The following is a 70702-nucleotide window of genomic DNA, read 5'->3' as shown; positions in this document are numbered from 1 at the left end:
ACATTAGGTCATTTATTCTTAATAATTCTTGTTATGCTTGTGCTCACAATTAAAGTATGACCCACGAAGGTTAAGAAATCTGATCAAAGTTACCCAACTAGTAAGTGATGGGGCCATTCACTCATTCAACAAATATTATTGAGTGCCCACCCTGTGCCAGGATTCAAAGCTCCAGAAAGTCAACCGGTCGACACTCAGGGCTCCTGTCCCTGCCTTTTAGATTCGGTAGCTGACGCTAAAATCCCTCCCTAACCCACACTTCCCACACACTCCCCACAAAGCCAATCAGAAAGCGCTCATTCCCTAAGGCCTCCGTGAGATCTCAGAGGACAGCCATTTTCATTGGGTTGGGTTGGGCCTTGCACTGCAGTTTCTGAACCTGGGATCAAATGCCAATTCACAGGGCTCGGGATTTGCAGATTGATAGGGGAGGTAGGTCTCCACCTCCAAATAAAGGGTCTCGTGGGACCAGATATAACACGTGGAAGGCAGGAAGGAAGGAGGGAAGATAATTTGGATTTATTGAGCGTCTCCTCTGTATCATGTGCTGCCCAAGGTGCCTTCACTTATATCTCATTATTATCCCCATTGTTTTAGGGAGCAAACGTAAGCTCAGAAAGACAAAATGATTTGCCTAAGTCCACAAAGCCAGTAAGTGACTTAATCCCGAATGTCTGATTCCGAGCCTTTGCAGTATCTTGTGGCAGGTCAGAACGATGGAGAAGCTGCTGCCCTCGTGTAAACCTGGCTGCTTGAGGTCTCAGCTGATCTACGTGTGATGTTCTAGATGCCAAATGTACCTCCTAACTGGCCCCAACCATGTGCTCTCATCCCTGGTTCCCACCTTTCTCTTGGCATCGCAAGGCAGGATTAGAGGAGTTATGTAAGTATTCCAGTTAGGACTGGGGGGGGGCAGCCAGCCAGACCCCCGCTTTGGATTTCAAGATGTAAGGGAAGAGGGGATACATCCTCCTGGGCCAGAGTTGGATGGCTAAGTCCAGAAGAGGCCGGGGCATGGCTACAAGTCCAGGTGGCTCAGGTTGGTAGGCCAGATGACTGTGGGGACTAAGGCAGGGGGAGGGAACGAAGCAAGTCCCTCACCCCGTCCCCCTGCCTCCCTCCAGTGTCAACAAAGGTGATGTGGTTTCCCCTGTGGTCTGTTGCCCTAGACACCTGCAGTTCTACGTATATGTGTATGTGTCTATGTACCAGCAATGACATGGGGGGGGGCACAAGGAGAAAGCGGTGGGACAGGATGGGGAAGGGGGGCAGGAAGCCAAAGACAGGGTCTCCTTCAGCCCAAGATGAAGAAAGCAGAATGAATGCAAAAGATGGCAGAGGTCACCCCCTCGACTAGTCCAGGGCCCCAGCCCGGACCATCAGGAGAGAGCTAGAAGAAAGACATTGCGGGGAATCAGGGCTCTGGGCTGGGAGGCAGCGGGCTGGAGTTCTAGACCTCGTTCGGCCATTAACTTCCCAGGCCACACCTTTCTAAGTCTCAGTTTTCTGCTCTGTAAAATAGCAGTGTCTGGGCTCCCTCTTCACAGGGCTGATCTGAGGTCACGTGAAGTACATATTCAAACATCTGTACCACTGTGAGTTTTAGAATCCTCGTCCTGATAGCCCCTGGATACACAGAGCACGCACACGCGTGCGCACATACCACAGTGAAGATAAAGGACGTTAAAGACAAAAGCAAAAACACAGCCTCTGCCCTCCTATTGATCACAGTGTGTTGAGGAAACAAAAATATAAAATACTTGAAAGCCTCTTGCGAAGAAGCCAACTCTTTTGAACATCTCACTACTGTGTGACCTTGACCATGGCACAACCTCTCTGGGGCTTCAGTTTTCTCGTCTATCGAATGAGCGAGCTGGTTTAGGCCATGTCGACTTATTTTTCTGAGTCTAAAGCAGTTTTTCTGATCCTGTTATTCCAAGCGTCAGTGAGTAGACAGCAAACAGGAATGAACTGAGCCGATCCGGGCCGAATGAAGTAGGGAGTTCTGAGCTGGGTTTTGGAGGAGCCCAGAAATGTGAATCAGTGTGGGGTGAGGGGGGTGACATTCCAGGTGGGGAGAATGGCATGTGCAAGGCGAGGCAAGGAAGCAGAGGGGGTGGCAAACAGATTAGCGAGGCTCAGGAATGAGGCTGGTAAGGACTCAGGGAATCTGGAGAGGAAGTCCCGACAGGAGGAGGAGAGAGGGCAGTCGCCCGGGCTGTGGCAGCTGAGATAGAAAGTGGGGGAGGGATATGGGTGGGAAGACGCTTTCTAAGCCCCAGAGGTCGGTGCCAGAGCCCGACCAGCCAAACTCCACCCAGGAGAGAAGGGAAGAAAGGTTCCCTTGCCAAGAGGCCCCATCCACCCTTCCCTTCTCTCCCAGCCCCGCTCCCAACCTTGAGGTAAGCCAGGGACCTTGGAGCCAGAGCTTCCATTAGGGATGGGAACGAACAGATGGGGGCCCTGGCACGTTCCTGCATAACAATAACACCAGAGGCAAAATCACCATAATAGTAATGATGATGACTAGGAGGACTGGGGAGGTAAACTACCCCCCACCTGCCCTCTGATAAACCCCACAGCACTGAAACATCTTGATACCATTGTTCTGTTTACCAGAATCTTGGCTCTTTAAGAGCTGCAAGTAGATTTATAAGATTATCTCATCTGTAGGATCCCCCAAACCTGACATTATATCAAAATCACTTAGAAAGATCTGTGAAAAACAGATTTCTGGGCCCTCTCACAGACTCAGTCAGACTCTCTGGGGCGGGGAGGCGGGGGATACACAGTAATCTCGGGTTTAGGATGCTCTGATCCAATCCAAACCACTCCTTTTACAGATAAGGAACCTGGGGGCCCAAGGGGCAAATAACTTGCCGGAGATGGCATGGTTAATCAGTGGCGGGGAGCAGGCAGAGAACTCAGGTGTCCCAGCTTCTAGATCAGCCCTCCTTCTAACAGCCTACACCGCCCAGCCCTGGAGATGCCTGTGCCAGCAGAGATTATGGTCAGGGAGGCAGCCACTGGGCCATACTCTAATCATGAGCAAGAAGAAATCCGTCTGAGTTGCAAAATGCCTTTCTGCGGCCAGCTCAACATTACTGGCTCCAGTGGGCCCCTGCAGGGACGCTGCGGTCCACCCTCTGGTGGGCTGGGGGCTTCAGCCATGCTACATGCCCCCAGGAGGACCCTCTGTAGCCCCAGTGGCTGAATTGGCTGGAGGGCAGGGTCTGACCTGGTTACAGGTCTTAACGATTCCTTTTTGGAAGCACTTACCTCTGGCCCCAGAATCTCCAGAAAGACCTTGAGGAGGTCCTGGCCTAGGGGCTTGTACCAATCTTCCCCAGAGGTGTCTTTCAGGGTGGGTTTAGATGATGTCTCTGTAGGTCAGGGGAGTGGAGGCAAGAAAGAAGTGAGGAGCGGAGGGGAGGGTGAATGGGGTGAGGCTGGCTCCCCAGGATGTGAACGGGGTGTCCTTGCTAGGACCTTGAAGTACCCCGCTCACAGATGACCACCACTACCCTCTTTCTCATCTGGCGTAATTTTGGATTTATTGCGCCTCTACTCTGTGCCAGGTTCTTGGGCACAGAGGCCGAAGAAGCCACAATCCCCATCCCTGAGGAATTCATCATCTCCTGGAGAGCAAGGTATGGCCAGAGAACAAGAGCCCCTTTGCGTGTTCAACACCCATGCCGTCGAGGACACACTGGGTTCAGAGTCGCAGAAGTTCCGTGTTTGAAGGGACCTGATGGACCACGGGGTCTTGGTAGGCTAGGGCAGTGGTCTTGCTCTGACCTGCTGCCTTCTGTGCCTGAAACAGTGATTCTAGAAGTCTCCGCCCCCGTCGCATCCCTTACTCCAGCTCTGCCAGAGCGGCTAGGGGTAGGAGGGCACGGGAGGCAGAGAAGACGCCCCTCTCCCCTTGGGCGGCCCCGGACGCTGGGCTCCACGCTTCTCTACACTGAACTTCCCAAGGAAACATTTAAAAACCTGTAAAGGAACAGCTAAAGAGAGGGTGTGTCGTATTGTGGTTCAAGGCAAGAGTTTGGAGTCAGTCGGCTTGGGCTGGAGTTTGTTGCTTACCCTCTGTGTGACCTTCAGCATGCTACTTGACCTCTGGGAAGCTCATTTCCTCATCCTCAAACAGGGGTGCGACGTGCCTGCCTCCTTAGGGTCCTGTGAGGACCGTCTGCATGGAGAGTGAAGCGCTTCGTGCAGAGCCTGCCCACTCTGCGCTCTGTTCGGGGCAGAGCCCCATGCGGACATTAGTAATAGAAGACAGTGTCCCGTCCCCTCTGCCCCTCTAAGCCACAGTTTTCCCCTACAGACTCAGTCTCAAAATAAATACTGTCCTAATTTATGCAAAGAAATCCAGATAGTCTCGAGCAGCTGACGCTTCTGGGGCGCACAGAGTAGCTTAGCAGGGCTGTGGGAATGGGGAGCTCTGGGGAAGCTGTCCTGACCCTCCCGAGGTACAGGTGTGGGCTCCGAGTTGACTCAGTTGAGGGACATCTGGATGGGCTGGGCTGCAGAGAACAGCCAAACAGACCGCAGAAAAGGCCCTGCTGCCTCTCTCAAATCCTGGCACCACGCATCTGGAGTGATCGGCACATCTGGCTGCATCCCTGGGGCAATGTTCACAGCTGCTGACATTTGAGGGAGGAGAGATCCAGCTCCTCAGCCAGGGCCTAGGGGGCTATAAATAACTAGCTAAGAAGACCAGGGGGATGAGGTTGACCTTTGGGGGGCGGGAGCGGCCGGCGACTTCCCCCACCCCTTTGGGTCCAGAGCCAGAGTTTTAGCAAAACAGGAAGAGGCAGCAGCAGCTGCTGGGAAAGTAGGAGTGGCTCCCTTCCCCCACTTGCCTGGGGCCTTCGGATCCCGGCCAGGACCTGGGAGAGGTGGAGCCATGTAGGAGAGGGGAGGAAGGGCAGACCCACGCAGGCTGCGGCCCAGGCTCCCAGTGCCCTCCTATGGCTCAGCTGGGGTACAGGTGAGGGTGACGGAGACAGACAAGGGCAGCCCAGTAGGCTGGGGCTGCCACTCCAGACCCCCTCCTGTTCCCCTATCAGTGGGACGACAGGAAGAACAGGCATTAGAAATGGAGCTTAAAATATGTATGCGAGGCAGGCAGTGTATCTAGAGGCTGGTGTTATGTCAAGCCCACCTTCCTCCCTCACCCCTTTCCAGACCACAGGTGGGCTGAGCCTAAGCCCAAGTGGGTGGGAAAGACGGCTCTAGACTGGAGCAAAGATGCCTCTGGGCTGCCGGAGGGCCCCAGGGCCTGGCCCCAGTGGAATATGATGGAGAACTTCCCCGTGAACCGTTGGGGTGAGGAGATCCGAAAGCTGGTGTGGCTCTGGGTAACTGTTTTCCTGGAGTAACAGGGCATCCCACAGGGACACACCCTGGAGAGCCAAGCCCTAGGTCAGAGGACCTCATGAAGTCCAGGATTAAAGAAGTCATCCCAGAAATGTTGCTTTGCTTTGCTTTGCTTTGCTTTGCTTTGCTTTGCTTTGCTTTGCTTTGCTTTGCTTTGCTTTGCCTGAGAGAGACTGGCCACCGAGAGCCTGTCCTTCGGTGTCTGACTAGTTGATGACATCTGTTTGGAGCTTTGGCTGGTCCACATCTCCAGTGGGGTCTATGGCAGTATCCGCCACGACCCCTCATTGCCTCTCAACCTGGAGCCCCGTGCTTAGCCTGCTGGAAAAGTCTAGACCAGCATCATCCAGCAGAAACCGAATGTGAGCCACATGTGCAACTTTAAATTTTCCACCACCCTCACCAGCAACAAAGTAAAAGTAAATAGATGAAGTGAATTTTAATAGTGTATTTAACCTAATATATGTAAAATAGTATCATTTCAGCATGTAATTGAAACAGAGAAATTGTTAATGTGATGTTTTACATCCTTTTTTTCAGACTCAGTCTTGAAAAGCGGTGTATATGCCACACTTGCAGCACGTTGCGGTCCTGGATGACCACATCTCCAGGGCGAGCGGCCACTGTAGCGAACAGCACAGGTCTACACGGCTCGTAGCTGAGCTGCTTTTTCAGCCCCTTGCTGGGGAAGAGGCTCCAGAAGTAGAGGAGGGGGCAGGTGAGGTCCGTATGAAGGGTTAATTGGCTCTAGGAGGGAGGCCACCCACTTTGATTTTCAAGCGTCTACATCTAGACCTGGAGCCAGTCTTAACTTATAGGCAAGCAGGGAAACTGAGTCACAGAGCAGCATCTTCCTAGGCAATGGGCCTTCTCCTCCTCTTCCTCGACCTCTTGCTCTAAGCTGAAGGTTGGAGGAAACCTATTTCCTCTTCAAATGTGTCAGCCGCAACCCTTCTCTTTCCCCTTCCAAACACAAACCCAAACCCAAAGGGATTCAGGCGGCAAAATTAGGCAGTGTGGGAGGAGAAGTGAATTTGGAGGGAAATACAGAGCCAAGCAGCGGATGTGTGGAGTTTAGATATTGAGTGGACAGTTGCCATCCAAGGAGGAAAGGCAAAATAAAGATCTGGGGTCACCAGTGAGAACTGGAGTTGTAGGTAGGAGTGGATGGGATCACAAGAGCAGGGAAAAGACGGGAAGGGAACCTGAAAGATGGCTAACTATAGGAACGTGGGGGAACAAAGATTCTGGGTGGGCAGAGGTGTGGCAGCCAGTGAAGGAGGCAGAGATTTAAATGAAGCAAGAGCAGGTGCCATGTCAGAATCCAAAGTGGGAGAGAAGGGGGAAAGGGGAGATTTGCCCTCGATTGCGAATGATGATGCCTTAAAACCATTCTGATGGAAGGAGCTCACACAAACTACGATGAACAAGAAAACAGGGGTAGACTGCAGTTCAAAGCCCAAAAGACTCTTCAGGGAAAGAGGAGACACAGCTAGTAGGTGAGGTAGGGGAATGTTTAGCTTGATCGCCATCAAAGTGATGCCAATTAAAATAAGAGGAAGGTAGACGCTGTCTTCCAACATTAGTGAGAGAGCGGCGAAATTTACATGTTTGAAATCAATTTGGCAATAGATAATAAGAGCTATAAAATGGTCTCACCCTTTGCTCAGTCACGCCACCCAATGTACCCTAAACTAGATTTCTACAGCCAGAATTCAGGAGGGGGAGTGGAATATGTGCATAATGACGTTCACCCCTGCACTATTTAGAATATGGAAAGTTAAAAACAATCTGAACACCTACAACTGGAAAATTGTGAAGCAAATTATATTTCCACTTAATAGAAAATTATGAAGCTGTTATAAAGATGTTTATGAATGCAATATAGCATCACAGGAGAGTATCGATTTGTGTATGCACTGTGATGACAACTGTAAAAAAAAAAAAAAAAAAACCCAACATGGGCACAGAGGAAAAGATCGAGAGGAAATATGCAGTAGGTACTGATTAGGTAGGATGGTATGAGTGTACATGTTTTTCTAGTCATTTAAAGATTGTCAACATTGTGAAGGAGAGTGGGGATGAAGGCCCATCAGAAGCCTAGGTTGGGCTATAAGGAGGGCCCTGACCACCTTCTGGAGGTCATGAATTCATTCATCACCTGGTTTATTTATGGGGCTCTGCGCATACGCCGAGTGCTGTCGCTGGGGCATTGGCTCAGCCCTCTCCTGGTGGGAAAAGCGCAGATTCCCTGTCTGGGTTCCAAGCTCCTGGCTCTTGTGTCACCGATGGGGGCAAGACCTAGTCCTGGGCACGGAGGGACAGACCCCAGAGGACAGGACCCAGGCAAGTCCAGAGCAGGCGCTGGGGAAAGGGAGCGGTGTGTGTGGGTAGCAGTGGCCCCAGGGAGGGATCACCAGGGACATGGGGGCTGTGAAGACTGCTCTGCCCTGGGGGAGGAGCTGGTGGGATGTGGTTGCCACCTACTGTTTCATGTCTCCCTGAAGGTGACAGGAGATGGGAGTGGGCCATCACCTCCGCAGCCCCCCACAGGAACTCCACCTGGGCCCCACCTACGGGCACCATCCGGCCTGGCCAGCCTCCTGCCCCCACCCCCCAGCTCTCTTCCTACATTGACACACTGGGGCCTTGAAATAACACATCTTTATTTATGCCATCATTTCCACATAATTTGCCTATGATTCACTTGTTGTCAAGAGGCATTAAAACCTCCATCCCCGGTCCCCTGGCCCACTGCCCCTGTGTGCCACTGCTCTCTTCCCACTGGGTCTTCCCAGCTCTGGCCGTGCCCCCCACCCTCAGCGCCTCTTCCTCTGCAGCACCCGCACCCCAGCTCTGCCCTCCCTGGCCTTGGGTGGGGAGCAGAAGGCAGGGGCTGCGAATGGCCCAGATGGGATCCGTCCGCTTCCCCAGCCCAGAACCTGGCCCGAGGGAGGCTCTGCTGGGAAGGCCCGTGGCATTAGGACTGGAGGTGGCCGCTCACCAACAGGAAGCCCTGGAGAAGGGAAGAAGTTTCTCTTGGCCTAGAAGCTGTGGAGCCCCCAGCCCCAGAGGCAGCCCCCCGCCCCAACCACCACCCCCTCACTTCCTCAGGCTGGATTTTCCTCATACCTCACTCTGTTTCCTACAGGGCACAGGGGTATAGAGTTTCCACCCTGTGTGTGTGTGTGTGTGTGTGTGTGTGTGTGAGAGAGAGAGAGAGAGAGAGAGAGAGAGAGAGCGCGCGCGCGCGAGAGAGAGAGCGAGAATGTGTTGGGGGATAGAAAGAGCTGTCTTCTCACACCTTCATTACCCAGTAGGGCCTTACAGCTTTGCTGCTCCCCCACCCCACCCCCTACCCCAGAATCTAGGTGAGTCAGGGAGTTATGAGGCGGGGGAGGCAGGGGAGGAAGAGGGCAAGGGGTGAGGAGGGGGCTGCTGGAAGCCAGGTCAGGGTGAGGGGAGCTGCTGTGGTTGGGTTATCTGATGTGAGGAGCCAGGTGTGCTCCGGGGGTGGGGGAAGAGCAGCCGGAGGCAGAAACTCTGCCAGAGCAGCCTGGAGACACAGAGGCAGGGACAAGAAAGACCGAGCAGCACTGAATCAAGAGGAAGACGAGGGGAGACTTTAGATCTCTCCCCACTGGGGACACCTGCCTCCCAGCTCCCCAGGACCCAGAGAACAGGCAGCCTCCCCCCACCATGGGACAGAGGTGGGGGGTGGCCAGGGGGTGTGTGCGGCAGCAGGGACAAAGGTCCAGCCTTATCCCTGAATCAGAGCAGTTGGAGACAGTTGAGGGTCTATAATCTCGGTTGGGGGTTGATGGGTGGAGGAGGCTTTGCAGGAGGAGATAATGGGGTGGAGCAGAGCCCTGGTCTGGAACAGAGTGCCCTCAGGCCAGGCATGGTCAACCGGCTCTCCACCCCCAGCTCCTCCTGCCCTGGGGGGCACGGATGGAAGCTGCCCCGGCCACAGGCAGAGGCAGAGCTGGGGGACTGAGCCGGGCTGTGAGCGCCCTTGGGGTGCCAGCCTGGTCCTCCACAAGAGCTGTCCACCTGCCAGTCCCAACGTCCACCTCCTCCAACCCTGCCCTGGCCATGTGTGCATGTTGAGGGGAGGGCGCTCCTTACAAGGAAGAGGGTATCCGCTTAGAGGAGAGGATCCCCAGATGGTGACGAGAACTATAGTAATCAATTATCAAACACCTGCTCAGTGCCAGGCACTCCTCTGAATGCTGTGTGTGCTGTCACTCCGTCTTCACAACACCTATTCATGGGCGTCACCGTTCACAGGTGAGGAAACCCGGGCCCAGAGACCTCAGATCATTCCATACTTTTGAAGTCCGTGTTCTTCCTCGCTAGCCTGGCTTCCCCCCAGGCCAGGAATGGCGGGAGAGGGGCTGGGAGAGGCCCTGAGCTCCCTCCGTCCATGCCACCCTCTTAGCCTAGACCGTGCTGGTCCAGGGGAGAAGGAACTGGGTAAGCCTTTGCTCAAAGAATGAACCAACAACCAAGCCCAGGTCCTCTCCAAAGGCCCCTGACAGTGTTCCCTTTCCTCCTCTCCACTCCTCCCCCACCTCAAGGCCTCCCCATAAACACAGCAAAAGGCAGGGAGCCCCTGGGGTGGGTCCTATCAGAGAGGAAGCGGGGCTGGCTTCTCTCCCATCCCCTTTATCATTTCTCCCCATCCCCACTCAAACACAACTGGCTGATCCACTGTCCCCCCTGGGCCGCTCCCCTGGGGCTCCAGGCTGGGAGACGGAAAGAACTTTAAATCCCAGGAGCTGGGGGTGGGGTTGGGGGTGGCTGGAGGAAACAGAGAGGACCCTAGGAAGGGGTTTGTTTCCCTGGCACTCTGAACCTGGAGCTCCCAGTCCTCTGCACCCAGGCTGGGCTGACCCGGGTTGCCAATCCTTTTCTGATGGGCTGCTTGATCTCCCCGGCCCACCCTGGTAGGCAAATGGAAAAAGAGGAGCCAGGCACAGACAGTTAGGACCCCAGCCTTCTCCTGGCCCTCGCCTCACGCCTGCTGCCACAGGTGTTCACAGGCAGGATTTTTATTTAGATGGGGTTGGGTCAGAGAGGCCCAGGCCTTTCTAGAAGCCCTGTAGGGTTCTGCACACGAATGCAAAGGACAGTGGGGCGGCCTCGTGAAGCTAAATAAGGGCTGGCCTGGGCTACGTGTGACTTCTCCACTCTCCATCGGGGTAGGGACGCCTAGGGAGAGTTCTGCCCACCGTCTACTGTCTACAGCCTTCCTCTCCTCAGAGACTATGCCTTTCTCCCCTGAGTCCAGCTCAGACAGGGTTTGCAGAACAATCCAGCTGGGATGTGATACTCGATCCATCTCTGCCTGCATTCTCTGTATCAGATATCCCTGGATCCCCTGATCCAGGGCTCGGATCTGGTCTAATTCTATAAGAGTCTGTTCAGACTTGGGCAAGACTGTTGGGTCCCGGGGAGGGCGGAGCTGTGGAAGCATTGACAAGTTCCCCAGATTCCTGTGGATGCCTGGGTCTCTCCATCTACTCCTTTCCCCTGAGACATAATGTCTCATTGCCCACCCCATCCCCTTGCTGCCAGGGAACAACCGAAGTGTTTCTGGTCAGTGTGCTAACGTCAACCGCAGGAGGGCAGAGCCTTTGCCTCAGTCTCAGTGAACTCTGCTCATGGTCTGCAGACCTAAGTTTTGGAAGATATATGACCAGGGGAGATGGTCAGAATATTGAATGACAAGATGAGGATTCAAAGGATTCGAGCAGGCTAAGGTGTGGGATAAATCAAGTCAGATAAATAGGAATCGGGATAAATGCTAAGTTCGGCATTTTGGTCCAAAAACAAACTGTCCATCTACATGCGGAATGAGGGAGATGTGGCAGATGCTTTAGGGAGAGGTAGTTAGTGAGCATATGGGTTCTGAAGCCACAGTGACTTAACTTCTCAGTTTCCAAAGTTCAAGGGAAGGTGTTTAAATTTGCATAAGTCCGTTTGCATTTCATTTTCTAGCAGGGACCCAAGCAGATTTTTTTTTTTCACTTGACATCTAGGGTGAAGACCAGATCTTTTGGAGGCCCACAGAAGTGGGTAACACATTGCCCTGTACTCATTCATTCGTCCATTTATTCCAGCCTTTGTGGAATCGCTCGTTTATTCCAGTCTGGTAAGGAGCACCAAAGGCAAAACAGAAACTTACAACACACCACAATGGGTGCTTCATTCTACAATAGGGTGAGCGCACACTTCTACCCAAGAGAGGGCGCACGGGCGCGGGGGGGGGCGGGGTACAACTTGGTGAAGTTCCGGGAAGATTTTGTGAAAGACATGGGAAACCTGAGCTGGCAATGGCAGGAGTATTCGGGGGATTGAGGATGAGGGGAGGGCATGGCAGGCCCAGGAAACAACTGCATAGACAAACGTAGGTCTCAGAGTGTAGTCTAGGGGTCCCCGTGAGCCTCTGAGCCCCATGTAGGGGCAGCGCAAGATCAAAACTACTTTCGTTATAAAACTAAGGCATGGTTTACCTTTTTACTCTTGTTCTTCCACTGTGTACAGAGGAGTTTTCCAGAGGTTCCATGATGTGTGATATCCTAACAGACAATACAGAGCCAGATATGAGTCTCCAAGCTGGCTTCGATTGAGCCAGACATTAAAGAGATTTGCGAAACTGTAAAACAGTGCCTTCTTGTCACTAAATTGTCTTGCTTTGGAAAAAGGTTATTTTTTAAATTTATTTTTAAAGATTTATTTATTTGAGAGAGAGAGAGAGAGAGAGAGCACACAGGTGAATGGGGGGAGGGGTAGGGGGGGAGAGAATCTCAGGTAGACTCCCTGCTGAGCACGGAGCTCCACAAGGGGCTCAGATCAAGACCTGAGCTGAAACCAAGAGGTAGACGCTTCACCGACTGAGCCACCCAGGTGCACCCAGAAAAAGTTTATTTTTAATAAAAAACGTGTTATTTACGTTAACTTACATTCATTATTGTTACTTTTTTAAAATTTTTAAAAAAAACTTAGGGACGCCTGGGTGGCTCAGTCATTAAGCATCTGCCTTCAGCTCAGGTCATGATTCCAGGGTCCTGGGATCGAGCCCCGCATCGGGCTCCCTCCTCCGTGGGGTGCCTGCTTCACCCTCTGCCTGCCTCTCTCTCTCTCTCTCTCTCTGACAAATAAATAAATAAAATCTTAAAAAATTTAATAAATACTTTAAAAATGTTTCAATTTAAATTTCCAACATGGCCAATATGGATAGATATAATCCCACATGCATAAAAGCTCTTTGGGGTCCTTATTTTCAATAGAGTGAGGGGGTCCTAAGACCAAAGCACTGAGAGCCACTGGTGTGGAGGCAGGCCCCCAGGGCGCAGGCAAACAGTCAGAGAGAGCCGCAAGCGGCTGGAGTTTCAGCGTGTGGACAGTGCCACGTGAGGGGCAGCCAGGCGGGATCGTGGTGGGCTATGTACCTAGCCAAAGGGGCAAGTGTCTAGTAGACACTGGCAGAGAAAGAGCATCAGTGGAAGAAGTTGGGGACAGTATTATCTGGAGTTCCATGTGTTTCTGATTTTTGTGCCTAGCTTCCCATCACTCCCTCACCACTCTCCCCAGCAGGGCTGTTTAGGTAGGGGCTGCTTGGGGTTTACTAAGTTGCACACCTGCCCTCTGGTGGCCAGATGCCACAATGATGCCTTCCCCCGGCTCTAACAGCTCTTTGGGGAGTAGGAGCCCTCGGGTCCTGAGGCTGAGGTCTGGACGAGGGGCCAAGGAGACCCTCTGGAGTGAGTCCAGAGGGCTCAGCAAGGATGAGTGGTCAGAGGATGGGAGCAATGTCAACTCCTAACGAAAACTTACTTGACCATCCCTCCACTCTGAAGCCTAATGATGCTGCCCAGCATTTCTAAGTCATGGCTACATCCAGGTAGTGGGGTTGGTTTTTTACACAGATTATATCACAACAACAAACCCAGAAGGAGGCACCGTTTTGTTGCTAATCTATAGGTGAAAATTCTGAGGCTCAAAAATGGTAAGTAAATTGCCCGAGTTCCCACAGGGCCAGGATGATGACCCAACCGTTTATGGCATCGAGTGATCTACTTGACCATCTACTTGGTGACTTCTGCTTGCGCTGCTGGGGGATGCTCTGTTTGTAGGGCTGTCTTCTCCTCTTGGACTGCACCCTTCTTGGGGGCAGTGACTGTCTTATTCACCTCTGTATTTCCCGCGCTGAGCTCAGTGCTTGTGCTTGCATGCACTAAAGGACTGCACAACCAGGCTGGACCTCAGAGGGAAGCTGGAGCCAGCATGGAAGGTGTCCAGAGGCATAAGAGCTCCGTCTTGGGGGGCCCTTAGCTAAGGTGTGAAAAATTCTCCAACGCCCCCCCCCCACCTGCTGTGATTCCACAGACACCTGGGAAGCCAGAGAGCAGGTCCCTCGTCCATCCTGCTTGGTCCCTGGCATGAGGAGACAGAAAGAGCACCGGGTGCCTCCAGCAGCAGGGAGTCAGGACCTTGCTGGATCTCAACCGCCTTCACGGAGAAAAAGAGAGGCGGGAGCCGGAGATAGAGGGAGGCCAGGGGAAGAGGCCAAGCAAGTAGCTCAAGCCTGTCCCTGTAGGGCAGTAGCACCACCTAGTGGTGAAGTTCAAGATGATTTAGGAAAAAAGCGCTAGATCGTCCATAGCTGGGGAGAGGCAGGGAGCACTGTCCTCTGGAGGGAGCTCCAGGGACTATTGGGGTCCCCCTCCAGAGAGCCAAAGGGCAGGGCCTGGAAGCCTTCTGGGAGCTCCCCAAGGCAGAGCAGCCCACTCTGAAAAGCCCCGCCTGGTTGTACAAACTGTAAAGAAACACACCCCCAGTCCTACCTGCCCTTGGCTGAAAAGAGCCACCCAGCTCAAGGTCCTGTCAAGGTCACACTCTTCCTGGGGACTGCCCTGCATCCAATGACTAGCTGATGCAAGAATAAAACAGCCGTCTTCCTCACCTCGACTTGGGGCCGCGTGAAGGGTCATCCCAGTTTCAGAACTCCCCATCAGGGTTAGCTGAGACGGTGGTGGAGACCACACCGCAGCCCGACTTCTCCCTCTCCCCGACCCACGTGCTTTCCTGCCACAGAAGCTGGGGATCCTGGCACCTCTCTACTTCGTGCTGCATTTCAGAGTCAGCTTCCTGGGGACCCGACGAGCCACACTCTCTCGTATATCCTGTGCGTAACCTGTCTGAATATGGAGATTGAAAGCAGTCCTCCGGAGCAGGGACCCCGACCAGCCACTGCTTCTCACCCCCTGTGCGCAGACTGCCCCGGCAGCCTCACAGGCTTCTTGCCTACCTGGAGTACTGACCACTGACAGGACATGGGCGGGAGGAGACCTCCCCTTGGCCACGCTGGGAGACAGACCCCCCCTGCGACAGCCTCCGAGGAGCCCCGGCTGAAGCAAGAGACACCGACCAGAGGGAGGGCTCTAGCCACCCCAGACAGGCCCTGTCTGTGTGCCCCCAGGGCTGAAGGAATCCCTATTCCCCCCCCCCACACACACTGCTCACCTATTTACACCGCATAAAGCTCTGAGCTATCAACCCCATGGCCTGTGCTTTTCCTTTTTGTCTCTTTTAAGGAGTAGACCTATTCACAGCAGCCCAGTTACAGCCTTGCCTGGTGTAAAGGGAGGATGGTTCCTTTATAGCTTCTATGAAAAGCTAGAGTTTAGGGGCGCCTGGGTGGCTCAGTCGTTAAGCGTCTGCCTTCAGCTCAGGTCCTGATCTCAGGGTCCTGGGAACGAGCCCCGCCTCGGGCTCCCTGCTCCGCAGGAAGCCTGCTTCTCCCTCTCCCACTCCCCCTGCTTGTGTTGCCTCTCTCGCTCTCTCTGTCAAATAAATAAATAAAATCTTAAAAAAAAAAAAGAAAGAAAAGCAGAGATTAGTAGAGTGGCTATCTGCCCAACAGATCAACAGAAGTCTATCATCCACAGTTAGTGCCAGAGAAGAACGCCTTGTGTGGACCAGCACTGTCCAGTAGCGTTTCGTGCAGCCAGGGAAATGTTCTGAGTCTGGACTGTCCATTCCCGTAGCCCTGGGGCTATTGAGCCCTGGAAATGTGGCTAGTGCCACTGAAGAGCTAAATGTTTCCTTTTATTTACTTTTTTTTTAAAGATTTTTATTTATTTATTTGACACAGAGAGACACAGCGAGAGAGGGAACACAAGCAGGGGGAGTGGGAGAGGGAGAAGCAGGCTTCCCGCCGAGCAGGGAGCCCGATGCGGGGCTCGATCCCAGGACCCTGGGATCATGACCTGAGCCGAAGGCAGATGCTTAACGACTGAGCCACCCAGGTGCCCCTCCTTTTATTTACTTTTAATGAATTTTTTTTTAAGATTTTTTTTTTATTTCTTTATCCTAACCCTAAGGTCTTTTGGGGGCGCCTTCCTCTCAGTTTATGGTAACACACAGCCTTGGAGATTCTGTATTCCTCTAGTTCATCCATAAAATGCTAAATCAGATTCTCCTAATAGTTTTCAAGACCTTCCTCTTCACACTTCTCCAGCCAGAGACATGCCCATTTATGCAGCTGTTGACTTCCTTCTCGAAGCTCGTTCATCTTTCACGACAAAATAGCCCTCGGGCTCTCTCCCCGATTCTTCTAACTACCATCTCATCTCGTGGTGACACACTATAGTCTTTTGTCTGAAATCTTCACCGATACTTCTGAAAAATTAAAGTAAATCACATCTACGCGTTTCCAGACTAGCCGACTTATCCTAAAATAAATGCACTGGTTGCGCATGACTTCCCCGTTCACAGAGCGCGTGTCTTTGGTTGGGTCTTTTTGCTTGCTGCATCTAGGGGTGCTGCCTTTATCATACACCTCACTTCCTTGGGGAATGGAGTGGGGTGCCTCAGTTCCTCTGGGGCCCTTGAGAGTCTGTTTAGGCACAGGAGACCTTTGCAATTCTCCAAGTCACCGACACAACATTTTGAATACGAGGCACATTTTTTTGTCAACAGTGGCCTGGTTCTCGTTCTTGAGGGTCTCAGGTAAGAGCCACACTGGATTGGACCCACCACATGTGACCCCCTGCTTTCTGCGAGTAGAGCACAGTTCGACCAATCACCGCCAGTTTCCGCATGTCAGGGCCTGCTTCGGGAATGGGAACCCCCCCTTACATCCTCTTCGGTAGAGAGCTGACCAGACTGTTATCTGTCATTTGTCAGGCTCCTCAACTCAGTTGGAGGTGGACTAATGCAGCAGTTAATGAATGGCTTCCGGAGCCAGCTGCCGAGGGTTCAAATCCTATCCCCGGGTGAGTTACCCCTCGGTCAGATGGGGTTCATAGTAGCCTAGCTCCCCTGGGGTCCAAGTTGGTTTGCATAAGATTTATTTACAGCAGTACTTACCACAAAGTACGTGCTACGTAAGTATAAGCTCATTTTATTACCATAAGCAAAGCTTTCTTCATTTGTTTATTTGACAAATTTCTGGCAACTTGATATTCTCTTTGGAAATCGCCGAGGAGGCACTCTGTAAAGCCTTCTTTTGCTCCTTTATTCCTTTCCCCTGATCCGTCTTACACTCCAACCTTCTCTGTTGGGAGGACCCCACTTGCTTCCAGTTAACCTCGCAGATGGATTTTCCCATCTCCCAGAATCTTGCGTCTTTGGCATCTAGGTGTGCACTTTCCAGCATTTCCAATAATATGCTTTAAACATTTTAGACTTATAAATGTCTACCTTCATTCTCTCATTCTAAAATAGAAGAGATGACAATATTTTCTTCCACTCCGGTCCTGGGACACCTCACTTTTCCTCCCGTCTTCTCCTCCCCCACTCCTAGACTGCCCTTCGGTAGTGAGCTGGTGTCGTGGGTCCCCGGGGCTGAGGAGCTGGTGTTTCCAGGGTGTCCAGTGGGGTGCCCTGAAGAACGCAGTGCCAGAGGGAGAAGTGGGAAGGTGGAAACATTACAAAGACAAATGCACTTTATTGATAAGGCAACAGCATTATACAGAGCTGAGGCAGAGACCCCGTCTGGCCGGGGCCACACTGGGGCAGGGGTTTCTGATTCACATTGAGACACAGGCTGAGGTGTCCCTCCTCCTCCTCCTGATGGGTCAGCAGGGTGACAACTCAGGGAAGGAACGCAGGGGTCCAGGATCTAGATTTGCTGTCTGAAATCTAGACCCTCCCCTAGGGGACTAGGGCAGCCTTCGGCGGGAGGGGGGGGTGCGGGGCGGGAAATGGGGTCTGAGCACAAGTGTGGTGTAGTGAATAGAGCACTGCACTGGGTGGGAAGTCCACAGACCAGGCCCATCCCTGGAGCTCTTTCTAACTAGCTGTCTGAGCTCGGAGGACCACACCCTCTGCCAAGGGTCAGGTTTTCTTTAGCAAGGAAGTTGAACTAGTGTAGCAATTTTTAAGCCTTTCTTCCCCCCACTGACTAGCATGCTAGACCAGTGTCTTCTGCAGCTAAAATCCAACAAGGGCCTCTCCCTAATTCGTGAACAGCAAGGACAATAACGATAGCTGATGTATAGAATTTTTTTACAATGTACGTTTCCCCCCATAAATATCTCCTCATCAGTGATGCCTACTACCTGCTACATTAGAATGTGGTAAAAAAAAAAAAAAAAAAAAAAAAATGGAGTCTGATTCTGAAAACAACTCCTAGCTAATAAATGTCAACCTTGGCCATATCGAAGGTACTGTGCCGTGAGAAACGTGGCTGGCAGAGGTTTCTCCACCAGCAGAAACACCGGGGCTGGTGGACGCGGACAGTGCTCACAGAGGAAGCCTCACTGCTCCCCGGGGTCCTCAGAGAACAGCGAGGGAAGGTGGGGGCAGCATCGGACCGACAGGAGCTCCTCCCCAGTGAGTCATCGAAAGCAGCCGCCTTCCCCAAACTCAAGCAACCATCTGAGGGACGTTCTCTGACTCCTGGAGGGAGCCCCTCCGCAGTGGCCCCACACACCTACAACTCACTCACCGGGGGACCCCACCCCAGGGGAAACAGAGTGAGAGTTCCCACCTCCCGGGTTGGACCGACTATGGAAGGGAAAATGGAGTGTGAGGTTAAGTACACCCCACCCCTTCTGAATTTGGGGTGCTGGAGTGAGAATAAGAAGCGAACCAGCCCCACATGACTCCACCCCTGGATGCTCCCTCAGCCTAGCCACGCGAGGCCAGCCCGCTCTCCCTCCACCCACAGCGAGGTGTTGGAGCACTAGCTCCTGGGTCTCTGGGGGACGGCAGTCTTGGAACTACACCTCGATGGGCCCCCTGGGAGGGCAGGGCCTGGGCTGTCGGGGTCTGAGGTTCTTCTCTTCCATCCCACCTTGCCAGGCGGAAAAGAGGTGGCAACGCGGGTGAGCAGAGGGGCACCGCTTCTCCAGGCCGTGGGGGATTTGGGAGAGTGCGCCCATCTCAGGGTCACCCTCCACCGTCCCAGGGTGAGGCCCCTCCAGCACCCACGGCCACTGGTTCTCTCTCTCCTGAGTGGGAGGCAAGGCACTGGCAGGGTGAGGATGAAGATGCTGCTGGGCATTTCTCTGCAACCTGGGGGCAATTCCGTCTTGCCACGTAGATCATCGGAAGGGGAGCTCTGGCCTCCACCAACCTCTCAGATCCAGGTCAAGGAGCCATGGGCTTGGAGACAGGGACAGCTGTGGCCACCATCCACCACTCTCCTGTGAGGCCGGCTTTGCCCGTCCCCCACTTCCTGGGCCCTGCCCTCCTCCCTCCTTGGGCCCCTCGGCGGGTGGGTTCTGGGCTAGTGGTCCCTGCCGGCGGGGGGGGAAGCCCGCCTGACCATCGCTACTTCGGGAAGAATGTCACCATAGCAATGGGATGAAGGTAGGCACTGATGTGTTAGGTGAGTGCCCTCTGGCCAGCAGAGGTGGGTGAGGGGGGAGGTGTGACCTTTGTCACCTTGTGTTTGGTCATCCTTGGCAGTGAGTGTCCTAGACAGGCCAGGGCTGGGAAGGCAAAGGGAGAGGGCCCCATCATGGCATGAAACAGCACGGACTGGCAGCAGGATGGGATGGGGGGCGAGGGGCGGGGGTTGTGGCGAGTTATTCATCGTGGGTGGGGCAGCGGGAAGGAGAGCCCCACTCGGCTCTGGGCATCCGGGCCAGGTGTGGCGGGGAGGTCCGGGCATCTCTGTCCCTGAGGAATGGGCGCGTTTCTTGGGCCTCGCTGTTCCCTCAGCAGCAACCAGGGGCCACTTTTGGAGCCGGAGGGCCATCCCTGGGCGAGGCCCCACCTTCACCATCCGCCCTCTGTCCCGACTTGAGTTTCTTGGTCAAATAAACAGCAACTCCTCATGACTGAGGTCTCAAGGGACTGCGGGCAGCCTGTGGCCAGCAGGAAGGGGAGACCGGGTGCTAGGTCGTGCAGGAGACTGGGTGGGCTGACTGGGGAGGGGAAGTGCGGGAGGAGCGGCTGGGCCCCGGAGGGGGCGGGGAGGCCTGCGGGGCAGCAGCGGGCCCCAGGCCAGGGCACAAGGCCCCCGAAGAGCAGCCCCGCCCAGGGGCCCGGGCAGGCTGGCCTAGTCAGGAAATCTCATTGCCAAACACCTCCAGCACGAGGGGTGTGAGCTTCATGCTGCACTCGGGCTGGAAGGAGAGGCAGCGATACTGCTTGGAGTGCTCCTCATTGAGGCTACGCAGGTCGGCCAGCTTCTGGATCATCTTGGCGTAGAGCAGGTGGCTGCCCGGGGGTGGGTGGCGGCAGCGGATGTAGGTCTGTAGTGTGTTGGACAGGCGGTCCTGGATGGCCTCAACCAGGGCAGCATCCTGCACCCCGGGACGGTCTGGGCGCACAGGGAGACGGGAGGAGAAGGCACAGGAGCTCTGAGCCAGGCCCCTTAATAGTCCATCTCCCCAGGACCCCTATGCCCAGACAGACACCCAACCTCAGCATCCTCCTGGGTCACCCCTATATGGCTGCTGACCTGTGACACCACAGTCCCCCCTAAAGCCTCTCAACCATTTCCCCTTGCATTTCGGATCAAGTGGCCCAGGTCCCATCCGGCCCTGTCTCCAGCTCAACTCTCTCCCTCTGTCTCTAGGCTCCCTGTTTCCATGAGTAAACTGATGTGCCATGCTCTCTGGCCTCCACGCTTCACATTTGTGTTCCCTCTGCCTGGAACCCAGCTCTTGTGTCTTTGCCTCTTACTGATCCTTCAGGTAACAGCTTAAAAGATCTTCCTCAAGCGGGCCATTCCCGATGACCCCCCCCCCACCTCCATTCCCCAGACTGCATCAGTTTCTCTCCTTCTAGTATACCCTGCTATAGTATCAGACACTTGTTTATTTTTAAAACTTTCATCACATTAAAATTAGTCATTAAATAGTAATTGTTTAATGTCTCCTCCTACAGTTCATGGAAGAGAAGTCTGTGTCCTGTTTGCTGCTAAATCCCAATGCCCAGCACAGGGCCTGCTACCTGGTAGGTGCTCAATAAATCATCGCTGAGTGTAGGAAGGAATGAATGAGTGAATGCTGGCCGGGCAGGGGGAGGAGAGCCCACGTTCCTTCCATGGGTCCTCAGCTCATCCCTCACCCGTGGGTCCTCAGCTCATCAAGCCATTTGCTTGTTCCCTCAACACAGGTGGAGGCAGGGCTGCCCCCCGCCCTTAGGCCTCATCACTAATATAACATCCCCAGGATCACAATAACCTCCTTCTCAGCCTCTCTCTCTCTCTCTTCCCACCCCAACAGACAGAAGAGCTCAGGGCCACAGCACACTGCCTCCAAAATCCGTCGGGTAAGCTTCCGAGGCAGAAGCATCTGTAAGCCCCAAGTTTTTCTACCCTACCCCAGAGGTGATCTCAAGTGTCAGCAAAGTTCAGTCCAGTTCACATAAGAGCAGAACCTGAGTACTGGGGACATCCGGACCTGTCTGTGGCCTGAGAAGCCCCATTTATCTGGTTCCTCAGCGTCCCACCTATGAATCAGCTATGGTCTCAGGGCCATGGGCAGTGAAGGACCTCTCAACATACACACATCATATGGGCTGTGCAAAACCAGCAAAGTGGGTATTTCCTTGTCTCTCTTTCGTTTTGCCCCCTCCTCCCTCCAGACTGCCCTGCTGGCCTTCAGCTGGGCTTAGTGCTCCACGTCCCCCCTTCCCAGGGCCCCGAGGTCCCCACCGCTAGGCCCCATACCTGGGGAGACAATGCAGATGGCCATGAGCAGGACGTGTTCCTCCTCATGCAAGTTCAGCTTCTTCAGCCCCACCTGGAACTTGATCAGGGGCTCAATCAGCTCCAGGCTGTGTCCAGCTACGAGACAGATGGCCAGACGCGGTGGGCGGAACCGAGGAGCTGCCTACCCAACCACCCCACCTCCAACCCCGACTGGGCCTGTCTCTTACCCTTCTCACCTTGTTGCTGCCTAGCCCCCTCGGATGCACCTGATCGGGGCCCATGACCCCAGGAAGCGCAGGGCCAGAGTCTAGGAGCAGAGGATGGGGTGGAGGTGGGGCCTGAAGGTACCTTTGGCCACATCACTGATGCGGTACTTGTAGTCCTCGCTGCCACAGGTCCAGGACATGTCGTCCATGATGAAGGACTGGTTGGAGCGCAACATGATGACCTCGATGGCACTTGACTTCAGCAGCACAATCTGGTCATCAGAAGTGAGGTCTCTGCCAGGGAGGGCAGGGAGGAGTCAGGTTACTGGTCAAGAGCTTCAAGTCATGCAAATCACTGTAGCATTTTGACAGGCGCCTGCCAGGTGACCAGCATGTGCCCTGGGTCCTTCACTGAAGAGCTGGTGGTCTGATCAGAAAGGAAAAAAGACTGTTTCCCTGAGGGAGAACATCTCAAGACTGTGATTGTGCACCAAGGCTGGAAGTAAATGAGCTCAGTTACTAAGGCAGAGAAAACCCAGGGACTTACTGGGGTCCCCAGGCCTAGGTGGCCAGAGCTATTAGGGGCAGGAAGAAGAGCCTGGGGGTGCTCTCAGGGTTAGAGCATGAATGCGGGGGTCAGCAAGAGGTATGGCCACAGTCATCTTCAACACCTCTCATGCCTTCTTTTTCTCCCCTTCCTGTCCTCTGGTCCTTCCCAGACGTAAAGCTCAGCCAACTCTCTCTCCAGGACCTCTCTTGAGCCCTTGACCTCCTTCCCACTACTATCAGGACTGTTCTGGTTCAGAGCTCCATCATCTTTTTCAGTTGCCTCTTATTAGAACTCTAGAACCAAGTCTCTCTCGGGTCTCTCCTCCATGGTGCTTACGGCTCCTGCAGGGAGATATTGCCTGTGCTCAGAAACACTCCCTGACTCTCAGCCCCCTCAGGATCAAGCCCATGCTCCATCCCTTGGCTCCAACCTATCTTTCCAGCCTGCTTCCCCTCACAAACTCCACCAACCCTCCATTCTCGCAACTTCACACTACTCCGCATTCAGTGTCATGTGTTCTTACACCAGCTTGCCTTTGGGCATGTGACAGCTTCAGCCAAGAATGCCTTGCTTCTACTGCTCCACCTCATCTTCCTGACTCTGAACCTGGTGAGGTCTCCCTTGGAGACCCCCCAGCCCCATTACCTTCAGTAGGATTAGAACCATTTCTTCACGGCCTGCAGCTTGCACTCCTACTTTGCCCTTCCCCCTTCAGCTCTGCTCTTTACATGCTTGTGTGTGTCTCGGAACATGCAAGCTCCTTGAGGGCCAGCACCACTTCCCAATTCCCTCAGTGTTGCCCACACAATGATTATTGAGCCCTGAGCACAACAAGGTCAACAAATATGTGCTGATGAGTCAAGAGGCCAATGACTAGTTCTACTATTCTGAGTCACGAGCTGGGCTTGCCTGAACAATGACAAGGAAAAAGCAGCACCCACAGATCAACTTGCTTCCAGTTTTCTCTCCTTTTCTCTTCCTGACTACATTTCCACCTGGATATCTCATGGAAGGGCTGCCGCCCTCTCCCATGGCTGCACTTTGGTACATGGAGAGGTGGGAAGCAGATGCTAATGGACGGAGAGTTCTGTATCAGCAGGTGATAGATGATGGCTAGGATGGCCGCCAAGGGTCTGCACTGAAAACAATCTCAAAGCGCTCGAGTTGGAAGGCCCCCCTTGGAGGCTATGCGATCCATTTCCTTCTTCAGCATTCCCTACAGATGCAGGATATTTCTGGGGCCAGGATACTTGAGGTCTCTGGATCTAGCCATGAGGTTTTTAACTCCTGGGTTTATAGCTTCTTCTATTGAGCTACACCCACAGGATGACACACTCATCCACTGCTTGTCATTCTGTCCTCTCAAGGAACACAGAACTAGACTTCTCCATTAGCCATGGGGCATCTTTTAACCATTTAAACAAAGTTACCATGTGCCCCTGCCTCTTCTCCAGGACAGACAGCCCTGATGACATGGTGCCTAGACATCTCACCACCCTTGCCACTTTTCTCTTGATGCTCAGTACACATTTCTCTTGATGCTCAGTACACATTTTAAAAATAAAAACTAATGCCTCATTTTAGTTTTAACTCATTACACAATAAAAGATACTCATTATGAAATCTTTGCAAAACACAGAAAATATAAAAGCAAATAAAAATTGTTCATAAACACAATGACCATTTTGGTCTATTTCCTTCCTATCTTTTTTTTAGATGCAAATCTCTCTCTCCCTCTTTTAAATTTATTTATTTGTGAGAGAGAGAGAGAGAGAAAGAGAGAGCACACCTGTGGACAGAAGAAGAGAATCCTCAAGCAGACCCCCTGCTGAGTGTGGAGGCTGTCTTGGGGCTCGATCTCAGGACCCACGAGATCATGACCTGAGCAGAAACCGAGTCGGATGCCCAACCGACTGAGCCACCCAGATGCACCGCAAATCTCTCTTTTTCAAACATACTTGAGTTCATGGTAATTCTGTGTCCCACTTCTTACATCATGAGCAATTCTTTGGCCCAGTCCATAGCTAGTTGCATAAAATTACATCTTATCAACATACTATAAGTTATTTAATCAGCCTCCCATCCACCTATCTCGGGACATTTTGGTTGCTTCTAACTTTTGCCATTATAAGTAATTCTGTGAGGCATTTCTTTGTACATAAGCTTTTGTTCAATGGCCCATTTGAAGTGGATGGACGGAAGTGAACTTGCCAGAGAGATTTCAGGGGCACTTCTCCTACTGTGATCCAGGCACATGGCTCCTATGAAAGCAAACCTAGAACGACCTCAGATTATGGCCAGAAACCCAGGGACTTTCTAAGTGCAAGTCACAGCCAGAAGAGGGGATGGGGGCAGGTGGAAATGACGGGGAAATCGGTAAGAGAGCTCCTTCCTGCTGACAGGCACCAGTTCAGGCTCTGTGCCTCCTCCCTGGACCTGTGTAATGTCTATATCCCCTGATCAGTTTTCACACCGGTGGCCAGCTGCTTCTGGGCACCTGGGCGGTGCTCTGGAGACCTGCGGCTGTCTGGTTGTCCCCGCCCCCAGGCAGAGCCCAGCCCCTCCTCGCCTGCATTCCCACGGTACCTCCAGTAGACCTCTCTTGGTTCTTATCTCTTCACTGCAATTGTCTCATGTCTATCTCTTCCATCAGACACTGAGCCCTGGAGGTCAGGAACTGTGTCCTAGTCAACTTGTATCCTTCACAGTTTATGGAAGAAAGCTATTTGTTACATAAATGAGCAAGTGAAGACAGAGGAGAGGACATGGGAGGAGGGACACACACTATGGCCTCAGGCCTCTGACCCAGGAAGGAGCCCCTGGGAATAGAAATGACAGTGAGGTCAAAGGTCTTTCGCCCAGAGGGCTGGGCTTCAGCTGGTTTGGCCTGGTCTGTCTTACACCTCTCTTGGCAATGAAACCTGGGGGTCCTTGGTTCTCAGGTCCAAGATGGCTCCTGGCCATTTGGATGCTGCTCCTGATTTCACTTCCTCCATGCCTTTCTTTCTTAAAAGATTTTATTTATTTATTTGACAGAGAGAGAGAGAACACAAGCAGGGGGAGGGGTTGCAGGGGAGGGAGAAGCAGGCTCCCTGCTGAGCAGGGAGCCCGACAATGCAGGGCTCCATCCCAGGACCCTGGGACCATGACCTGAGCTGAAGGCAGATGCTCAACCCAGGCACCCCACCTCCAGGTGAAACACTTAGGGCGGGAGATTTGTGGGGTGCAGAGGGAGAGGCTGAGGAGGGGAGGTGGGAAGCAGGAGCAGGGCCAAGGCACACCACAGTGCAGTTCACACCCAGCACGGCCTATTCAGTCCTGCCCCACTTTGGTCCCATGCCTGCACTGGAGTCTCAGCCTGCCCCCCCCCCCCCCCCCCCCCCCGCACTCACCCACACAGAAGTCTCATCCTGCCCTCCCCACACCCTCCACCCTTGCCTACAGGCAGCAGGATCAAAGCCACCAGGGACATAGCCACTGTTCTCTCACTTCTTGGAAAAACAGAACCCCTAAGCACAGAAACCAGCAGAGCTGGAGAGCTGTGGGGCTGGCCCCATATGGGGCCCACCAGAGCCGGGGCTCTGGCCTCTGTCCAGGCTCGGTGTCACCTCTGTCCAGCCACAGAGAGTATCCCCATCAGTGGCCCCCCCACCCACAGAGCTCTTGGCCAGGCCTGCTCCCTTTTTACTGGGACACCTTCCATTCTGAGATTTCCTAAGTCACTCTGAAGAGAGAGAAGCCAACCCAAGCACGTGCAGGATCAGTGTAACAGATCTGGGATCAGTAGCTGGATCAATTCAGTGTCTGTTCCTATATAACTTACTTGGGCCATGACTGCGCGGCTAGACTGGGGAACCGGCGAAAATGAGGCTGGATGTGGGAGGAAGGGGGCAGACTACAACGCGTCCTTGGAGAGAGACATTAAAGGCAGGGTCATGCTGTTTGTCAGAGTATATGTGGCCAGGGTAACCAAGGGCATGGGAGAAAAATGGGATTTTGGTTTACTCACTACAGGGTGCTGCGTTGAGGTCATCTGGTTAAATAAATATCCTTTTTTAAGGACAGTTTTGCCATGTGTGCCATCCCAGCCACCACTTAGAATCAGCAAACCCGAGCATCTGGACAGAGCTTCAGGGGCCCTGTGCCCCAGCTCCCCACCGGGCTAGGAAAGAGGTGAGGACTGCTTTCTGGAGCTGGGATAGAAGCGGGGTGCTACTGCATATCCTTCAGCACGGTGAGGTGTTTTTGTCTCTAGCTGTTTACACAAAACAAGACTTTGGAACAGCCCGAGTTTGCAAACACTAACTTGAAGAGTGTGGGAGGGAGCTGGAACTCGGGCTAAGCGGAATGTGTTATCAGCTCCAAGGAAAGGCTCTGGAGGATAAGTCCCAGGCCCAGTGCGACACTGCACTCACAGGTGACACTCGGTAGCTCATTCATGCTAGATGCCACAGTGGCCTTGGCTCCTTCTGCAACCAAAATGTGTGATGCGGTAGGGGTGTCTCAAGGGTGTCTCGATGCAGTAAGCGAGTTTGATGTTTTCTCTTCTTTACAATTTCCACATGAATTCCCAGGGACGAGCACAGGAGAGCCCCTGGTCTCTGAGCTGCTGAGAGGCATAAGATCACACAGAGCCAGCAATCTCAGGGCGGACACAAACTGGGAAGAACTGGGCTGGGTGCTCTGAATTATCACCATGTAGCTGTCAGTGAGGTCACTGAGACAGTGACTGATGGCTTCCTTGAACGGCAGAGAGATTCACGAAACAATAACTAGCACATCACATTAGTTCCCATTCAGAGCTGGCCAAGGTCAAATAATCTGGGGCTCCCAGAATTGCAGCACTGAATCTGAGCACTGGCATCTGGAAAGCACTCAGAAGCCCCTTCTGCTGGCAACTGCTAATACTGCTCCTTGACCTGAGGCCAACAGTAATTGCTAGCAATTTCTTTCTTTCTCTTTCTCAACCGCGTTGTCTATGTATTATATGGCAATGCTCCAAATGATAGAAATAATGTGTCAATAATGTGTCAATATAACTACCTCCCAACATTCTACTAAAAGCATCTACACTCTCTTACTTTAAGAAAATTTAATACTGCACGGCTATGTAAATAGAAGTATATGAGCCATTATTACTAAAACAATAAAACAGTTGAATGAAATTTGTATCAATGAATCTATAACAGATGATCTTTACTCCAGTAGAACTCCTTACACGTATATGTTTTGGCAAAGGTCTCAGTATGGTTAGGAAAATGCCTTTTCACAGAAATTTGGGTGACGGAGGCCCAGGTTATGTGTTCCAGGAAACCTGTCTCCCTCTGGGATCCCTAAATTATTTCACAAGTCCACTTGCGCAACCCTTTCTCCTCTCTATCACTTCATTTTGGTTTCAGATTAGGGTGTGGAGGGTTAATGGAGGTTTAATTTAAAGGGTTAGCATGGGGATTAGGCCCAAGCCAGCTGGAGAGCACACGGCAGTGAACTTGGAATTCTAGACCTTGGCTCTCACACATACTGGCTCCAGCACTAGAAAACAATCCTGGCTGGCCACCGAACCTCTCTGGGCTTCTGTTCTGTCATCCAGAAACTGTGGGGGGGGGGGGGGGGGACGGATAGCTCTTCTAGCGTGGGCCTGCTGGGTAACGTAGATGGGTCGTACTTCCCAGAGATTCGGACCTAGGAGGCCTCAGGTAGGGTCTGGGTCTCTATTTTGGGAAGCAGTGGATTGGTGACCTCCAGGCCTTCTTCTAGCTCAGTCTAGGAGTCTGTCTCTTCTTACCTGAACCCTGGAATCATCTTGGCAAAGCCGATGACCTTTTGGATGCTGTAACTGACCAGGTCAGCCAGGTGGGGCAGCATGGAGAGCTGGGATAGGTCCAGGGTCAGAGAAGAGTCATCTGAGTCTTCTTCCCTCAGATCCAGATTGGAGAAGCTGGTTGGCTCTATCACATCTGGGGAAGGATGAGGAGAGAGAAAGAGCTACTTAAGGATACTTGAGCCAGATGCCTTCCTGCTTGGCCCTGTGAGGACCTCCCATGCCCTTGCCGCAGGGCTAGCCAGGAATGCCACAGTGACTGCCTCTCTCCAAGGTCACTCTTCAGCCCAGGCTTTCCTCTAGGACTCCCCCTGGCTTTTCTTTCAAGCAGAGCAAGGCAGTACAAAGATCAGAGATACTCCAAGAAATGAGATTTCCTGGAGCCATGATTTTATAGACCACATGTTTCTAATGACCTCAAATCAAAGATGAATTTGGAATCAATGAACTTATGGAAAACAATGTTCAACCTCACTAGTGATCAAAGAACCACAGAGTAGAACATCTAGGCTTTTCACCTATAAACTAGAAACAAATACGTTTAAATGTGGATGCCAGTGTCAAGGAATTAGGCAACGCTTGTGCCATGGGGTACTAAAGGAAGCATAAATTTGTGCAAGTAATTTAGGGAGCTATTTGACAGTAGGCATCAGAAGCCTATGATGATGTATATTCTTTGACCATTAACCCTACTTCCATAAATTCATCATAAGGAAAAAAAATCTGGAACAAGTGCAAATATTTAGCCACAAGCATACTGTTATCTTAATGAAAAGCTGGGACACAATCTAGATTAGATATGTTATTGTACATTCATACCCCAGAATACTAATCAGCCTTTAAGCATATATTCCAGAAGCATACTGATGGCATGAAAATATGATACGATGTACTGTTAAAAGAAAAAAGCGAGTTACCAGATTGTGTATAGCATAATTCCACCTGGAAATATACATATGCATTTAAAGAAAAAAAAGAGATGGGAAAGAGATACATCACAGTGTTAACAGTGATTACCGTTGGGTAGTAGGTTTAAAGATTTTACATATATAAAAATACATATTTATTTTATATATATTATTTAGCTGATATTTTCTTAATGCCCACAGTAAACGTGTATTACCTTTGCTTAATATTTTTAAATTAAAAGGATGCCTGGGTGGCTCAGGTCATGATCCTAGAGTCCTGGGATCTAGCCCTGCATAAGGCTCCCTGCTTAGCCAGAAACCTGCTTCTCCCTCTCCCACTCCCCCTGCTTGTGTTCCCTCTCTAGCTGTCTCTCTCTCTTTGTGTCAAATAAATAAATAAAGTCTTTAAAAAATATTTTTAAATTAAAAATGTTAACTAGTTTGAATCTTATTTATTTATTTATTAAATTAAGTAATTTCTATGCCCAACCTGGGGCTTGAATTCATGACCCTGAGATCAAGAACTGCATGCTGTGTCAACTGAGCCAGCCAGGTGTTCCTTTAAATCAATATATGCTATATTGAACTTAACATTGGTGGGGCTGAGCACCTCATATCAATTAACCTATGAGGGTATCAAAACTATCAAATAATACGGAATTATTAAAAGCTAAATGTGTAACATGCAGACTGATCCTCATCGATGAAAATAAATACCCCACCAATTGGAAAGAGCAACAAAGTAAGGAAAGAAAATTAACACTTGAGGGGCACCTGGGTGGCTCAGTTAAGCATCTGCCTTCGGCTCAAGTCATGATCCCAGGGTCCTGGGATCGAGTTCCGCATCGGGCTCCCTGCTGAGCAGGGAGCCTGCTTCTCCCTCTGCCCCTCCCCCCTGCTCATGCTCTTGCTTGCTCTCTCTCTCTCTCTCTCTCAAATGAATAAATTAAAAAACAATCTTAAAAAAAAAAAAAGAAAACTAACACTTGGGAAGAAACCCTACAAGACGAGGGGCTCAAAGGGTCAATCTCTGCAGTGGTCACTGCTTCTCTTTAGTCCCTGACCACCTCCCTCCTGTCACTCCTGGGTGGGTAGACACCATGTCTGGCTCCACTGCCACCCTTGTCCAGCTGACACGGAGACCCCTCCCACCTCTTGGGGATCTGGGCACAGATCCATCAGTAAGTACAGAAGTACCATATCTGAGGGTTCTAGTTCCCCAGAAGGAAGGGGTTTTCCCATCCTGCTGAATCCACGCAGAGGGCAGCAGAGTTGGGTGAGAGGCAGAGGGATGAAGGACAGGGGGAGGGGGAGGATGGAGCAGGAAGATGAAGAAGAAGGTGGAAAAGGACCATAAGAAGGAAAGCAAGGATGAGCTGGAGATGACGAGTGCTCCGGTGCTGTGGTGATCCCCCAGAGCTCAGGGTGGGGGGAAAGTAGGCTGCAATGGGACCTACATGTTCTCCCTGCACTCCAAATGTCACCTTCTAGGTTCCGATGACTGTAGTTAATGATACTGTTTTTTTTTTTTTTTAAGATTTTATTTATTTATTTGAGAGAGAGAATGAGAGATACAGAGCACGAGAGCGAAGAGGGTCAGAGGGAGAAGCAGACTCCCTGCCGACTCCAGGATCATGACCTGAGCCGAAGGCAGTCGCTTAACCAACTAAGCCACCCAGGCGCCCCAAGTTAATGATACTGTTTTGTATATTTGAAAGTTGCTAAGAGAGTAGATCTTAAAAGCTCTCAGCACAGGGCGCCTGGGTGGCTCAGTCGTTAAGCGTCTGCCTTCGGCTCAAGTCATGATCCCAGGGTCCTGGGATCGAGCCCCGCATCGGGCTCCCTGCTCGGCGGGAAGCCTGCTTCTCCCTCTCCCACTCCCCCTGCTTGTGTTCCTGCTCTCGCTGTCTCTGTCTCTGTCAAATAAATAAATAAAATCTTAAAAAAAAAAAGAACTATAGAATTAAAAAAAAAGTTCTCAGCACAATGAAAATAAAAACTTTGTAACTCTGAGACATGATGGATAGTAGCTATGCTTATTGTGGTCATCATTTTGCAACATATACATGTATCTAATTATTATGTTGCATACCTGAAACGAATACAACGTTCTATGTCAATTATATCTCAAAAGAACTGGAAAAAACCAAAAACAGAACCCCCCAAAAGGCCCAGGCTCAAAATACCCTTTAAAGGAACCAGGTTACCCACAGGGAGGAGGAAGGCAGGAGCAGAAGCCTGGCATGGAGGAAAGAGCAGGGACTCTGTAGACAGACCCTGCCCTGCCAGCCCCCAGCTTGGCCTCTTGCCCAGCATGAGCCCTGGGGCTAGTTAGCGGTCTTCAGTGAAAACAAGGTGGGGGCACTGTTCTGGGGACACTGTGTGGCACACAGTATGAAAGTGTTACCTTCCCATCCACAGCCAAGGACAGGTGGGCTGTGGAAGCTCTGGGGTCTTCTCCCACTGCTGGGCTCACTGGCGGCATGCATCGACTCACCTAGAGAGGCTGTGTAGTTATCTGAGCAGGAGGAAGAGGAGTCCCCAGAGAGGCTGGGTGTGTGGAGGGAGGAGGGCCTCGAGGAATGGCTCCCTCCACACCCATCCGCACGAGCTGGAGGCTGGAAGGGAGAGATGGAGTATCAGAAGCTCACATTGGGGGCCACTCTCCTACCTTGTCCCCGATTACTGACAGAAGTGGCTTCAAGGCAGGCCTGCGGGAGGGGGAGGCCTCCCCCACTCCAGAGCAGCCTCCACCCATGCCCTGGGTCTGGCTGGCCGTGGCCCTCCGTCCCCACTCCCACGCCCCAGCCCCAGCTGCAGCTCTTCACTCCGCAGCTCATCCTTCCCGGCCAGCCAGGGAGCGGACGTACCCGGAACTGGGTGAAGTCGGCATAGGTGGGGTCGTAGGTCTTGTGGTGGGCATCCAGCAGGATGGCGATGATGCGTTGCTGCTCCTCGGACAGCTTGGGCCGCAGGCTGTCCCTCAAGGCTTCCTCCTCCTTCCGCTTCAGGATCATCTCCCGCTTCCGCTGCACCTCCTCATCCGTCAGGATGACTGTGGGGCAGGAAGGGGGATGTTGGGAGGGCTGGGCCTGCAGCTCCTCCGAGAAACCTTCCTCCAGGTGCTTAAGGCAGAAGATGCGAGGGGCTTACAGGGTGGGGGGAGGCTTACTGCCATGGGGGACTCCGAGCCCACCATATGGATGGAAAACTGGGTTTCTATTGAAAGGGCAGGTGCATGAGACTGGAGGAAAAGGGATCTGAGAGGTGGGATGGTCAGGCCTTATTAGTGAGCCTGGGTTCTCAGGAGCAAGTGATCCGACTCTGGGCAAACTGTTTGAACTCTCTGGGCTTTTGTCATCTCATTAATCAAACAAGCAGTTTGCTCCATTAAAACCTCTTCTAAGGTCCTTTTGTGGTTCCTTCCTCCAGAAAGCGTGTGTATGTGGGGTGGCAGAGCGACAACACCGACCGTGGCGGATGGACTGTTCTGACAACTGAATGCATGTGTAACACAGAGCAGCTGCGTATGAAATGTCAAGCCCTGTCTTTCTCCCTCACATATTTGTCCGTGATCTTGACGGAGACATAGGGTGGGGGGGAAGAAGGGCGAGAGTCACTGTGCGGCCAGTCCCAGTGTCAGAAGCTAGGAGATGCTGAAAGACCCCTCTACAGGGGCATTCCCACGTCCAGGTTGCCAGGCATGGAACTTGGGCGTCTGATCTACTCTGACCAACTTAGCAAGACTCTGCGTCTTCGGTTCTCTGCAAAACAACCCCTCCTCCAGCCTGTCCAGTCTTGAAAGTTCTGCCCAGGGAAGTTTCTGAGCCCTCTAGAAATCCCAAAGATAACACCTCAAAGCCCTCACTTGCAGTTCTCTCCAGCTGCTAGCCCGCATGTCTGACGATGGGGAGACCGTAGGCCACCGTCGTCGGGCGGTGTGGGGGCTTCTAGGGTGGCGCCCACCTCACCGTGCTGGGCAGCTGCCCAGGAGGGCAGGGCTGTGAGCAGGGATGCCTGGCACAGCAGCCGGGCAAACAGACCTCCTGGCCGGGGCTTGCCGAGTGCTGACGGCAGGAGTGGGCACTGGGGCCCTTGGCCTGTAGCTACTTGCTCTGTGCTGGTGTTGCCAGCGCTTCTGCCCACAGAACTAGGGAGTTTCACAAGAGCGGGGAAAGCAACCAGAACCCCAGGATGGGTGGGTTCAACGCTTCAAGAGAGGCCCACTGGCCCAGACCCCTCAGGTGGGCAAAGAATGAAAGAAGCTGGCGGGAGGTGGAGGGAGAGCCTATGGGGTGTGGGGGTTGGGGAGTGGGCAACCAGAGCCTCCGGCACAGCAGGAAGGGAAGCCTGTGGCAAAGGATGGCAAGTTCCCTCCACAGCTGAGGTAAGCCCTACTAAGAGGAGACCTGGAGGAGGCCATGCCCAGCTGACTGACTCACCTGCCCAGAAAGCTGCCAGCCCTCTCCCACAGTGGGTGTCTGCTCAGACCCCAAGAGGTCAAGTAGGGTAGAAAAGGAAGGAGCAGGGAGCTTTGCACTGAAGGCAGGGTGTGGGTCCCTGGCCTGGGGAATCCAAGATTAGGTGTCTGGTCTTTCCTGCTCCCCTGAGGGTGGATGCAGGAGGTGCTGGGGCTGGAGTTGGGGGGCGAGAGTGGCATGCCACAGGCATCCATAGACATGCTTCTCAGCTTAACTGGGCTTTGATAATCTCTTGTGATTCTATGATGTCACTCTCCTGCTCAGAAACTTTTTCTGGATCCTTCCTTCTTACCATGGTCCAAGTTAAAGTCAAGATTCTCCATGATTTTACTTCTTCCTAACTTTCCATCCTCATTCCACAGTGCCTCTGGACACAGCTTCTGCTCTAGTCACATTGAGGCTGCTGACCTGCGAACATGACCTGCTCAGTCTTGTCACTGCCTTTCCACTTATGCTGGCTGCCTGTCCAACTGGGTCTTCTCTCCCCAACAGCTGGGCAAGTTCTCTCCGTTCTCCAGCACCCAGCCTTCAGCCCTCTTTTACCATGAAGCCTTTCTGGATTGCCCCGATCTGCACTGAGCTTTCATTTCTTTTTTCTGTGGTATGTCTCCTGTTTCCCACACATGTTGGCACCCAACTATCTTCTGCTCTGTAATAGTTATGGTTAGTACAGGCTCCAATAAATGCCCATATAGAGAGAACCTAAGATGTTCAAGATCTCTTTCACTAGAATGATAGGTTACCTGTGTTTCCCTCCTAATGGCTAGCCCAGCGAAGCTTCCTGGCCATGGTGTTTGCTCAGTAGTCTGATACACTGGACACTTAACACATCCACGCTGATTATATCTACTGTGTGCTAGTCATTGTCCTCTGTTCAGGAAATGACAGTGAGAAGTGCACCAATACGTGTGTCCTATCATGTCGGGATGGTACACGTCAGATACCAGTCCACTAGATACCTGAGCCCCGCTCACCTTTTCCATTTATTTATTTATTTATTTTAATGATTTTATTTATTTATTTGACAGAGAGAGAGAGACAATAAGAGAGGGAACACAAGCAGGGGGAGTGGGAGAGGGAGAAGCAGGCTTCCCGCCGAGCAGGGAGCCCGATGTGGGACTCGATCCCAGGACCCTGGGATCATGACTTGAGCCGAAGGCAGTCGCTTAACGACTGAGCCACCCGGGTGCCCCTCACCTTTTCAATTTAAATAATTGTGATTGAAATATTTTCAAGACAGAATACCTTGTAACAGAACACCTGCAACATCATGTAACCTTTACTTGATGATTCAGAGGCATCATTCGGAACAATTATTGGACTTTGCAGGAGCAAGGTTATGACCTCAGGACCGTACAGGGCTGTGTTCAGGCACTATATGACTCAGCCTGCTAGGATTTGGAGGTCTTGTGCTAAGTTTCATAGCTTTCAGTCTCCCCCTCTCTGGTAAGCTCCGTGTCATCTCTTCTTATTGGTGCCTCCCTCTAGAAGGGTGCCTTTCTTCCCCTTAACAGTTAACTTCTAGTCTGCTGGGGAGCTGGGAATCCTGGTGATCAAGTTTTAGGTAAGAAAAAAAAAAATCATGTTAATAAAAATGGCTTAAAAATATAGAATCTTTTATGTACCGGGCACTATGCTAAATGCTTCTTAAATATTAACTCACAGATATTTAGTCCTCATGACAACCTCTTAGGGTGGGTGCTATTATCCCCATTTTGCAGATGAGGGACCTGAGGCTATGTACCTAGCTCCAAGTCACACGGCTAACACGTGATGAAGCTGGTACTCAGGCCTGGGCAATATGGTTCTAGAGTTCATGGTTGTAACTACTGCCCCATATCCCCTCTGATTATAATTGGCTATGACGGTTCTGTAGGACCCTTGTCCTCAGTTGTGGAACACACAAAATGTTCCAATCCATCTGAAGAGTATGAAAAAATAAAGTAGCAAAGTTTGTAAATGATTTACTCTAAAAGGACAAAGTTAAGAAGATTCTAGGTTAACCTTATGACATTATTCCTCTCAATCATTGCATCAAATGGTGACTGCCATCTGGTGTGCAGTACTAGAGAAAGAAATGCTGAGATCTGGCATTTTCTCCCCGGGCTGCCAATCCATGGGCCTCCCTCCAGGCAACAGTGTCTGGAGACTGAGTAAGTAATCAGGCTCTCGCATGTGCAGATGCTGTTGTGATTTAGGAAATGAGTTTTTTTTTTTTAAAGGGGGTTACTAATTTCATAGGAAACTTTTTATAAAAATCATTTTCTCAATGAATCACTACTGAAAATGCCGTTACTATCATGTAGGGGGACACATGTTTTGGAGTTGAAAGCCATTGACCGAGAAGAAGAGCAAAGAGGTTCTGAAAGAGCATTTGATGGGCTCTCCAATGAATAAGGTGCATGAGCTGTGTCCATGGACCTTTTGAAACCCATATGGCTGCTCAGTAGCTTCTCCGCCTTCCTTCTAGGCTCTTTGCTGAGTGCTAAAATGGCTTTGCGCATGTTTATTCCCATGCAAGATGTTCCCTGCTTCATGAAGTCTAGAATTGCATTTGGAAGTCAAGATATGAAAGCATGAACAACTTAAAAACACCTCAAGTTGCCCCTGGTGGCCTAAGGACAACAGCAGAGAAGAGAACGTAACGTTTTTCCAAATGAATGACACAGGCAATATCAGATTTGGGAGATCTTCCTGATCTATAGACCAGGGGAGATGCAGAGGTACAAAGAAGCATCATGGGGAGCTAATTGTCATTCAACACATATTTATTGAGCACCTATGCTGTGCCAGGTGCTGTGCTAATGCGGGGCAGGAAAGACATACATCCGTAAAAACATTAAACAAATTCACATAGAGGTGTTTTTGTGCAGGACAGGTCAACAAGAAGCAAGAATTCAACTGTGAAAGTTCTTGGGCTCCAAGGACACGCTCAAGTCAACTAGGACTTGAAGAGAGAGAAAGGGAGTCTTCAGTGGGAACAGTCTCTTGAGCCCATCCTTTAGGGACCAGATGTGCCTGGAAATGCACAGTGGAAGAGCTCTGGCCCACTGAGGGTGCCTGGCGGGCTGCACCAGGGTAGAGCCCACAGGCCTGGCCTTTGGAAGCAAACAGACCCAGGTGAGAATGTCGATACCATACCATCTTATTTGCTCTGCTTCTGCCAGAAGGGAGCCTGTGTTTGCAGGTCCCTTCAGAGGGAGTCTTGGGGTGTCCTGTGGTTTTACAAATGTTGACACAAAATTGTCTCTGGGAGGTTGAGCCTTAAGGCAAAAGCCAACCCACATGATAAATGAGCAGCTCTCCTAGGGTTCAGAGCTGGGAGCTCCAGGCCCAGACCACTCTGACAGACTTCTCTCAGCCGGCTGACTTGAGTCTGAGAACTAGAGCCCTTCCTGAAGGACCTCCCCTTGGAGTAGTGGAGAGAACAAGCCTAGTGCTGGCTCCAGGTTTTCATTTAACCAGACTCCAAGAGCTCAGCGCTACCAGTCCACAGCTAACTCACTACAGCTCCCCGCACGGGCATCCTGAGGGTAGGGGACACAGGGCTGCACTGGGCATATAGCAGGGTGGGGCGCAGGGCTCTGTTGGGAAAGACTGGGGCTGTGTTTTGGGTGACTGAAGCACAAAGCTGTTGGGGTTTGGGGTGGGCATCCACTTCCAGATTGCTGGCTCCCATCGCCACACCGTATTCCTAGGGGCACCCTGATGCACCTAAGACCTGTTTATCACCATGGATGTAGTGCTTTCTTTGGGGACCAGAAGAGGTCTAGAAGCAGACATGGAGACTTGCTTTCTGACTCCAATCCTGATATTTTTACCTTTGTGAGTCTCAGATGATTTCTAAGTGTTCTTCCTATTCTTAGCTGATGGGACATCTCCTTCCTCCTGAGACATAGGAGAGGAGTGTCTGGGACATCAGTGAGGCTGGCCCTGCCCAGGACTTCTAGGGCAGAGTCTTACTGAATCCCAATGGTGGAACTGTGCTGTTCTTGATTGGCAGAGCCTCAGAGCCAGGCTCCCTGCCCTGTGGAGGATGTGTGCCCCTTGCGGGCAGGAGCAGGGGCTGTGTCCACTGCATCTCGTTTGTGTCCAACCTAGTGCCTCACACAGAACTGGCCGCACTAAGCCAGTGTGTGAGAAGCCCCATGAGGCACTCAGCCTTGGCCTCCTCTGCTCCAGGATAAACACAGGAGTTGGGCGGGGCAGGGGACTGCGCTAGGAGAGATCAGCATGTCCAGGCCTGCACACTCCTGTGGGGGCGAGGAGGAACAACAGCCTGGAAACTTCTTCAAAGCCTGCCAGTGTTGATGGGGGAACCGGGATCAGGAGTGAAGAGCTGTGACCCACCAGAGGGGAGCCTGTCAAGGCCCAAGGAGGAGGCCCACCACGAGGGTCTTCATTCTGTCTCTGTTCCCCAGTAACAGAGAATTTTTTTTTTTTTCCCCATCAAGGAAGAAATGTTCCATCCCCTAAGCCCTGTCCTGTGACTTTTCCCTTGTTGTGGATACATCTTCCCCATACCTGCCTCCCTCACCCCCAAAACAATAACCCCATAGCTAGGAGGGCCTCCAGGCGTGCCTGCATCTGAGCACCCCTCCTAAGCCTCCTCAGGTCCGCAGCTTAGCAAGGCATAGGCCCTGTCCCGGGGCCAAGGAGGGGATCAGTGTGCAGACTGCAGACAGGAGTGAGCAAGAGGCTGAGCAGGGTTGAAGGTGCCGAGGGTACCTGTGCCCGGACCTGCCCAGGGTCCTGGTCTCTAGCCGAGGGAGGGTCTGGCTAGCTCCTCCCAGGGTCCCCCAAATTCAATGGCTACTCTGGTTACCAAGTAACTGGTACCAGAGCTCAGATGCAAAGTCCAGGAGTTGGTTTTAACCGAGGGTTAGAACAAGTCAGTCTGCCATTGGTCCTCTCCTCCACCCCAAGAGCTGGACAAGAAGTCCTATAGGACCGCTCTTCTCTCTCCATCTGGATCTGGAGGGCCAACCTAGAGTCCAGTGCTTCCCCTCACAGAGTCTCTCCCCCTGGTCTCCCCTGGGCTCCGGCCCACAGATCTGCCCCTGGGGCCAGAGTGGCCCAAAGGCCTGGGCGGGGCAGGACCCGATGCTCTGAATACTTATTCTCCCCAAAACTCCTGCCCCTCCCCAACTTCAGCAGCCCACTCTCCCAAAGTCCAAACAACCCTGGGGCCTCTGACCCTGTTGTTCCGGCCGCAGGGCCCCAGCTCCAGGCCCCGGGTGTTGGCAGCCCCAGGGGAACGGCACGCGGACCTCTTGGGCCAAACCTGCCTAAAGAGCAGCTCCGACCGCCCCCTTCTAGTGCTACCCCTGCCCTGGCCCCGGACACTCACACTCCTTCATCATGCCGATGTCCACACAGCGCTTGAGCCGGCAGGCCTGGCAGTGGCGGCGGTTGTCCTTGGTGATGCGACAGTCCCCGTTAAAGGGACAGGTGAACAGCGCCTTCCGCTTCATGCTTCGCCTGCCCGGGGAGAGAGAGCACACGCCAGCTCCGGATCACCTGCCTTCCAGCCACAGCCCTGGCTGCCTGCTGGGGCTGTGACCACCGAGACCTGCCCACAAGCCCCCCCCCCTCTCCTTGTCTCCCACAGAGGGTTTGGGGCCCAGCCCCCGCCACTCCTAGCGACCACCACTCCCCTCCCCCACGCTCTAGGCTCCTCCTTCGTCTTTCACTGCCTACTCTGCTCCCATCATCGCTTTGATTTACCTTTTTTTTTTTTTTAGTATTTGAAAGGATTTATTTATTATCACTTTCATTTTTTTAAGTGAGCTCTACACCCAACATGGGGCTTGGATTCATGACCCTGACTGAGATCAAGAGTCACCTGCTCTACCAACTGAGCCAGCCCGGCGCTCCTGATTTACTCTTACGGTACTCTACTTCTCACTCTTTTATTATTATTATTATTATTATTATTATTATTACCCAGGAAATACATGGGTGAATTAGCCTAGAGATATTTTTTAAAATACTAAAATCTGCAGCTCAGCCCTCACTGCCTGTAGTGAGCCATTATGGGAGGTGAGGACGCTGGTGGCAGGTATGTCATCCAGAATCTGGAGATCTATGACTAGAGCATCCCTGGTCCAGGGACAGACATGTGCGCAGGTGCACTAAGGGAGAAGGGGCCCAAACCAAAGCTCGAGGCCTCCAGATCACACGCCAAGAGAGAAAAGGGCGGATGAGTGGGTGGGAGCCCTGAGGTCTGGCCTGGGCTTCTTTGTGTGTGTTTGTGTGTGTGAGTAAAGCGATAGAAGTTTATTAAGTGAAGATACAGATAAAGCTCTCAAGAGTGAAAGGGGTCCCGACAGGGTGGCAATGAGGGCCTTTAGGGTTGGTCTTTTATAGAAAGCTAACCAGGGAACTTCAATCCTTTTAACATCTCTATTGATAACACCTTCGATGGCTTACTTCCTTTTTAGGGGCTAGTGGTTCTTTGTTGGTCACGGGTGATTATCACAGAGACCCCCACCCTGCACGCGGAAAGGCAGAGGAAGCAAGGACTGTGGCAGGACAGAAACCTACTGAAGGTTCTTAGCTGGGAAGCCAGTACCCCTGGGACCCTGGTATTCTATGTAAAATTATGCATGTGTGTGGGGGGGAGGTGCACACACGTGTGTGCCCATGCATGCATGTGCAAGCTTGAGGGCTCATTTTCCTAATTCTGGCTTTCTGCTGCCAGCCACACCACATGGGACTTTCAGGAGGCTACATCATCTGTGTCCTAGGGGTTCCTCATACTCTTCCCAGCCCCAGTAGGGGCAGGCCCCAGTTTTTTTGCCCAGGGACAGGTGACAGGATTTAGTTGGGGAAAGATGGTGGCAGAATCACTTTCTCTGGGACCAGCAGCATCTTCCAAGGAGATGCTCAAAACTTGTGAGCAAAGGCCCGGGCCCAACCATTTCCCTCTCTCAGAGATGAGCTAGTCACACACTAGTTATGTTTCTTGGTGAAAAATGACTCACTATTCACATTCACTAGAAGACAAATGGGGTTTGGGACAAACATACTCATCAGTCGACATGGACAGATGCGGACCCATGGGGCAGCGGAGAAGAGAACACAGAACTGGCCTGCCACCAGTCACAGGTAATCAGACTCTCAGACTAGGGGACGACCCAAGAGACAATTGGTAGACTTCCTCATCTTATAGGCGAGACCACCGAGGGGAAGGAACTTATCAGTGAGGGGATTCAGCAAGAAGTGAAGGCTCCCTGGTTGGCTGTTAGAGATGTGAAGCTCGGCTTTTGGCTTCTTGGGTTGAACACACCACTCTCATCCCTAGAAACTCAAGGTGCTCAATGAAGTGGAGCCTAGAGGCAAACAGCTCCAGCAGCTGGCCCTTGAGAACAACTCAAGGCCAAGGATGACTCAGTGGCCCATGAGGTAGCTGCTCTGGGTTTTGGGCCCTGGCCCAGTACCCTCCTGTTGCCCCTCTCCTGACCTAAGGGGGCCCCCAGTAGACCGGGCTACATGGGGAGGTGGAACAACGCAAGGCTATGGGGGTCGAGTCCAGCCCACCAACGGCCACACCCACCCTGCGGTGACTACCCGGAGAGAGCTTGTATACCAGGCTTTTGCCTACCTTTATGGAAAGAGAAAACCTTTCTCCTTGAGCCTCCATCCATCTATTGTAGCTCTCCAGAGGGACAGGCAAATATGGAAGTACCTTGGCTACCTCGAAATGAGCTACTATCATCACCACAGGTTATGAGATTGATTCACCCCTTTACTCCTTCCCCTCCTTCCCACTCATGGTTCCTGAGGCTCCTCCTGTTACCACAAATGTTCAGGCCCCAGGATGCCTGTAATTCTCTAAAATTACTCAAGGGCCAGAAGTTTCTAATTCAGCGTAAACTCTCATTTCCTTTTTTTTTTTTTTTTTTTTACAACCAGGCACTTTGCCCAGGAGCTGAGGGTCTGCTCTACCCTCCCACCCACTGTCTTGTCTGGCTCCGGGCTCTTCCTGTTAATTCTCTAGGGCTTTGGACACCAAGAGGAGCATACCTTACATGCGGCACCTCCCGACACATGAGCCAAAACCTCTCACCAGCCCTGTGCTGGGGGTTGAGAGCTTCCTGAGGCCCCTGGTGGGAGGCAGCCCCACATCCCCCAGGGACCTGTCTCTCCTTCTTTGGGCTCTAGTGCACCTGCCTCTGACTCTCGCTGGGGGGCACGTCCCCCCGCTGCAAGTTTGCTCAGAAGGCGGCACTTCACCGTCTTTCTTGGGGTCTTTCTCATTGTAAATCTGAAGCCCACCCCAGGCTTCCACACGCAGGGGTGCTGGAGATGGCTACTCATCCCAGCTTTGCCGGACAACAGAAACGGACTCTAACGAGGCTGGGTAGGAATCCGAAAAAAAAAAAAATGCAGAGCTGGCTTCAAAGAAATTACTGGGGGGAAAAACCCCAGTGTCCTTGCTTCCAGCTTTGTAGTTATACTAGGAAGCTCATGAATACTGAGAAGCAAAGCAGGAGGAGAAGGAAGAAAGGGAGGGAGGGAGGAAGGAAGGAAAGGAGAGAAGGAAGAAAGAAAATGTTAAAAGTCCTTCTGGCCAGGCACATGACCCCACAGCAAGGCTCACACCCATGCCTTTCACCCATTGCCATACTTTATCCCAAAGAACACCAACTTTGCCACATATCTCCACATTATTTGAGTGATGCAGAAAGCAGCTTATAAATTGATGGAGCTCTTGAATTATTATTATGAAAAATTATACTAAGCAGCTCTTCCCTGGCTCCTCGAAATACAGAATCAGAGACAATACCCTGGAATTGTAGCCAGGAACGTGGAGGTTAGCCATCACGAAGAACTGTCACACTCTGGAGTGTCCATCAGTGTTCAGGGGAGGGAATGCTCCCTTGCCAGCTCCAACAGGCAGACCCAGGTCCCCCCCACCCCCCCCAACCAGTGTGTCCAGCCCAGCATAGTTGCCAGGGCTGCAGGTCCCGCAGGCTCCGGGGCCCAGTTCTTCCCCATTCTCCAGCCTTCTAAGGGCACTCCATACATGCGGTTGCCATCTAGCCTCTGCCAGTGAGCAGGCCGGGCAGCCAGACTGGCCAGCCCTGGTTCTGTGCTTTGTCCTGAAGACCCACGCCCTGCCCTGGCTTCCTCCACATGCTAATTGCTTGTGAGCGGCTTTCATTTTGAGAAACAAGAGCTTCGAGTTTCCATGGGAGCCCATTGCCTTAGCTGCTCTCTTAGCCTGGACCCTGTCATCCTCTGGATGGTTGGCAATTATACCCCAGCTCAGGAAGGAGGTGTTGGGGTGGTGCAACCAGGCTAAATATAGACACAGTTTCTAGAAAGTCAGGGGTGAGAGAGGACATTGACCAATTCATCAAAACATGACAGACAAGCTGTTCACAGAAGCATGAAGTGCCTGGGGCCAGGGTCTCAGGCCTGGGACCTTAGGGTCCTTCTCGGGTAGGTGGGCCCATCACCAGAGACCCACCTTGAAAAACCCCAGCCTAATCAGGGAAATCCAAATCAAAACCTCAATGAGATACCACCTCACACCAGTCAGAATGGCTAAAATTAACAAGTCAGGAAATGACAGATGTTGGCGGGGATGTGGAGAAAGGGGAACCCTCCTACACTGTTGGTGGGAATGCAAGCTGGTGCAGCCACTCTGGAAAACAGGATGGAGGTTCCTCAAAAAGTTGAAAATAGAGCTACCGTATGATCCAGCAATTGCACTACTGGGTATTTACCCCAAAGATACAAATGTAGGGATCCGAAGGGGTACGTGCACCCCGATGTTTATAGCAGCAATGTCCACAATAGCCAAACTGTGGAAAGAGCCAAGATGTCCATCGACAGATGAATGGATAAAGAAGAGGTGGTATATATACACAATGGAATATTATGCAGCCATCAAAAGGAATGAGATCTTGCCATTTGCAACGACGTGGATGGAACTGGAGGGTGTTAGGCTGAGTGAAATAAGTCAATCAGAGAAAGACATGTATCATATGACCTCACTGATACGAGGACTTCTTAATCTCAGGAAACAAACTGAGGGTGCTGGAGTGGTGGGGGGTGGGAGGGATCGGGTGGCTGGGTGATAGACATTGGGGAGGGTATGTGCTATGGTGAGCTCTGTGAATTGTGAAAGACTGTTGAATCACAGATCTGTACTTCTGAAACAAATAATGCAATATATGTTAAAAAAAAAAAAGAAGAAGATAGCAGGAGGGGAAGAATGAAGGGGAGTAAGTCAGAGGGGGAGATGAACCATGAGAGACGATGGACTCTGAAAAACCAACTGAGGGTTCTAGAGGGGAGGGGGGTGAGGGGATGGGTTAGCCTGGTGATGGGTATTAAAGAGGGCACATTCTGCGTGGAGCACTGGGTGTTATGCACAAACAATGAATCATGGAACACTACATCCAAAACTAATGATGTAATGTATGGTGATTAACATAATAATAAAAAAAAAAGAAAAACCCCAGCCTGGCCCAAGTGGGAGCTCTGGCTTTGTCTCCACTGCAGCCCTGAGTATCACAGAAATCTCAGAGCCCGGAGTAGATCCAGGAGCCTATTGGAGCTCCTGATGGGAAAGACCAACAGGGTCTGATAGGGAGGACCCCACATGGCACATCTGTGTGTGGCAGCATCAAGGGCTTCTCAGGGGAGTTTAAAAAGCCAACTCTACAGGAAGCTAGGTTAACACTGTGGTAAAGAGCACGAGCCTCTTTTTTGGATGGCAGTTGGGTAATATCCACCAACACGTAAAAGGCACAGAGCCTTTAACGCAGTGAACCTACTTCCAGGAGTTCATCCTGTGAGTACATCAGCCCATGGGCCCGAAGACACGTGCATAAAAGTGGTCGCCGCAGCACTCTATGGAGAACTGGTCCTTTACGTCTCAGTAGCTCCATACAGAATGACGGAGCTGCGGAAAGGACAGAGGAAGAACGTGGCCACGGGAACTAGCCTGAGGAAGCGTTCTGGAGTGGATCAAAGCAAGACGCAGAAGGGCGAGGATAGTACACTCCCATCTTCCTGTGCACGTGCGTGTGTGCACACACATAAACCCATACATGCACTCTTATATAAAGAATTTGGAAGCGAACACCATGAGCTGGTCCCAGGGACAGCTTCTGGAGGAGGTAGGAACGTGAGAATTGGGTAGAGAAGGAGACTTACTTGTCACTTAGACGCCCTTTTGAACTATTTGCTGCCGCTTCTTTTTTTTCTCTTAACCATATACAGGGATTATCTACACACATACTCCAGGTTCCGTGAAAGAGGAGAAAAGAGGACCGTCTGCTCTCAGACACAAACGCTACAGAAGGACGGGGATAACAGCGAGCACTTGCTGAGAGCCTTCTGTGCCTGGACTTCACGCGTCACCTCTGACTCTCTCAACAGCCTTGCAGGACAGGCTCTATCCCTAGTCTACAGGTGGTAAGAAAAGGCCCCAGGAAGTTAAATCTCTTGCTTCATGTCATACAGCTAATAAGTATGAAAGTGGGATCAGAATCGAGGTCTGTTTGTTTCCAAAGCTTCTGGTATTCTTCCCTAATATGGTCCTCATCATGAATGTACCATATTTCAATCCAAGCCAGAGCAGCAGTGCAAACATGGCCCCAAAGGACAGGGGCACCTGAGAGGCTCAGTCAGTTAAGCGTCTGCCTTCAACTCAGGTCATGGTCCCGGGGTCCTGGGATCGAGCCCCACGTCTGCTCTCTGCTCAGCGGGAAGCCTGCTTCTCCCTCTCCCTCTGCCCCTTCTTCCTCCACGGCTTGTGCTCTCTCTCTCACTTGCCCTCTCTCTCTCTCTCTCTCTCTCTCTCTCTCAAGTAAATTAAAAAAAAAAAGTCTAAGAGCATTCAGCAGAGGCTGTTTGAAGGTCTCCTCTAGGACAAAGCCATTGGGAGAGAAGCAGTCCTCGAGATGGGCAGTTTGGAAGTGTGGGGTACCTCTGGTGGTCCTCTCCACTGGCCCCATACTGCCATACCACAGAGAGGACCCCCCCCTCACATGCGCTGAGAGTGACTTCATGCCAATGAGCCTTGATTACAGTGCTGAGTTCCCAAAGACACGCAAGATCTTCTTCACATGCTTGCAACTGCCTTTCTTGGCAACTCCAGTGACATTTCCTCTCTAAATATTCTGGTCTCCTCTACCCAAGCTTCCAAAACTACTCTTGGCCCATCCATAGATCACCTTCCTTGTTCTCATTCATTCACAGCCTTGAGCTGCCATGGAAGGGGGCCAGCTGCCAAGCTGAACTGGACAAAGTTTTCTCCAGCAACACTCACTTTGTGGTGACTCATTTACTTGTGCCCATAGAATGCCCTGGACAGATGCTCCTCTCTCCTCTCTGTTTACTCCCGTGCTTGTGAACACTTTGAGTTTTAAGTCACTGGACATCCGCCCCCTTTCTTTGCTCGCCTTCACATCACGGCTCCTGCAGTATCAGCTGGGTGGCCTTCCTGAAAACCAGAACATTCCTCGTGTTCCTGGATCCTCACCAGCCTGGCTTTTGCCCCCTGCACTCCACAGGACTCATAATGAACAAGGTCCCTGAGAACCTTGGGGCCAGCAAACGAGAAGGCATTTCTCCACACCGTAGTTGTTAGCTTGGCACTGGCAGGGCCACATCTGGATTAAGAAGGTGTCAGCAGGCAGGAAGAAAACTAGAGGACGAGGCAAACAGTGGTCTGTTTCTCAACCCTGCTTTCCAGGACCACCTCTTAAATTTCACCATACTCTTCAATCTCTTCATCAAAGTGGTCCCTCTGATTTTCTTCTCTGTCCTTTATACCTTTCCCTTTATATTAGAGCCTGGACTAAGCCACCCATGACCAGAGATTCATTCACCTCCATCGATCACCCACTATCTACTTTGTAGTAGACCTCCATATTTTTCCCCTCTGGCCTTTACTTACATTCCGGTGTTAACATAACCAAGACATATAACCTCTTAGAAGCCTGCCTATGCCAATGTTTTCTTCACACTGGAAATATCCTTTTTCCCTGAGGATGTCCACGCATTCCAGGGAGCAGGAAGCAAAAATGAAATAACTTGTGGGAGGAATTGGCCAGTGATGGTCTCTGATTCCTGACCATCGATCAATAGAACTGTGGTCACTGTCCAACCTTCAAAATCCTATTTCAGTTTGATTATGAGTTTTGGACTTGCTGAGATGACTACAACTAGCTCCTAGAGCAGGTTAATTTGACTATCTTGGAGGTCAAACCAAGCACTGAGGGTCAAATGAGGTTACTGGTCCCCAGCGCTTGGAAAATCATCAGTGACCCAGCACTAAAGGGATGCTCTTTCCTTGAGAACGATCATGAAAGGGCAGGGGTGAACTCCCTGAGAGCAAGGACTCGGTTGCACTTATCTTTGTGTTCCTAAGGATGTGGAGCCTCACACAGAGAAGGTACCCCCTCTGGTAGAGACTTTTCTTCCTGGGATCAGGATTTTGCAAACAGACGTAAGTGACAAGAGGGTTCTATTTCAACTACAGTAAGGTGGAAAAACACCAAATAGAATTTGGATGAAGCAAAGGAGAAGCAGGCGAAGGGGGGAGAAAAGAGGAGCAATTATGTATATTTAGTTGATTCTTATTGGCAGCAGTTATGTTCTGTGAAGTCAACGTGAACGCTGAATCAACACATATTGAACCATTGTTCCTAGGGTTAGCCTCCAGCAAGCCTCTGGTCACAACATTTTCATCAATCAATCAATACATCACCTTGTTTCATGTGTGCTTTCTATTTAAAGACACCTTACTTATTGTTGATTCATTAACACTGAACTCGGCCAACAGCAATATAGCTCATGTCTGAGCGAAGCTTCTTGAACACAGGTTTTCTCTATAAGGTATGTCGAAGCATTCTTGTGCTTAGGACCTCTTAACAGCACTTTGGCACTACGCTTAGAGCCATCTTAAACAGTGAGATCACCATCAAAAAGCCCAAAACCGCAAAAACCGTGGCACTAGACAGCCCACCAAAAGGATACTTTTTTGGTAGCATGAGAGCTGAAACAAGAAGGCAGAGCATCACCTTGTTCCTCCGTGGCTGGGAATGTGTGCCTCAGGGGACTTGAATTTTTCACCACTCTGAGCACATCCAGAAATGACCACAAAATTGCTGGGAGTATTGACGTAGGGATTACAAGGAAACTTTAACAGGTGGACAAGTTTGCAAAGACAGCATCCACGAATAATGAAGATCGACCATCGGGGGGTGTGTGTGTGTTTATCAAACAAAATCAAGACAAACAATAAGAGATGTTGGCTCTTCAGGAAGCACCGCTGGCCCTGTCATCAAGGCAGGGACGGTAACGATACAAGGTAGACAAAGACAGAGTAGCATGACAAAAGCAGCACGCTGCCCGTAAGGCCAGTACTTCATGCAAGGGTTGCTGGAGGGAGGGGCCACGGGTGGGTGACAGCAGCACAATGTGCCCATGGGCATCAGAGCCACACTGTGGCGACGTGGGTGTGCAAACATGCCATCCCTGTCCATTTGGCCAGTTCCCACACCTGGCCCTGGGCGTGAGGGAACCTGTCCTCCCTCCACCTAGATCCTAACATGGTCTCATCTCAAGAATTTGGAGACTAGTAGTGAATCTGAGGGCAGGATGCACTGGTGCATGGGGTTGGATCCACTCTAGTGACCTTCAATCTGTCATAACCCCATGAGCAGCCACCGAAGAGTCCCATCTCTCAGAGCTGAGCCCTGGGGATAGATGGCTTAGAAAGAGTGGATTGGGGGTAGGGTTCTATGGATTAACCAAACAGCCCCAAGAGCTGTTGGAGATCTTTGGATTGCAGATTGGTGACAGACAACCTTGGGTGAGAGCTCGCATATTGCCAGCTCTTAGCCCAGTGCCTTGGTCATAGATGCTCATTAAAATCTGGGGAGTGAGTGTGTGAAAGACAAAAACAAAAGGAGGGTGGATGGCTGGAGAGACTCGTGTTTGTTTTATTAGGACAGTGTTCCATTAAGGACCTAAGTATTGACCCATCAGTCTCAAGAATAGCATATTGTGTACTTTGTCTTTTTTTAAAAAAGATTTATTTACTTATTAACTGAGAGAAAGAGAGAGAGAGAGAGAGAGAGGAGGGGCAGGGGGAGGAGGGACCAACTGCGCCACCCAGGCGCAACTATACTTTATGTCTTTTAAAGCGCTTTTATACATGTCATCTCATCAACCCTCAGATTAACGCTATATACGAAAGGGGTCACATATTAAACTCATGCGCTTAGTTGAGGTAACCGAAACAGAGAAGTCAGAAGATTTGAGCCAGGACATACAATGGCGCAGCCAGCTCAATAGCCCATGCATTTCTGCCTGCTCTTATGATAGGAAGCAGCCCCGATGGGTGCTCCCACCATCCTTCGCCACTGGCAGGAAAGGGTCCAGGTGGCACCTGGGTTCTGGAAGGCCCACCCTGCAGGAAGTGCAGAGGAATGAGAGACGTGGCAACAGGATCTGGAGCCAGCGATGCTGCCCGTCTGGTTCCCCAAGCTGGGGAGCAGCCTGCCAGGAAGCCAAGCGGGCAACCCGCGCCAGGCCAAACAGTCAATTAGCACCCACAGAAACCCCGCTGCCCAGTGATTGCTCAAGGCAATGAAACTCCAGGCCTGCTGGTTCCCGGGACAGAGGGTAGTTGAGTTGGGAGCTGTGTTCACAACGGCCCACGGTCCTTGAGTTGGAGGTGGGGGACAGGTACCGTTCAAGTCCCAGGCTCTGATTCACCCTGCCCTCGAAGCCACTGGGTGAGCCCTTCAGTTCAGAGAATGAGGCCGACCTCTGCATCCCTGTTCTGGACTTGATTCACTCTTTTCTCTCTTGATGGCCAAAGGCCCCATTCTCTTTATTCACCTCCAGTTAAGACTACTATACAGAAGCTCTTTCTTTGATGGGTTCTTCCAGGCTTTTCTCCCTCTTACTCTCTCTCCTACATATGCCAAATACACATTTCTCCTGGTTCCCAGATCTATATTGTAATGCATCAGTTTCCCATCCTCCTGTCCTGGCTTTTGATGGGAACACCCTTCGTCCAGCCTTTCCAGTACTTTCCCCATACTGTTGGCACTTGTGACACTGGGCTCACTGGAGGAGAGAAGAGGCAGCCGGTAGAGAAACTGGCCCTGACTGATCAGAAGTGCTGGCACATTGCTGACATTGCTCGAGCTTTCCAACCTGGGACAGTGAGCCACGGGTGACGACACGGGCACAGACCAAGAATGGAGATCCAGCCCGGGTGCAGTTCCCCTTGTTCCAAGGAATGGTTTGATTTGGATTAGAGGACGAGCTCTGAGGCTTCTGGGGCTTCCCCAAGGACATGCCTGTGATCATCAGTCTGTTAGGAGGTTCACTCCAGAAGGACAGACACACAGGTTAGGACCGTGGGTCAAAGGGGTTGTGGAAAGATGGGGACCTAGATAACAGTCTCAGGAAAACCATTTCTGAGAGGGGCAGAGGACAGAGCTGGAGCTGAGGGGAGGGGAGGAAGGAGATACCCTCCCCAAGACCCCGTCACTCCCAGTGGCTGTAAGAGCTAGCATGTTCCATGGGCATGGGAAGGAAGCAGACATGGAAGATGTGGGGGTTCTCTTCATGGGCAAGAAGGGCTCTCCGTCCCCTTGCCCTTGGGGAGGACTCACCTGAAGAAGCCTTTGCAGCCTTCACAGGTCATAGCGTTGAAGTGAAAGCCTGTGGCTCGGTCTCCGCACACCCCACAGATTCGGGGCACATTCCGGTCAAAGTCGCCAGGGTCAGGCAAGGAAGTGCCAGCTGCCATTGCCTCCATCCCTGCAAGAACAGCAAGGAGGCCAAGGCCAGAGCTGGGGTCAGTGCCAAGGTTGGCTAGCATCCTTTGCTCGCCCACCCCCATCTGGCGGAAGCTCAGCGAGGCCAGGCAGCTCCCCAGGTCCCAGGCTGGAGCAGGACTTCTTGGGCGCCCTCACCTCGTGACTCTCCATGCGGCAGCTTCCCCTCCTGACTCTCTGGGGAGCAGAAGCAGGGCTCCCTTCCCCACGTCGGGAGTGATCTGCAGGGGCACGAAAGCGGTGAATCCGCTCACAGCCTGGTCTGGGTTCAAAGGCCACACCTGCCGCCCACTAGGCGGGCTCGTTTGGGTGACGGGTTTAGCCTGTCTGTGCCCTACCACCCTCCCCTGAAAAATGGCGTTTTCTTTCCAGGGTGTGAGGAAGGATGGCCTGAGTGAACATTCGCCTACTGCCAGCATCGGCTCATCTCAGTAGCAGACCTGCAGCAAGTCAGAGGCCTCTATTCTGCCCAGTGCCCCCTCCATGAGAAAAGGGGCGCGCCCCCCCCCCCCCCCCGCCTCACAGGCAGACAGAAGCCCTCAGCCACTCCTCCTAGACGGTGAGGGGAATGGAGTAAATCAATCACATGCCCAAATCAGGCCCTGTTATTTCCCTCCCCGCTCCTCCCAGCCACACAGCTCAGCACTGACAGGCCCGTGTCCCCGCCGTTCTGGCACCAACGTAATCAAAATCCTGTTCCCTCTTCTTTTTTTTTCCAGTATAAATTTTACCCCTTGATTTGAACATCCTTCTGAATGAGGTGAGTCATAGACAATTAACTAATTTTGTTTTCCGAGATGGCTTTTATAAATAGGCATTATCATCTCGAGATGGATTTCACGCTTGACGAAAGAGGAAAGACGGAGGGAACAAAACTAATAGCTTTTGGAAACCCTTCTCAGGAAGCAGCTGACTTGACTCTACCATTAGGCATATTGGGCCCTCGGCTTCACGCTGTCAGGCTCAGAGCTCCTCAGGCCTCCCCAAAACGCTTCAGACCCCGCTACCTCCCACCTTTTATCTGGGTCCACACAAGGGCCACTGCAGGCTTAAGTGGGCCCTAGGCCCCAGGGCAGGAGGGGCCCTCCGGGCAGAAGAAACATAAGAGAGAAAGCTAGTTATGAGCCAGTGCCATGTTCTCCTACCCGCAGGTGAGAGGGATAGATTCTGGGGGGCCCTTGGGAGGCTCTGAGCTTCTTTCCAATGCAATCTCTGAGCTGAAGTTTGACATATCAAAGCCCCTTCGAGTCTTATCCCATTTACTCTTTTTATCACCCCATGAGATAAATGTTCTTACTCTCACTCTCTTTACAAATGAAGCCCAGAGAAGCCCAAAGCTTGAGGTATCTCTAAGCAACTATGATTACAACATGCCCAAAGCGGATACTAATTTTCTTTTTAATTCCACAAAGAGCTTCAAGCCCAAGGAAGAAAGTGGGACAGATAAGGTAGGGATGGAGGGAGCCCTGATCGCTGGCAGCTGTAGACCCCCTAACGGTCTCAGCTTTTCTTTTCCTGGGAACCGTAATGTAATGTAATAATAGTGACACTATGGTCCATCCTTATCACAGCTAGATCAATACTTGTTAAACTGAAATGTTTATATATACACACATGCAGAGAGGAAATGAGACAGAGAGACTTAAAAAAAAAAAGAACAAAGGAATGATTAACAGAAACCTTGAAGGAATTGAGATTGGGGACATGTTTATGTAGTAACTACACTCTATTTCTTCGAGGGGTAGGTATATGGTATCTTATTACTTTTATTATTATTATTAAAACACGATTTTATGTTTTATATGCCTGTCTGTGTATATAAGACATTGCACAATTTTTAAACAATTAAAAATAGAAGAAAAAGCGTCTGTGGGTTTGTCAACATCATCCCGGTAGCCCATCCCAAGTCCAAGCTGACTCCCCCTGGGAGGCACACATCCAAGCCATGGGCAGGGATCCCAGAGGCCCAATACCATCGTGGGGCAATAGGAGAAACTGTCTAGGATGCTTGTGGCTTAGCCCCAGGTCAGCTGAGATGTTGCAACTCTCAGTCATCATGATGTTGCTACAGAGTCTGTGTCATCCAGGCGACCAACCATCTGGTGGTTTGGTGGAAAAAAGAGAAATCAAATGTGGGCGTCAGGGGGGTGGCAGGGGGAATACCAGTCAAATCAGTCCAACAAGCGTGCACCATCACACGGGCTCACTGGGGATGTCATGATGCAGGAGAGTTGGAAGAACAGGATACCCCAGCATGGCAACAGTGCCTTCCTGCAACTGCATGAACTGTTACCTTGACATTGGGAAGGCTGCTGGCCTTCCGGGGTGGGGGCCCGGGGCCCTGGTCAGGCCAGAGAGAAGGCTGGACCCAGCAGCCAGAGGCCCACAAAAATACAGGACCATTTCAGGGGAGCTGAGAGAAAACTCAGCTCTGTTTGGGGTTATTTGTTGCTACCAAGGAGCCAGGGCCCAGGACCAGAGTCCAGAGGTGGAAAAGAGGCCCAGGCATATACGGCCTGAGAGCTGGCAGTCCCAGCAATGGCAGGCAGAGACTGTGCAAGGTGGGAGGGATAAAGAGGAGACTCGAGCCGGGTAGGAAACATAACCGTGCCGGACAGTCCCCTGGGGGCCCGGCCTGGGAGTCAGCAAGCCCCTCCCTTCTGAGCCCCCACCCGGCCTCTAGCTGGCTCTGGGTCTCAGGAGTGGGCTGCTGCTGTGGGTTCTGCTGACACAGGACCTGCCCCGCATATGCAAAGCCCAGGGTAGTATTCTCTTCCTTCCCTTGGCCCCCTCCTTCCTATGGCCCGCACGTGCCCCTGGAAGACAGAAGGCCAGGGAGGCTGGGGCTGATGAGTTAAACACCCACCTGAAGGAGCAGGAGGGCAAGTAAGTTGAGCCCAGGGATGCCCCTCTGTGAGGTTACAGATGCAGCCAACCAAAAGGACCCTGCAATGACAAAGGGGAAAGACTTTATCTACAGCTCGCACTGACCATAGCCAGTCCTCTAGCAAGCCCAATATGCAGTAGGTGAGATTCTTTCCAGAGACTTTAGTCTCCAGATCAGGGACTGAAAACGTGACAGAGTGATTTGTTGGGCACAGGCGTGCCATGTCATCACTGGCAGGGGTGAGGGGGTGGGAGATAGGCAGCAGCCAGAACGGGCCCTCCCTTGAGGCGGGGAGTAGCGAGAAGCAGTGGGGAAAGGGTAGGGGGGGGCAGCAATCAGCATGTGGTCCCTGCTGTAAGTTCTCCTGTTTCTTTCACAGCAGAGGGTGTCGGGAGGGAGGAAAGGCTTTCCTTTTTTAAAAGATATTTATTTATTTATTTATTTATTTATTTATTTATTTATTTATTTATCTATTTATTTATTTATTTATTCGAGACACAGGGAGAAAGAGAGAGTGAGCATGAACAGAGGGGGAGGGGCAGAAGCAGGCCCCCCCACTGAGTGGGGAGTCCGATGTGGACTCGATCCCAGGACCCTGGGATCATGACCTGAGCCGAAGGCAGACGGACACTTAACCGACTGAGCCACCCAGGCGCCCAGGAAGGGCTTTTTTCTGCTGCTCCCACGGCCCCCACCCCCAGATTTGAGGGATGCTCAGTGGGGAGCAGAGCCAGAGGGTGGCCTGGCACGCTGCTGATGGCAGGGAAAAGACCCCACCCCGGGTAGTACTGCCGAGACACCTCAGTGGGGCTGGGAATGGTGCAGGCGGAGACTGCAGGCCGGGGCCTGGCCTCTTGGGACGCCTGAAAGACAGGTGTTTGGGATGCCCGTCTGCAGACTGGGTGTGGCTGGAACAAGTACAGCAGGGGTTAAATACAGCAACTCACTGCTTTCAGACAGGATGTTTTCTGCCACTTTTAGCTCTTCCTGAGACACGCTCCACATCCCCGGCCTCAGCAAAGGCTGAAGGTGGGCCAACTCTGGTGCCCAGAGTCTATGTGTTAGTGGCATGCTGGGTCATCAAGGTGGGGCTGGCAGAATTTCACCCTTCCCACTTCTACCCACACCCCGCCCTGCTTGTCTACCCATAGAGACAGACAGACCACACACACACGCACATGCACACACACACTTCCTTCCCTGATGCCAACAGGAGGTGCCTGACCCTGAACCCTGGCAAAGGCCTGTAAGCCAATCCCCAGATGGGGAAGGTCCAGACCCCCAGCTTTTGTTTCTCTGCCTCCCAGAGGCCCAACTAGGCAGGGAAGGGAAGAGCCCAGGGGAATTCCAAGACATAGGCCCTAGGACTGTCAGCCCACTGAACCCATTTACTATCCCCTTGGGCACTGGCAGCTCCCAATAAACATCCGAGGAAAATGCTGATGGACAATGAGCAGAAATAACCTGAGCCAGGCTGGCCTGCTCCCAAGGGCCGTGGGTGGGAGGAGGCATACCTGCTGGGGACAGACATGTTGTCACTTACCCCCAAGCCAGGCTCTCCTTCACTCCCCCTGCTTGTAGTGCCCAAGGCCCCCAGCTGACCACACTCTTCTGGACTCTACCGCATGGCCTTATCAATTTCCCGGACTCCCTGTGTGCTCCTCAGAGGTTGAGGTGAGGATTGAGTCGGTACAGAAAGGACCACTGCCTTCCTGTCTTCAACCCCTAAGATTTTCAAAAGTCAGACTTGAGATCCAGGTAGACTACCACTCTTGAGCTTAAAAAAAGAGTGTGCGGAGTATCTACCATGTGCCAACCTGTCAGGCTCTATACGTACCATCTACATAAGTCTCATAACAGTCCTGGGAGCTGGGGAGCTGTCCCACTTGACAGATGGCAAAGCCGAAGTCCAGAGCACTTTCAGTGACTTGCCCAGGGTGCCATGGCCAGCCAAGTGGTGGGGCCAGGGCCAAACAGAGACAAGCTGAGTGCAAGGCCCAGATGCTTCCCCTGCTCCTGCTGACCCCTTCCATTCCAGCGACCATCAGCGGAGACACCATACTCTCTACTGAGTCCTGCTCCAAGTTCTCCAACATGCTCACTCACTGAGGCCTCACAACCTCAACAGGCGGGCCCTGGTATGATCCCTATTCTAGCCATGGAAAAACGAAGGCACAGAGAAGTCGATTTGTCTTTGGAGCCCAAAGCTGAGCCTTGACTCCCCACTCCATTGCCTTTCCTAAGGGAAAGAGCTCAGTCATCACCCCAGCCCGAAGTCCTGCATGCCCATCACTTCCACTAAGTCAGGGAGCAATGAAGAGAACAATCCCCGGGTCGTGATGGAAGGATGTCATGGCACTTTTGCTTCCACAGCTCTCGAAGTCAGGGGATGGCAGGCAGCAGCCCCTCTTACCGGGAAAACCCCATTCGACAGATGGGCCTCTCCTCACCAGGCAACTGTGCACTACTGGATGGTCCTTTTAGGAGACAGTAATCTAGATTTAGCCTGAAGTTCAAGTGCATGGAAAGTGGGGCAAAGACACAGGGTAGAAAAAGGACTAGTGGAAAAAAAAGCGCTTCATACCACCCCCCTTTGCCACATCATACAACCCCCAGCCCTCCCTGCAATTCATGTTCTGAGTACATAGAACATCCCATTGCTTCGGCTGGGACTGTCCCCAGAGCAACCCCCTCCTGCTCTGCTGTAGAAATACCCAAACCCCTGGCACTGAGCCTCAGAGAAACTGGGTGGGGAGCTCAATTCTGCAGAAAGCCCCTGGCTTCCATTCCTCCAGGGACTGCATCCCACATCAAAACCCCTGCCTGAGCCTGACCCAGTCCTGACCCTGCCTTAACAAGAAGTGAGGAGATAACGTGTTTCCTTCCAGTCACTGAAGCCACAACCACTGCCCGTCCTACATGTCTGCCTGTCAGCTCACACCACCCGCACCTCATCTTCCAGGGCTTCTGCTAAATGGGCATTCCCTGGGGCAGGCTTGCCTAGAACAGTCTCGTGGGGGTGGTGGCTGCAGAGTGTGCTGGGCAGAGCCTGGGGAAACCGGGATCAAAGTGCCACTGGGCTCGGTTTTACCCCACCACATTCACTGAACCGTCCTGGGAGTCCTGAGGGCGGTAAAGCTATGGCCCTGGAGTATCCGATAAGCAGTGGACGAGAGGTCTGACCTCTAAGATCTTTTCCAGATCTGAGAGTGTGCAACTCCAAGGCTGGATTTCCCATCATGATGAGGCCTTAAGACCATTCACTGAGCTTTCTCTCAGACCTCCTCAGGAACCCGTTTGAGCCCCAATACCATGCTAGTGCAAGTGAAGTTCACTCACCCTCAGAAGCCAAGGACCAGGAAGGGCATGAGTGGTGTGGCCCCTCGCGGGCCCCATGGAGAAGGGGAGCCCGGAGGGGGTGGGCCTTGCTTGCCAGGCTGGGACTGGAGGGATCAAAACTGAGCCTTCTAATTGTTGACATTGGCTCAGAGCTCCCCCTCCTTCTAGAAAGAAATGGAAAGCTAAGTGATTTCCCAGAAGAGGGAGAGAAAATTCTTCTTCCTGAAATTGGCACACACAGAATGAACCACAAGTGCGTCTCTCTCTGGAGTAGATGGGTCAGTGTGTACACCCACCACGCTATACACGAGCTTGTGTGTGCTCACCCTTTTCTTGGTGTTTTTCACTTCATCATCCTTTCAACTCTGTCCACAGGGTGCTGAATGCTATAGGACATACCTCGCTTTTGGCCATCTCTTTATTCTAGCGTAACTTAGGCACAGCAATGTCATGGCCAGCTAAGGTGAGGCCTTTCCTCCCTTCCCACCATCCCCAGTATATGTCCACATTCTTTTTCCAGAACAGTCTCAGCATTACCTCCCAGAAGAAGCTGAGGGGGAACAGAGTGGAAAAGAGGGAAAGGGGAGAGGAAAGTGCACCGTATGAACAGAATTTGTCGAAACTATTTCTTGCCTCATTGTCTCCCCACCCCTACACACACGCGTGTGCGCACACACACACGCACACACATGCACGCACACACACACACATTTTAAATTACAGTGAGGATGGTTGGAAATTATTTTCTGCAGACTATAATGTCCAAAGTAAAACCCAAGAGATATCGGTCACCTCAGACCTCTCAAGATTGGAAGGAAAACCTAGTCCAACCCTCTTAAATCCCCTCTGTAATATTCTAACTTGTACTTGAATATTTTTCCTGATGGAGAACTATCTCCCATGGCAATCTACTTTCTTTGGATGGCTGTATGCTTAGAAAGTTCTTCATTATGCACAGATGGAATAGTCCCTGTAGCTTTCAATCACTGGCCCTAGACCAACTCTTTACAGCCATCTAAGATGGAAATAAGATGAAGCTACGAGGCCATTCCCACAGAGTTCTTGGAAGAAGGGTTGGTGGGACCACCACGTGGCATCATTGTGCAAATTAAACAAGGGCCCATTCCTCATCTGCTAGAAAACGATCGTAAAAAGTAGAAAATTTTAGAATATTTATGGTGTACGTGAGGTTGCAGGGGAGAAGAAGAGAAGATAATGGGGCCACATTTAATTTTGGCTTAGACCTCATAAACTTCCAGGTATGACCATGATTCCCACAAGGGCAGTAAATAAGGGCGGGGGAGTGCAGTGTCTTACTCCGTGGCCTTCGCCTAGAGAGAACAATTTCCAGTCGAAGAAAAGGGCTCTGTAAGAGAGTGTGAGTAGCTGCATAAGCTCCCCCAAGCCTGCCTGTCTCCTCTCTTTGGCTCAGCTGTGTCCCGGGGAGGCTGGCCCTCAGCACTGCAGCACTAAGAACACAGGCAAGACATCCCAAACTATTTAACGACTGACTGAACCATGGGAATTTAAGTGACGGATGTTCCAGCAGTTGCAGGAAAGAGTTTACCCTGAAGTTGCTTCTTTTTTTTTTTTTTTAAGATTTATTTATTTATTCCAGAGGGGGAGGGGCAGAGAGAAAGGGAGAGGGAAAGAGAGTCTTAAGCAGACTCCCCCCTGACACAGAGCTCCATCCCACGACACTGAGATCACGACCTGGACGGAAACCAACAGTCAGACGCTTAACCGACTGAGCCACTCAGGTGCCCCTGAAGGTGCTTCCTAATCAAACTTTTGGGGAATTATACATCACCTTTGAGAACCTGATAAAGGTCATGGACTGACACCCCATACAGGTCAAGGGTCAGTGGACCACTCCATAGAACCATGCTGTCAGCTCCCACTCTATTGGCCATTTACCATGACTCTCTCTTAGCCGACTGTCTTGTTACTCTTGGGAGTACTGGCAAGCTTCTAGGAGTTGAGCAGAACCCAGAGGCAGGAGCCCACAGGGCCCCAGGCAGTGGGGCTGGAGATACATAGCTTACTGAGATATATTTCCACTTCTTATCAACAACAATTATTCCTGCACGCTGCTTTTTTCCAGTGGAAACTCTGCCCTTAGCTTTGTCAACAAGATTTCTGGGTTGATTACGGCTCTCCAGGTAGCAAGCAGGCCAGGCCCTGTCACTGCTAGAAAGTGTGGGCAGTGACAGTGTTTGGTGAAGCATAGGGAACCAGCCCATTCATAAGCTGCAGCCCAATCTCTCTGGTTTTAGAGCAAAGAAACTGAGGCCATTAGAGGGGGAGGGACCTGTCCCAAGGCCACAAATGAGGAAGAGTGCTTCTCCACCTCCACCCTGGGCAAGTTCAAAACCCCTCATCACCAGCCTGAGTAGCTTCCAGGGGGTCGGAGTGGAGTGGGAGAGAAATGGGTCATGGGAAGAGGGGAACGGTGGGAAGCCACGGAAGAGGCCCTGATGTGGACTGCAGTGGGACCACCCAACCCCGATGACATCCTGACACGCCACGCAAAGGAACAAAGTGGGTAAAGGTTACCCACTTGCTCTTGCCCAACCAGCTCCCGCTCCTGGCTCTGGCCTCTGTGGCCTGAAGAAATGGATCAGGACTCAAGGCAGCAAGGGAGTATCTTAGAGGGAAGTGGGATGTGCCTGGTCTGCTCTCTCCCTACTCTAGGAGGCCCTCCTGGGATACAAGGGTGGCGGTACTTCCGTGGGGTATCTGCTCCAGGCCAAAGTTGATGGGACCAGGAGACTCTTGGTCCAGTGACTTGGAGACCAAGGAATAGACATTGGAGCAGCCCAAATGGAGAACACCAAGCATACAGGGGAAGTGGTTCTAGCCCTCCTCTGGGGAGACCTGAACTCCTACTAGTGCTAATGTAGCGGATGGCTGAATGGGATTTAAAGCAACAACAATGATGGCCTCAGGACAATAGGAGAAGGCCGCTTCTCCCTCCCAAGAGATTCCCAAGCCCAGTTGCTAGTGTCTCTGCGGGCCTCTACCAAGACTAAGTATCTTTTTCACTGCCGGGCCCTTGGCCCAAGTCTGCGTAGGCCAGAGTCCACCCCTGCTCAGACAGATGTCTTTGAGGCCTACCCCATCCCAGTCCACCCTGGCCAGTCTTGTTTTCCTTTTTCCTCTGGGACCAATGCAGTCTTTGCATCACTCAGAGACTCCCTGCACTGTCCTAAAGGTCAGTACCCAAGCCCCAGGTCCCACCAGCTCTGAGATACTCAGGATCCTCAGCATCAGATCCCTTGCTTACCTCCACAACCAGCCTGGCCAGCCTGACACCCTGGGCAATCTGCCTACCATCCAGCTTCCCCCAAAGCCCATTCCTGCACCCTTCTCTACAAACGGGGACATGATGGCCCCTGGGGCACGGGGCTGCTGCAGGGACCCACATCTCTGTGTAACACTCAGCACCATGCCTGGTGCCTGACACACTGCAGTTTGATGGAAGCTTGTGCTCATCGTTAAGAGCTCTAACTGCTCTCGGTACAGTCACTGGAGAGTCCAGAGCCTGGAAAAGGCTCCAGAGAGGCGCACGAAGGGCAGAAAGCCTGCTCTCAGTCCCGAACATACCACTCCAAACATTGTCTAGAAAGCCACATTTCCACTGAACTGGGAAAAAACCGACCACCCCACCCATTGGCTGTTGGCTTCCAAAAATCTGGCTGCTCGGGGTGGGGAAAAATGGATCGTTCTAATCCCTCCCCTACAAGCAGAGAAGCTGAGCTACATTGGGACTTTTCCTCTGCAAGGAAGCGAAGACCCGTGGCTCCCTAGGTGCCACGGATTACCGAGCCCCTCTGCTTATCACCCTTTCCTTCCTTTCCCTATGCCTTCCAGTGCCATCTTCCTCCCATTTCTGTCACCTAGGGCTGGTCATGCATCTGTCATATATCTGTTCTCTCCTAGCGGGACTGGAAGCTCAGCGGCCCCGTGACGTGCGTGGCCTGCGTGTCATCGGGGCAGTGGCACTTCCTCACCTGCTGTGCCCATGTGCAGGCGCAGAACGCAGGGGAAGACCGGGGCAGAGAGCCGGGGGCTGGGGCCCAGAGGCGGCAGTGGGAGCTGCGGCTGCCCCGGCGACAGGGGGCACACCGTGGCCCCCAACCCGGACACTGGGCTGACTCTGGCTCAGTGAACCTGCACTCCTATTTGCCCCCAGCTCCTAGGGGCCCTGCAAAGCCTTTCACTTATGCTGGGATAGGCGGTTAGGCCTGTGCCAGAAACAGTGAAGGATCCCGGGTCTGCTGGGACAGGTAGGGCAGCTCTAGTCCCAAAGGTCCCGATCCGCCCAGATGCATCCTCTCTATCTTCTGGGTTATTAGTGAGGGGGTGGACACTCCTCAGGTATTCAGGAAGCTTTTCAGGGCCCGGGCCAAAGAGAGAGGTTCCCATCCACTTTTGAGCACAGAGCAGTTACCCCAAGGTAACACCAAGCTGCTCCTCAGTTTCTGATCAGAACCGTTTCCCCCTAAAGATCTTTCCCAGGACTTCAGCTTTGTCAGGGTTCCAGACATCCCCCCAGACGTTTCTTCTCAGGGACGCCCTTGGACGGCCAGGGAACTGTAACATTTCTTCTTGACCTCACACTGTGGTGGGCATATTGGTTCTGGCCTCTGATGCCTTATCTTCGATGGTGACCCCTAGCTGGTTTTAAGCACCAACACCATGGCAAGCCCATCCTGGAAGTCAGAGACACAATGGACAGACACACAGAGACCCTGCCCTCTTGAAGCTTCCGGTCCACGGAGGGGAACAAATGGAAAGGACAAGTGAGTAGGGTCCATACCACCATACAGGTCAGCCCACAGGACAAGAGCGTGCAGGAGCGCCCCTAGCTTTGTGCTGGCAAGGTAAAGAAGGCTCTTCGGAGGAGGTCGCTTATCAGCCTGCCAACGGAGACAGGAAGGATCATAGTTCAACATGGCAGTGGTAGGAAGGCTAATGAGGCTTCCAGGCAGACAGCCTTTGTGCAGAGGCCAAGAGGCAAAAGGGGAAAGGGCATGTCAGAGGCGGGGAGACTAGTTCTGCACGGCCGGAGACAGGGAGGCCACCAGGAAGAGAAGAACCAAACTGACCACACTCATTGGCATAGAAGGTATCTTCCATTCTTCCTTCTACAGACTGTTTCTTCTAGTAAACCCACTGAGTCTTGAATACCAGGAATTTTAAATTATTGTAATGATATTCAAACTGAAGTCGTTCAGACTCCAGTTGGATTCCCATTCCAACCTGAATCGAGCTCGGGTGTTGTGCAGAAAATAAAAATAGGGCTCTCTGCTACTGGTTTATCAAGAAAAGGCCCCAAGGCCAGCAAAGCAGTGGGCCTCTTCTTCAGACGGTGGAGGTCCCAGCTGGTGCACACCCAGAGCCACCACCACCTCCATCCTCCTTTGGGGCAAATCTTCTACCCCCCAGAGTAGGACCATCACAACTGAGCTGAAAGGCAGAGATAAAGGAGAGAGTTCTAGAAAACTCAGCCCAGCTGAATAGGAAAATAGATGTTTTCTGAGAGAAAACCAAAGAAAGAACAGAAGAAGCCTCACAAAGGACAGACGGAAGTCGGTGAACAGCTCAGCCGCACGTCACCGGTTCAATCCTTATTGAATGCATCACTCTGTCCAGGGTAGCCAGATATGGTTGCTGGGCATGGGGAGAGCTGAGTTGCATATAGCCACCCATCCCCAAACCTGCCTCCACTGAGCCACTTGGCTCACCGCTCTCTCCCAGTCAACAAGGTCACTTCCTCGTTGCCAGGAATCGCTGTAAGGAAGGGCATCAGCCACAGACAGACACACAATGCTCACAAACAACTCACAGCACTCACACCTGCGGAAAGTCCCCGACCCGTGTGGGCACACGCCAACCCATACCCTGGGTCGAAATGTCCACGCTCACTGCTGGCAACAGAAGCAGCCCGGCCTTCCCCTCAGACCTAGAGCTGAAGACAGCCTTGTTTCTATGTTTCAGGCCCACACGGCCACATCTGTCTGGAGGATTCTTCCCCAGAGCCACAAAGTGGTAGGAAATAGCTGCCTTTGTCCTAACCCCTGAACCCTCTCCAAACTATAATCCCCTCCCACAGCCCTATCCACTGGCCATCTTCCTTTTCCTTGTTTTTCTCTGACACCCAGGGGCAAAGATGGAACAGATTTGCTCCACAGAGCACTTTCAGGGCTGCTGCAGGGCTCGGGAGGAGCTACACCGGGGTCTGCAGGGGAACCACCTCTCCCTCATCAGCTGTCTGCAGCCCCCAGCTGCCCTGCGGTCTGGCCTGCCCACCCCCACCCCCCAACCTGGGCCTCAGCACCAGGGGACAGAATTGCCACTGCTTTTACTCCACATGCTTCCACAGCAGCAAACATCCCTGGGAAAGGCACCTGATGGGGCGGCTGGGAGCCTGCCCTCAGTTGAAGGAGCTGTGAGGGAGCCGTCACTCCCGCTGGGGCAGGCCGCCCTCTGTCAGCTGCAGTTGCTGCTAGTCAGGCACAGATGGGCAGTGTTCTAGGGGAAGAGGCAGGGGCCTGGGGCCCATGTCTGCTCCCTGGGGTGGGGAGAGGGGGCAGCCCCTCCACCCACCGCTTCCCCTACACATCCCCCAACACCTTACTTTTGCCAGAGCTCCCCCTGACCTGAAAAACAACTCTGCAGCCAGGCTCTTTAGTAGCTCAGGATTGAAGTTTAACAGAGACAAAAATAATTCCCTGGAGTGAGCTATTTTCTGCCCAGCTTTGGGAACAATAGCTCAAGGTGGCAGGCAGGGGGGGCAGCCTTGGGGAGGAAGCTGGCCACGGGCCACCCACTGGGTTAGGGCCTCTCCATGCCCCCTCCCCACTCCCCCTAGAGTGGGATTTTCAGGGAGGGCGGACCTCCGGTGGGTTAACCCCAGGTGAGGAGGGAGGGCGGCAGGGAAGGGCAGGCCTGTGGGAACCCCGTGCCGCCTGCATGCTGGGTTTCAATCCTCCATGGCAACTCCTCTCTGATGGAACGGAAGGAAGAAGAAAGAGAAAACACGGCTCATTTACCAAGCCTGGGAAAGGGGCTTCTCCACCCATCTGCCTATCTCATAGCACTGCTGTATCAGCTGAGATAAAGTGTTTTAGGAGCACCTGGGTGGCTCACTTGGTTAAGCGTCTGCCTTCGGCTCAGGTCATGATCCCAGGGTCCTGGGGTCGAGCCCCACGTTGGGCTGTCCACTCAGCGGGGAGCCTGCTGCTCCCTCTCCCTCTGCCTGCCTCTCTGTCTACTTATGCTCTCTCTCTCTGTCAAATAAATAAATAAAATCTAAAAATAAAGAAAGTGTTTTGTACAAATTGTGATTGATACTCCATAAAAATGTTACTAATTTACAATTATTTCCTCCAGGTTTTAAAAGGAGGATGAAATTCAGGTGTGAAAGTCCAAGGCTGTGAGAGTAGTGGTACTTGGAGTAGTGCAGGGAGCACGACACTATCCAGCAGCCCGAGGTCCTCACAGCCGGGAGAGGCCAAACTGCAGCGTCCGCGTCATTCTCTGCCGCCCAAGCCCAAGCCCCAAGTCCCACTTTCCTTCCTTCCTTCCTTCCTTCCTCCCTCCCTCCCTCCCTCCCTCCCTTCCTTCCTTCCTTCCTTCTTTCCTTCCTTCCTTCCTTCCTTTTTTCCTAGAGACCCTTTGCTTGACTATTAGTTTCTTTTTGATTTCTCTACACAGAATTTTCCTTCTAACATCTGCGGGAAAATATCTGCCAGGGATACAGGGTCGGGGAGGGGAAGGGGGAGGGGATTCACTCATGGACCATAATCAGCCTGATTTCATGATAACTCTCCAGAAAGAAACACTTGGCCCCTGTAAGGTCTTATGGCGTGTTGCGCAGTGGGCCCCTGGAGAGCCATCATGCCTTTAGTGAGGAGTTCGGTATCCACGAGGGCCTTCCTGGTCCCACTCTGTCTAACAGTCACGTGTTCAAAAAAAGAAACTACCAGAACACACACTGGAGGCCCACAGGCTAAACCTGGCCACGAGTGGGTGCTGTGTACCACCACCACCATCATCACTGGTCATCATAAATTTTTAAATTAGTTGTCAATGTTTCTGAAAAATAGAGAGATTTCACTTTTGGTTGTCTAGCTTCCTGTTAAAAATATGGGATAATCTGGCCACATTGGGCTGTAGTCCCGGTGGCAGCCCTGCTGGCCTGAGGTGGAGCTACCCCTCCGGACCAGGCTGTGCCCTCCATCCCCCCCAGCCCCGGGTTTGCAGCCCTCCAGCCTCACAGGTGAGAGAACAGGCTGTGCACGCAGCTATGTGAGTGCAAACCCTGCCTCCACCGCCCCCCTTCGGTTCCCCTCGGCTGCGTTCCAGAACCAGTGACCAGAGCTCTCTAAGCTCCCGTTCCCTGGCCTGCAAGAGGAGAAAAAGATACCTACCTCATTCGTCTGTGAGGCTCCAATGAGATAATGCATGTCAAGGACCCAGCACAGCACCTGGTAGTGGCACCTGCTCAGGGAATGCTAGTGCTTGTTCTTATCAGGATTGCTTTGGGAACTGGGGACAAGTCCTCTGAGCTGCAGCCCAGCTTTTCGTATAATGTTTTAGTCACACGAAGCACTTGCCCTTCAACTCTCTTCTCTAGCTCGGGGGACCCAGGCTACCTAGAAACATATTTCCATCCAATAAACAGTGACTGAGCATAGCTGTGATGAGTTAGGTGTTGTGTGGAGTTGGGACACTTCCAAGATGGGCTCCAGCCCTGTTCTCAGGGGCTGGAAACACAGCGGGGACATGGACCATTGAACAGACAGGCTCAGCCCTGTCAGGTGCAATTGAGCACAGAGCTTCCACACCACCCCCCGGCCCCCGCCCCGGCCCTGCCCCAACCAGCCAGGAGCTTGGCTTTCAAGAAGGAACCCTGACTCTCCTTCTCCTTCCAAGTTCCAAAACCTTCCAGAACTTTACTAAAAGACACTAAATGGCAAATTAGCTCCACTTCCCCTCCGGGTTCTCAGGCTCCACACTCGAGTTCTTCCGCGGCACACTGGTTAACAGAGATTCATCTCAGCAAAGCTGTTCAGATCTCCGACGGAGTTCATGATAATGGAATTTTACCTGAGGCTGTCACCCCCACTTCTTAACATCATGGCACCCAAGATGTTGGTGTGCTTGCCAAATAGGCTGGGCAGAGGCACCTTCCCGCCCCTGGCAGAAGTCCGGAAACTCAGAGTTGTTTGGAACAAAGAACTCTGCCCCGAAGGTGTTTTCCAGCATCACCCTGGCCAGCCTGGAACTGTCCCATTCACCCTCCACTGGCACCACCTACTGCCTCTCTACCAGCCCTCCTCAGACAGGAAGGGGAGAGGGAAGACGGAGTTGAACAACCGGGACACCACACAGGGCAATTCGTGGGCAGGTGAAGCAGGCGCAGACATTCTGGACTTCAGGAGATCTGGATTTAAGTTCTAGTTCTGACTTAGGAAAGAAATTTAACCTCTTAACGTCTTCTTTCTTTCTTTTTTTTTTTTTTTAAGATGTATTTATTTATTTTAGAGAGAGAAGAGAGCAGGGGAAAGGGGCAGAGGGAGAGGGAAAGAGAAACTTAAGCAGACTCTATGCTGAGCATGGTGCTGGACCTGGGGCTCAATCTCACAACACTGAGATCATGACCTGAGCTGAAACCAAGAACTGGACACTTAACCGACTGTGCCACCCAGGCTCCCCACCACTCAACTTCTTTGAACGTCAGTTTCCTCTTCTGTAAAATGGGGATAACAATATTACCTACCCCATAGGATTATTGAAGGGCATACATGAGAAAATGCATGAAAACATTTAACACGGTGCCTGGAATGTGTCAGTTATAATAAGCCTTGGTTTATTACGATTGTCAGCTTTTATCTGGTATGTTAGCCTCACAGAAGTCAAAGGTTGGTGTAAAGAGAGACAATGGGGCAGAGTGGGGTGGGAGGTGCTTGAAGACTAGGTGGGGCTCTACCACGGAGCCCAGCGTGGGCCTAGTGACCAAGCTGAGGCCCAGGGCAGAGGCATTCGCCTGCCTCTGGAGCTGACAGGCACAGACTAGAGGGGTAATTACAGGATTGCGGCCTGGGGTGGCCCATGCAACTGCCCAGCCAGCCACATTCTTTTGTGGGTGGCTGCGTGAGTGGGCAGCTGGCTGTTGATGTGGCTGCAAGGACACAGGGTCTATCTAACACCTCTTCAACCTAGCACCTCCAGGCAGAGTGTTCAACCTTGGAAGGGAAAAGGGTTCTCTGCGGGCATTCTGCTCCTTTCCCCAGGGCACCTCCTCTGTTCTCTCCACCCCAACCCTCAAGTACCCCCCCACCCCGCTCCTCAGATTGGACAAGTCAGAGGGTCAAAGATCAAGGCCAGACTTTGAACAATTAGTCTTCAGTTTACCTCACCTGGAGCCTTCAAAAGTTCAAAAAGCCCTGGACAGATGTAAATCCCATCTCTGCCCCCAGTGCCCTGAACTCTGATTAGCTAGTAAGCACAGAGTTCTGAGATTTCCATGTCCTTTTCTCAAAATCACTGCCCAGGAAAAATCTACCATCCCAACACCTTTGGCAAAATGCAATTCAGTAGGTATTACTTGGTCACCTAGTATGTGCTCAGCACTGTCACCAGGCTCTTGGTTGAACCGAACAGAACGCCAAGTGTTGGGATGGGTGTGGAGCCGTGGGATCCCTCCCTCACTGTTGCTGGGAGCCCAGCGAGGAAGGCTTCAACCGCACGCGGAGACCCTGCACAGCGCCCGCAGAGTCAGGCTGGGGCCGCCTGCATACGACACATCAGACAGGTGTACACAAAAGCCAGTCAAGGATGATTCAATTACAAGAGCCGAAGGGGGCCTTTAGAAAGTGCAACTTTTTCATTTTAGAAATGAAGTCTATATCAGGTGTTGAAAAGGATGGGGAACAACGGGAAATTTTATCCCCTGCTAAAGGGAGTGCTTTCTGGTACCAGCACTGTGGAAGAGGGTTGGGCACTGTAGAGCAATGCCCAACCGAATTCCCTATGCCCCAGCAGCTCTACCCCCCAGGACCCGGCCCCGGAAAAACACCTACGCACACCAGGAGACAAGCACGACATACTCCGGGCAGTGTCACCATGCTAGCTCCAAACTGGAAACAACCCAAACGTCCATCACCATGAGGGATGATGGACACGTTGCAGCACATCCTTACCGTGCACACCACGCTGAGTGAAAACTAGTGAACTACCTCTGGGTGCGTCAACACGGACGAATCTCAGAAACGTGACACGGAGTAGAAGACCTACATCGCAGAGAGCATGCATGTTGGTAAGCTCCAAAGACATGCGAAGGTAAACAAATACATTGTTTGGCAAGGCTCACGTAGATGATAACTTAAAAAGAAAAGGAAGGAAATTATTAGCAGGGTGGGGAGGGAGGAAGGGGATGCAAATGGGAAGAGGAACGGGAGCTTTTAAGGTGTCACCGATGTTCCATTCTGAATTTAGGCGATATGTACAGGATATATATAATACATATATATTATATTATTCTTTAATCTATACATAAGCATATTGTGTGTATGATATATTTCACAGTTAAAAAAACAAAAAGAATGGAAGAATCTGAGTCCCAGAGAAGCTAAATAACTTTCCCAAGCTCATCAGCTAACAAATGGCAGGAAGAGAAATTTACCAAATCTGACTGCAGCCAGCTACCAAGACAGACATTCTTGGATTCTAAAGGGACCTCTCGCAATGATGAGTCTCTGGTCTAGTAAATCTGAGAACAATTGCCAGAGTCTTTACTTTTCACTGTTAAATTCCCAGCGTCTTGAATAGTGCCTGCCACACAGTAGGCCCTCAATGCATATCTACTGAATGACCATCTGTCTGCCCATGCTTTTGGAGGCCTTACTTCGTGCCAGACACTTCACTTACATCACCTCTAGTCCTCACACACGCTCTATAAGGGAGTTATTCTTATCCCAGCTGACAGATAAGGAAACTGAGATTCAGAGAGATTAAGACACCTGCCCAAGGTCACAAGCTAGAAAGTGACAAAGCCAGGATTTGAACCCGAGGGTGTCCAACTCAAACCCCGTGTTCCTCCTATTCGGTGAGGCTGCTAGCACAGCTTCTAACAAGCTACCTAACATTTCAGTCCTATGCCGAGGGACCCCGGAGGCCCCCGCTGAAGGGTGGGCTGAGCACTTTCTCTTCCTTCTCCCTCCGTGTCTGGGCTCTGGCACCGAGAGTGGTTGGCCCCGGCCAGGCCCGGCACCGACAAGCAGGGCAGAGCAGTGGTCACGGGCTAATTCTGCAGCGTGGCAGGCTGCTGCATCACTTCCAGCCTCTGTTCCCCATACACATGCTGGAGGGAGTAACAGCAGTTTCCTTCAAGCAGAAGCTGTCAAGGTTAAAGGAGATAAGAAATTGCACAGTGCCTGGCAGAGAGAGGCTGTTAGATGCAGCTAGAGTCCATTTCTCCTTCCAGGTGGGCTGGCTTCAGAAGTATTTCTGAAGGGGTGGCCAGGCGGGGGAAGGGTAGACGGATGAGATTAGCTCCCGGTTGGCCAATGGGACAATGACCTTTCCTTGGTGCCCCTAGCACATAGTAGGTTATCAATAGAGTGGCTTGTGTGAAATTGAGAGAGTGTTTGTTATTTGCCTTCTAGACCATTCAAATCTTATTTGATCCCAGGCAATCTCTCTGCATGGAGCTCTGTCTCTCTTTCTCAGGTTCTTGTCTGCTGTTTTTACCCAAGTTAGGTGCCCAAGACTGCTGGAGAGGCCCTGAGGCCTGAGGGTGCTGGCAGAGGGAGCCTCCTTTGAGAGGCCACTGTCCCCAGAGTAACCTTTGGGCAAACTGAGCTTGCACCCAGGTCAACCTGTTCAAACCAGTTAGTAAATCTAACCCTGCCACTCACAAACATTTATTGCTGGCCTATTATGTACCAGGCATGGTGCTAAATGCCCTGTGGCTTCCCATGAATGCTGAAGTGGTAGGGTTCCGTGGAGGTTAAAACGGACCCCAGAGTGAGTCCTGACTGTCCCACTCCTCAGCTTCGGCACATTGCTCAACCTCACCAAGCCTCGGTGTCCCATTTGTAAAAGAAGCAAAACAGTGCTTCCTATCTCACAAGATGGTGGCGGGTCTGGGAGGCCACGCACACAACGTATTTAGCACAGCCCCCGGTACTACTGAACTCAGGGTTCAGCGAGTAGCTGTTCTTGGAGCTACAAATCCAGTGCCAGCAGGTGGCACACACTGGATGTGTCACCAGCAAAGCCTTGCGCCTCGTAGGTGCCCCACAGTGCCTGGAATGTCACACCTTGCACAACACCTCAAAGCCTCAACCTGTGGTCAGAAGGCCAGTGAGAGGCAGCAGCTTCCCAGGAACTGGCTTCTGGGTCCTGCCCAAGCTCCCACTTGCCCGCTGGTGCCGCTGCCCACGCCCTGCTCAGGACCAGGACTCTCCCCTGCGCAGAATGGGGACTTTGTGTGGTATCTGGTTCTGGAAACACTGCTTGGCCTATTCCTTTGGCACGGGACCTGCAGGGCAGGTTTGCAAAAGCATGACACACGCTCAGACGCCCCTAGCACCTGCTGCTTCTGCTTCTCGCTTTTGCCATTTACTGACCAGCTGCCCCCCTCCTCCCCTTCCAGCCCAGGGGCCCTCTTCCCTTCGCTGGCCCCACAAGTCGCTTCAAAGGGTGGGACTTCCCAAGAGGTCTTCACCTGCCCTCTTCATTTGTTGTTGAGGAGAACAGCTTCCTTCCTGCCAGAGTAGACAGTCCCTACACCTTACCGATGAGGCCCTACCCCCATGCCAGGCTCCCCAGTCACTCTCATGCTGGCCCCCCGAGGGCTCTCCAGGGAGCCTACCCTGAGCATCTGGACCACGAGGACCAAGAACGCAGAAGGGAGGGCAGTTTCTTTTCTACATGTCACCGCAGCAGGATGCAGTCACTGTCACCAATGCCTAGAGCTTGGGTTGAGCAAGAATAGTCTGTCCCCGCCCTGGACCATTTCCCCAATAGTCAGACCAGAGGAGACAAACTCCAGTGTCCAGGAGGACTGACTCCATCTCCTGCTAAGCAGTTTTTCTCTGGCTCTGACCTCCACTCTGCTCACCAGTTCCCCAGAACCTGACAACAAGTGACCTGCACCCTT

The 70702-nt window shown here is 52.1% G+C and overlaps 1 protein-coding gene across 1 annotated transcript; it reads right to left on the bottom strand.

Moving 5' to 3' along the window:
* Nucleotides 1-17320: 17320 nt before the first annotated feature.
* On the bottom strand, nt 17321-64984 carry VDR (vitamin D receptor). Its single transcript, XM_073882076.1, has 10 exons — nt 64965-64984; nt 53167-53246; nt 50136-50283; nt 38825-38955; nt 31864-32048; nt 31491-31611; nt 28050-28221; nt 21857-22008; nt 21527-21643; nt 17321-20170 (listed from the first exon to the last, which is right to left on the bottom strand). Exons 1-10 carry the CDS (start codon nt 64967-64969, stop codon nt 19911-19913), a joined length of 1371 nt encoding a protein of 456 aa, XP_073738177.1. The 5' UTR covers nt 64970-64984; the 3' UTR covers nt 17321-19910.
* Between the last annotated feature and the right edge of the window lie 5718 nt (nt 64985-70702).

This window comes from Callorhinus ursinus, unplaced genomic scaffold (genome assembly GCF_003265705.2).
Source record: "Callorhinus ursinus isolate GAN/ISIS: 27379988/994484 unplaced genomic scaffold, GSC_fseal_2.0 scaffold44, whole genome shotgun sequence".
Taxonomy (NCBI): Eukaryota; Metazoa; Chordata; class Mammalia; order Carnivora; family Otariidae; genus Callorhinus; species Callorhinus ursinus.
The sequence above is the reverse complement of the archived record's forward strand: the minus strand, read 5'-3'. Positions and strand labels throughout refer to the sequence as shown.

Excerpts from the sequence above, each read along its gene's own strand:
- VDR (XM_073882076.1), bottom strand. Across the intron at positions 38,956-50,135 it reads GGCTGCAAAGGCTTCTTCAG|GCGAAGCATGAAGCGGAAGG; the intron begins GTGAGTCCTCCC and ends CTCCCCGGGCAG. Across the intron at positions 32,049-38,824 it reads CATCGGCATGATGAAGGAGT|TCATCCTGACGGATGAGGAG; the intron begins GTGAGTGTCCGG and ends CCTGCCCCACAG.